This window comes from Sander vitreus, chromosome 2 (assembly GCF_031162955.1).
Source record: "Sander vitreus isolate 19-12246 chromosome 2, sanVit1, whole genome shotgun sequence".
NCBI classification, from domain to species: Eukaryota; Metazoa; Chordata; class Actinopteri; order Perciformes; family Percidae; genus Sander; species Sander vitreus.
In genome coordinates, this window is record NC_135856.1 from 27,097,994 (window position 1) to 27,170,082 (window position 72,089).

Here is a 72,089-nt window from a genome sequence, read left to right on the forward strand (position 1 = left end):
GTTAATTAATTAATTAGCTAATTAATTGAACTGTTTAAAACAAGGTTTGCATCACGTTTTTACTAAATACACAAGTATGTGATTAAAGTCAAGCAGAAATCAACCAGGGACGAGTGAAGAGACAACACTGTATATCGAGACAAATGACAGGATAGGAAAGCAGAAAAACAATTGCCACACAAAATTAGATTTATTTTTTCAGATGTTTCCCTAATCTTTGCTTTTTAGGGGTACTAGGATAGTACTAGTAGATGTTTTGCAAGTATACATTGCTTAATTTTCAAGAAGTGACGAGCCAAAAAGGTGAGAAGCACTGCTGTATACCATAGTACATATAATAACGGGGATTAATTTGGAGGACTTGATGACAGGGGTAGTGAGCTGAGGCTCTGTCACATAGGCTAGACAGATATATAGATGGATGGATGAATGAATAGATCAGTCTACAGTCACAAACAAGCTATTTTTTGCACTATACCCTCAAATTAGTAGGTAAAAATAAACCCTTAGATGAGAGTTTCCACATTGTATTATGACAAACTGTCTGTTTCTGAGACAGCTCATGAATAGGCTGCATAAGTGTGTGTGGGTGAGGGTGGGTGACCCATTTATTGTGAACATCAATAACTAACAGTAGCATTATGGCCATTCTTTGTATAAAAACTTATTCAAAGGGATGCTCAAACAAAACTAATTGATTAGTATGCCAGTGATTATAAGTGTGTATTGTGGGAGGGTCAAAGGTTTCAATGAAGTAATATATGCCTATGTGTAACAGAATAAATTCAGTGTTACATTATATCTACAGTACAAAAGGTGACGGTGCCTTTAAAGTGGTGGCTGTGACACTGTGGAACACGTTTCCTATTCTCATAAGTTCTGTGTTCTCTGTTGACGCTTTTGAAAAGCAGCTGAAGACTCACCTATTTAAACTGGCCTTTGTCTTATGTTTTATTTTACTGTTTTTATTTTATTTCTATTATTCTATTCTTTTTTTATTGCTTTTTCTGTTATTTCCTGTTTTTTTGTCTTATTTCTAACATTTTTTGTCTTTTGAAGCACTTTGTAACTTTGTTTTGTAAAAGGTGCTACATTCAATGAACGTATTATTATTATTATTATTATTATTATTATTATTATTATTATTATTATTATTATTTAAAATGTACTATTGGCAATCTGGGAAATTGAAATCCCCTTCAGTCACCAGCATGCTTAAGCATGCATTCATGTAGGTTACAAATTAAACTCCGTATTGTCTTATAGGCGCAGGAAGTATGACGGCGTTTTCCTGAAACAGATAAAACATGAATGATTCTTCCGAATGGTGGTGAATGGGCTGCGGATTTAAAGCAAAGCGAGCGACCGCAGAGCTATGAATGAAGACGACTCCGGTAAATGAAAAGAAAGTAGGTCCCTTCTCCGAGCCGTTAAGTTGCTGTAACGTTCCACCTTTCTGCCACCAGGCGACAGCATTTCTCCCTCAAAATAAAAAACGCTCCTCTCCGGGCTGTTTGATCACATGCTGGGAAGGTTTGAAGTTACAGCTTTATGTCACACATGCGTGCGGACAAAGTGAATGGCACACAGGCGCAGAAGTGACACCGAGGCGACCAGTCCACGGCAGCTAGGTAAAGGCTGGAGTTAAGTCCACGCGGGTTGGAGATAAAAAGGAGGAGAAGCGCGCGTGGAGAGGATGAAGATGAAAGCCAAGGGAGGCTATAGTATCTCACCACCGGCGTCTTTGAAATCCAGACTATAGGACACACGGGGAATCACGACACGTGTAATTTGGGCCAGTTGAGAAAGTTCAGCGACCGTAGCCTATACAATGGTTATAAATGGGTCCCACCTGAACAGCTCCTCGCCAGACCTCAGCGACCGTCCGCCGTGGGTTACCACAACTTTGGGCTGCTTTCTCATCTTCACCATCGTTGTGGACATCCTGGGCAATCTCTTGGTCATCTTCTCCGTGTATCGGAACAAGAAGCTCAGAAACGCAGGTGAGTCAAAGTCAGGGAACGAGTGTGCGTGCGTGCGTGGCTTGGAGCGGGTGTGCGCGCGTGATTCAACTCAGCCGCGTTAAAAAACAAAACAAAAACTTTGTCAATTGTTTAAAGTGACAATAGTCTCGTATAGGCTGAGACGAATACAGCTTTATTGATCAAAATGCGTTTCCAGAGTGACATTTTCTGTTGCTTATTGTGAGTGAAGGACACCTTTTATTTTTGTCATTTGTAACGCTTGTTCATCTCTGGCGGAGAGCTGGTCGTTACAAATCCGAGCCTCCATGAAGATGCCTGTGTTCATGATATATAATACAGCCTTATCAACACACACTATCATCTCCCGTTAAGGGAGGTTACATGTCTCCCCTGTTGTATCACTTTAAAATACAAAGACTTATATGCTTGCTCTTAGCCTACTTTTTATAGCAGATATAGCCTAATGTCACAGCTAAGCAGGCTCAGAGGAGAGCAAAACGAGGATGAACACTATAGCAATTACTGACACAGTAACAGTCTGAAGCCATGTACTCATCCCAGCACTGCTTAGACTAATGCTTCCCCGGGCTTTTCCACTATCGATGTTACTCCAGCCAAGAGATTTAATTAATTCATAATAATGACCACAGCATTTGTAATGTAGTACTAGGTCGATGATTAAACTTGTTAAGCCATGTGTGTGTCTTTTATGCACTCCACTTAATCAAGAATTGTGAATTTAATTAAGATGTGGGCTGTGGATACAATTATGCCCCCCTCAAGGTCGCTCAAGATTGACACAGCAGTCTTTGTCTTGCTCCAGTAAAGGTAGTAAAACGCTTATAATGTAATAATCAGAGGACAGAGTGCTGCTGGGACAACCCAAGAGGGTTCCTGTCGTGCTATGGTCTGCACACACTGACTGGCAGCTACACATATCATGGCTGTCATCATTTGGAGGCTTTTCATAGGGCGATTTGCTAAGCACACTCCATTACATTACCTTTAACTCACCGCAGAAATGTTAGGGTCAGAATAGATTTGCATCATGTGCATAGAGAGCTGATCGCCCCAGTGCGGAATAATACGCATTATCTATACGCTGCACAAGGATATGATTGCTTCTTAATGACTGCGAGCTCCATTCGGTTTTAGGATTATCGGCATTTGATAAAGCACATGTGCAACTCTGCACAATAGTTGCCCAGGATTTGAGTATTTTATTAGAGCTGCTCACAACACAGCTGTAGCCAAGCTGCCTTGAATCCAAATGTGTCTGTGAAACTGAAAATGTATCTGTGTGATTGTATAAGTCATGGTATTGCATGTTGAATTGTGATGCAAGGTACAGGACAAGAGGAGAGATACATTTAGGAAACTTCATCTTTGAAGTTATTCCACTAATGTGACTAATTGTATGTTAGGAGTTAGGGCTGCACAATATATAGTTTTTTTTTTATCGTCATTGTGATATTATCTATTGCAGTATACACATCGCGAAAGGCTGCGACATATCGCGAAAGACACACAGATATCAGTAGAAAACTGCACTTTAAAATGTAACTCTCTTTTTAGTGGTGCCTCTTATATTCAATTCAATGTTCAATTTGGTCAGTAAAATGTCAGAAATGATTTCCTTTCATTTGTTTAAATGAAAGGAAATCATTTCATGTTGTATTTTAGCAGAATACTGAAAGCAGCAGAAATGCAGAACTGAGTACACTTTAATATCTGTTCATTTATCACGATATTCAACAACATTATTAGTCTGGCTATCACCAGACCAAGCTCAATCTTTTAAGATTAGTCTGGGGAGTTTGCTCTGTATTTTCTACTGCACAAGAGGCGTGATCAACGGGCATAGTTCAAATGACTGTACACAATTGGATAGTCCTTCAACCAATCAGACCAACGATCCGGGTGACGTACTTTGCAGAGTGAGGCTGAGCGAAAGCTGGTCGGTAGTAAAAAAAAAAGAAAAGAAAAAAGCCGGTTGGTAGTAAGGCAAACACATCCTACTTTTGTAGGAATTGTTCCAGGGCAAGTTTCTGTTCCGTTTTCAGAGAAAACTTGCCTTTGAAATCTTTTAAAACAGTAGCGACAGCGGCATCAACGGGTTGCTGCACTTCGGTGGCCGTCATGTTGAATGTAAACAAGAAGCTGCTTGCAGTCACTTCTCTATCGTCATCGTGTTAAACCCACCAATAGTGCATTAGGTGGATAAGCCAGTTTGCGATTGGTTCCTGCAAATTTTCAACAGAAGCAGGATAGATAAATGTACAGGTTTCCAGCCTGAGCTGCAGGACAAAATCAAATCGCTGGCCGATCGGGCTGTGTTTACCCACCCATAATGTTTACCCACATTATCGCATAATTCCCTCAAATTATGCAGCATTTTAGCAGGAATATTCCCATTGAGATTCAGAGTCTCTTTTACAAGGGAGTTACGGGCAAGATAGCAGGATAATAAGTTTCAACATAAAAACAAACAAATGACATCAAACAATCATTGATCAGAGTTCAGGAACAGGATGTGTGCATTCAGTGGTCAGAAAGTCCTTAATTCTGTTTTTAAAATCGTCAATGCTAATAATAATAATCTAGTTTGCAACTTTGTAGCTCACACCCATGATGATGGAGCAAAAACTTTAAAAGCACTTTCACCAAACACAGTACGGGTGCGTACATAATCTGTCCGTGTGACCGAAGGTTGCAGCTACCAATAGTTAACTTATATTATCTGCATATTCAACATTTTAATGTTGGATGTGGTTGAATTTTAGCTGGAATCATCATTTATTTATTCAGCTCATTGGACAATTGCATATTTTTTCCATGCTAAATTTCGACAGAGCATCCTGGGGAAAAAAAGTCTAAAGTTTGAAGATCAAAAGGAGCTGATGAAAAAACCCTCAGCTTAATTGTGTTTCGCAAAGCTGTCCGTGAATACTAACAAGTCCTACACAGACTGATGACGTGGTTCCTCAGGTTTACGCCTTTGAAGAGTATTTGCTACTTTCCATTTAAGATCTGAATTTGTGCATGCCTAACTTAGGGCTCATACAATTTTCTGTTCAACAAGCCATTGGCAAATTTTATGCAAGTTGGCAGACACATTGATTGATATCAACACTTTTCCATTCATACTTTCATCACTGTTGAATGTTTTGATGACAAGTGGGTAGGGTTGCACGATATTGACAAAATGTGATTTTGCGATATTGATATTAATTTCGATATAAAAAAAATAGGTTTGTTGTATTGCCTCTTGTGCGGTCAACCACCATTCGATACATTTTGCATAGTGCATTAGCCTGTGAAACATACTGTATGTTGGCTTAAAGCCAAAGTATTTCCAAGCTACCGAGGAGGCATTACTTTTGGCCACTAAAGTTTTTTTCTCTTCAATCTCTGTTATTTCGTCTTTTCCCTGAGCAACACTCATGTTCTTACTTTTGTGTTCTTTCTTTTGCTCCACTGACTCCCTTCGCTCTCTCTTTAGGTCCTTCTTTTCTTTCGCTTCTCTGATTTGTTCCGTTTTGTTGTCTCTATTTCTTCACTTACACTGTCACTCTGTCGAAATATGCACACACATCACGTGGTTTATCTTCCTATCCCTTACCTGTGGGAATTTGATGCCACAGATCATTGTTTGACACACAGCCACAAAGTTCACTCGGACTGAGCACCAATCTAAATTTTCAGGAGTGGGGTTTTAACTCCCAAATTTGTTGTCCACAAAGATTTAAATTTCCTGTTGTTTGAATAGATTGAATCTCCTCTACGGAAATGCAATTAGGCATAGATTTTCATGGTGTGAACTTAGCGTTGTTAGAGATTGCACAGCAGTCGAACAACAAGGGGATAAATTAAATAACCAGTAATGAAATATACTCAGAGGAGAACCTGGCAGGCGTTGTAGTCACATATTGCAGGCGGCAGCAGCAGTGCTGTCTCTGCATGGCCAAACCCAACGTCACAAAAATGGCTAGTGAGCGATTTAATTGTGAAGCCAACAACATATGGTGAGCGGTTAGAGCTGCATGGCTGGATACAGAATCAGTGCTGTGAGCTCAGCTCAAAGCCAATTATTCATATTAAATGTTCTGTTGTAGATAACGGATTTTTTTTTTTTATTCATGCTGAAGAAAAAACAAAAGATGCCAACAAGGAACTGTCTCAACTGACTATTTTGACCGCTCTATGGTGTTTTAAGCCCCCAACGTCGACTTCAAGGCAGCGCTGCGACTGTTGACTTCAAGGCACCTAACTCGAACACACTTAACCCTGACCCTAACCATTGCCTAATCCTAGTGCCTTCCAGGCAGCGCTGCCTGGAAGATGACGTTGGGGGCAAAAACACCAAACACCATTTTGACCAGCTGTTTATGTAGAGTGAACATTAGAACATGGAATATAACGTGAGATGGTTTTATGGTCGCCCTGTGTGAATGCTGACACAATTCCTCGCAGTGCCTTTTCATACGGTAGATTGTGTTGATTTTTTTCTTCTTTTGTTCAACACCCTTCGCTTCTCCTCTAAGAAAAGGGGCCAACATGAATGTTGACGCATAGTGGCAAAGTGGAAAATCTGGGGAGTCCTTGATGGCTAATGTAGCTTCCCTGCAAGGCTGGGTGTCTTTACACAACAACAATCGTGTCATGCTCTTTTCCACTCACGTGTTGTCAGTTAGAGTTAGCGGATGAGAGGTGCGAGATGTCTGCAGAAAATCTAAAAAGGGGTATCCGTGTCACATCATCTTTCTTTGTTTTTTTACTGATTGTTCTCAAGGCAGAAAACGTACAGGTTTAACAGCACCAGAGGTTTAAACTCACCTACTGTCTGACAGACAAAGACAAGCCTCGCTGTGCTGATACTTTAGGTTTGGGTAGAGCTCCACATTGAAGCCAGGCTGTCTGTTTTTGAGTGTGACAGACTTTATCCCTTTTTGGCTTTGTGGACTTGGCTGTGTGCCGGCACAATGTTATTTCCGATCATTACACAGCTAGTATCTGTTACAGTATTATTGCTCTCAGTGTATTTCATATTTTGAGGCATTAATGCAGACTTAAGTGGCATTTGCCTGTTTCTCCAATTAAATGGAATGATTTAGGTTTCTAAATATCCATTGGCTTTGTGGGGAAATTGAAAAAGGAAATTGCCTCAGTGTTGTGGAGCTTAATAAAGAGATGACTGTGAAAAGAAAACAAATCCTCTTCTGTCGACGTTGTACGAAGTAGTAGATGTCGATCTCATAGCATCCTGTTTTATTTTTGGCAAGAGGGGAGCTTTATCTGTATTGTGATTAAACTGGGGATTGACATGTAGCTTGGGTTGAGTTTGTTATGCCAGATCAGAGCAAAAGGAAATAATGTTCTCATGTCTCTTAAGGATAAATAATGTTTTATTTTTTTTATTCAGTTGAAAAAGTTGGTTAAAGGTCACTTTGCTGAGTTAAAATTGGGTGGCAACATTTTTGTTTAACTTTGCTTTAATGTTTCACTTGCATGTGAAATATCTAGCCATGTCTATGTTCAATTGAATTTTCAGTTCAATTTCATTTATAATGTCAAATCATAAGAGGAATTATCTCAGGATACTTTACAGATAGAGTAGGTCTAGACCTACAAGAGCAAGCATTTGGTGCTTTTCTTCTAAAAATCCTGAGTTTAGTTCTCAAACAATAGCATTGTCTCAACTCATGCTGTGTTCTGGGACCATCTGCAATGCCGTCTGCTTCAATCGCTATCTTAACTACTTATTGCACTCTCTTCTTCATGACTTCATGAAATCTAGATGAAGAATTCAGTAACACTGAGACAACACGTGTCTTTAAAAAAAAGGTTGCAGGCATTGTGGAGCTACACAGCGTAATTCAATTCAATTCAATTTTATTTATAGTGTCAAATCATAACAGGAATTATCACAGGACACTTTACAGATAGAGTAGGTCTAGACCACACTCTATAATTTACAAGGATCCAACAATTCCAGTGATTCCCCCAAGAGCATGCATGAATGCGTAAGTGCGACAGTTGGGGGTATGATGAACAATGGCAATAATAGTCACAATAAAGATATTGTAATAGTTATAATAGTTCATGGTGTCGTAGAGCACAGCAGGGCGTAACAGGGCGTTGGCCAGACATATCAAGTCGAAGCCGGGCATTGCAGTGCGTAGCAGGGTGTAATAGGGCACAGCAGGGCGTAGGGCTGGACCATGGCGACGCTGCCACCATGATGTAGGTGCCATCATGATCCAAGATGATGATGCTGGGCGGAAAAAGAACATAAGGACTCCGGGGAATAAGCTCCCTGGAGCTATGTTAGTAACAAGCATTTCTGTGACACGAATACACACAGATGGAAAGAGAGAGGAGAGAGAAGCTCAGTGTGTCCAAGGAGTTACCCCGGTAGTCTAGAACTATAACCGCATAACTAAGAGCTGCAGAGAAGGGGAGATAGGGAGGCTGTGTTCCGTGATTGTGGCTACACACCTTCCCCCGCCGGTCTAGGCTAACGCTGTGACTCATTACTCCCTAAGTATATGTAAGCTTTCTATGGGGAGAAGCAGAGATAGGGTGGGGGTGCGCCATGACTGTGGCTACACACCCACCCCCGCCGGTCTAGGTGAACGCTGCAACTCCTCATACCCTAAATATAGTAAGCTTTCTATGAAGAGAAGCCGAGATAGGGAGGCAGTGCGTCATGACTGTGGCTACACACCTTCCCCGCCGGTCTAGGCGAACGCTACAACTCCTCACTCCCTAACTATAAGCTTTATCAAAGAGGAGAGTTTTAAGTTTACTCTTAAAGGTGGTGACGGTGTCTGCCTCCCGAACCCAGACTGGGAGCTGGTTCCACAGCAGAGGAGCCTGATAGCTAAATGCTCTGGCTCCCATTCTACTTTTAGAGACTCTAGGAACCACAAGTAACTCTGCATTCTGGGAGCGCAGTGCTCTAGTGGGACAATAAGGTACTATGAGCTCTTCAAGATATGATGGTGCTTGACCATTTAGAGCTTTGTAGGTCAGGAGAAGGATTTTAAATTCAATCCTGGATTTTTACAGGAAGCCAATGCAGAGAGCTAATACAGGAGAAATATGATCTCTTTTCTTAGTTCTGTCAGAACACACGCTGCAGCATTCTGGATCAGCTGGAGAGTCCTAAGAGTTTTATTTGAGCATCCTGATAATAGGGAATTACAATAGTCCAGCCTGGAAGTAACAAATGCATGGACTAGTTTTTCAGCATCGTTTTGAGACAGGATGTTCCTAATTTTGGCAATGTTACAAAGGTGAAAAAAAGGCTGTTCTAGAGGTTTGTTTTAAGTGGGTGTTAAAGGATATATCCTGATCAAAAAATAACTCCTAGATTTCTGACAGTAGTGCTGGAGGCCATGGCAATGCCATCTAGAGTAATTATATCTTGGGATAATGATGTTCGGAGGTGTTTAGTGCCCAGCACAATAACTTCAGTTTTGTTTGAGTTTAACATCAGGAAATTGTAGGTCATCCATGATTTGATATCTCTAATGCATACTTGAAGTTTAGCTAACTGACTGGTTTCGTCTGGCTTGATTGATAAGTATAATTGGGTGTCATCCGCATAACAGTGACAGTTAATTGAGTGTTTCCTAATAATATTGCCTAGAGGAAGCATATACCAGGAGAAAAGAATTGGTCCAAGCACTGAGCCTTGAGGAACGCCATGGCTAACTTTAGTGTACTTGGAGGATTTATCGTTGATATTGACAAATTGAGATCGATCAGAGAAATAGGACTTAAACCAGGGTAGTGTGATTCCTTTAATGCCAACTTCCAGAGACTGGAACAAGTGTTCCAGTCTCTGTAAAAGGATGGTATGGTCAATAGTGTCGAATGCAGCACTAAGATCTAATAAGACAAGTATGGAGACAAGTCCTTTGTCAGCAGCAATTAGAAGGTCGTTAGTAATTTTCACCAGTGCCGTCTCTGTGCTATGATGCTTTCTAAATCCTGACTGAAAATCCTCAAATAGACTATTCCTATGTAAAAAGTCACACAACTGATTAGCGACTACTTTCTCAAGGATAAAGAAAGGAGAAAGGGAAGGTTAGATATAGGTCTATAGTTGGCCTCAGGATCGAGGGTGGGTTTTTTCAGAAGAGGTTTTATCACAGCTACTTTAAATGACTGCGGTACATAACCTGTTAATAAAGAAATATTGATCATATCTAGTAATGAAGTGTTAACCACAGATAACGCTTCTTTAAGTAGCCTCGTTGGGATGGGGTCTAATAGACAGGTAGATGGCTTTGCTGAAGAGACCTTTAGCATTAATTGTTGAAGGTATATAGGAAAAAAGCAGTCTAAGTATATGTCAGGTCCTGTTATTCTTTCTAGCACTCCTGCAGTCAAAGGTGAACCGTTAGAAGTTAAGGGCAAAAGGTGATGAATTCCATCCCTAATTGTTATAATTTTATCATTAAAGAAACTCATTAAGTTGTCACTACTCAGTGCTAGGGGAATAGAGCTGTGGCTGTCAGTCAGCCTGGCAACAGTACTGAAAAGAAACCTTGGGTTGTTCTTATTTTCTTCTATCAATGATGAGTAATAGTCTGATCTGGCATTTCTGAGGGCCTTCCTATATGTTTTCAAACTGTCTTGTCAATCTAAACGAGATTCTTCCAATTTGGTGGAACGCCATTTACTTTCAAGTTTTCGTGAGATTTGTTTTAATTTGCGAGTTTGGGAGTTATACCAAGGTGATAGTTTCGTTTGCTTCATCATCTTCTTTTTGAGGGGAGCAACAGAGTCTAAAGTCGTCTGTAGGCAGGCCGTAGCACCGTCTACAAAATTATCAATTTGGGAGGGACTAAAGTTAACATAAAGGTTATATTAAAGCACGACATTGAGTTAAATGCTGTTGGAATATTTTCCTTAAATGTAACTATAGCACTGTCAGATAGGCATCTAGTGTAGAAGGTTTTATTTAATTTTGTATAGTCGGGTAGTAAGAATTCGAAAGTTATTAAAAAATGGTCTGATAATAAGGAATTCTGTGGAAATACTATTAAATCTTCAATTTTGATGCCATATGACAGCACAAGGTCGAGTGTGTGGTTAAAACAGTGCGTGGCCTTATGCACAATCTGACTGAAACCAATTGAATCTACTAGTGAGTTGAAGGCAGTACTAAGGCTATTGCTGTCAACGTCCACATGAATATTAAAATCACTTACAATAATTATTTTATCTGATTTTACTACACATGACAAAAACAAATAATTGGCTGTAATGTTTTCCATAATTTGTTTTGGTGTTGTTGGTGCACGTCACACATTCTTTAGATGGAATATTAAACAATATCAGTATAGGTACACAGTATGTATTAAGTTAAAAATAAATAAATAAAGATATAAATAAAAAATAAAGAGCAAAGAGCATTACAGCAGAGAGAGAACAGTGGCATGAAGGTGGAGTGTCAGGGTGGTTTCGCGGCCTTGTTAATAAGGCTAGTGGCGGAGGGGAAAAAGCTGTTCATGTGTCAATATGGCTGCAACTCCCCCTCCTTGGCCTGAGCCTCTAGGAATTTGAGTATTAATATGACTGGGAGGAGTGGCTTCATTTAGACTAGCATATTCTTCATGTCCCAGCCAATTTGATTATCTGATATCAAATCGTTTACCAATATTGCTTTAGAAGACAGAGATCTAATATTTAATAGTCCACATTTGATTCTCCTATTCTGTTCTATCGTTGCAGTGGTTGTTTTAATTCCAATTAGGTTGTTAAGTATAGCACCTCGTTGGTTTACGTTTGATTTTACCGATCTCAGTCGGGGGACAGACACCGTAGTTATGGGATTATGAATGGGTGGCTGCTCCAAAGGAAGCACAGAGGAGCGTGTAGCGCTGTACCTGTGATTACTGATATTATTGATTCTTACTGGAATGATATAGCTGGTCTGTGGGTTAGCAGAGTTATTTGTAAAGGAGTGAGAGCTTATGGGAGAGTGAGATTGGCAAGTGCGCTTGTGCGTGTTTTATAGAGGTCGGGAGTGAGGGTATCAGGTCCACAGCTTTAGCCAGGATGTCTGCAACTTTGGCTCCAGGAAAGCAGTGTGTGACAGCATTAAAAAAACGTATATCCCGGGTGATGGAGTCACCAATAATTATTGTGGTTGGGGGGAAGAACGGACGAGGAGTGGGGGGGGCGTGAATGGCCGGTGACAGGAACAAAACAGCCAGTATCGGTTTCAGATGGACAAGGAAAAGCAGAGGAATCTTGCTTACCATTCCGTGGGGGAGATTGTTTTTGAGGAACGTTGTCATTTGGCCGGTTCAGGCAAGGGAGGCCATCGGACCGTCTGACTACCGCATCCCTCAAAAGTTTTCGCCGCAAGGCAGCGGTCCTCTCCCGTGACAACAGCTGGTCAGTCAGCTTTGAAGTCGGGTGAGCCTGGGTAACCACATCGGCCGTTACCGGAGGAACATTCGGCTTCGACAGGGCATTGAAGCGACTGGAGAGGCTGAGGGCAGGAGGCGCTCTTTTGGCCGCAAACCACTTTAGTCCAGGATGGTGTGATGGTCGGTGTCGAGCAAGAAGATGGATGTGGGCGGATGGGTCCCAAAGCGCAGTATCCTGGAAAGCTGCCGAAAGAGTTGTGATTTGGAGCGATTGATTTTGAGCAACGTCCAGGTAGGCTGTTAACAAGGCATCTTTGGTTTTTAAGTCCTCTGAGAGCCGACGAACTTCTTCCCTAAGGTCAGAGATTTCTTTGTTTGCATTTTCAAGCAACGAGGAAATCCTGTGGGGAAATGGGGACTCGCCAGGTGTGGAGGTAGCCATGGAGCTGGCGTTAGCCTGAAGCTAATGTTTACTACTCATAGAAAATGTGCGGTCCTCCACACACAGTAGATTTGTAGATTTGCGTAGATGCTGGCTCTTTCTAGAGACTAAAGGCTACCAGGGGGCTAATAAGAAACAAAAAACTAAGCAACTAGTACAACATTTTTCTCAAAATAATACTGTTTTCCTCCGTCTGTCTTCTCTCCCTCCACACTCTCACACTGCGTTACCTTCCAGCTCCGGTTCAAAGAGCTGTGTCCTCTGTCAGCAGTATCAATATATCGGGTGGCTGTATCATGTGTTCCTACCATAGACAGTATATAAGAATGGACCAACAGATCGCGTTGCTCTGGACGGAGACCACTGAAGGCCATTAGAAGCACTTTTCTGGTGATGGCTGAGCGTTACTGCACAGCCTCCAACTGAGAGAGACGACGTAAATGTGCCGTGAGCAACGTGTCTGAAAGTTGTAAGTCTTCTGGGAGCTGTGCCAAGAGAAATCTCAATCATTCCGAATATTGCAGAGACGGAGAGCGTAGGTATATGTAAGTAGATAACATAGGCACAGGCTAATTATTGCTAACTAAAATGCTAGTTAACATTAGTAATTACACTTAAACAGCTAATGTGAGACGAAACTGCCTGCGCGCTTCTCCTGTACTATACGGTAATTCCTCTACTATGTGACAGTAAGTCGCGTGGTTATGACACAATCGTTAGCCTAGTTTTACAAAAACGTCTGCTACGGTAAGGTAATGGAGCCTTTTATACATTGTCGTGTTTCTTTAGAAATAAACAATGGACAAATAAAGTCTTTAAACGCTTCAGATGTAAAGTTATTCGCTGTCAAGTGGCGCCAAAATGAATGGCAGTCAATGGAAAGCTAACGGGAGGTGATGGCTTATTAGCATCAATATGGCGCCATAGGAGGTTCACAGTCCGAGGAGAAGCTTACCCCCTTGGTTCCTACCTGGGATTACAAGGCTGCCTCTTTGTGAGCCCTGCTGGGCCCCCCTTTGGCTCACACTGCTGCAATTTCACCCACAGTGACTGAGGTGACAGGAGTGTTCAGTGAATAGCAACTGGGGCTAGGAAGTTTGACTGCTCTCTGATCAAGGTCCCTGTAGCTTTAAGTAGTAAAATGTGTTGTATCAAGCAGAGTAGTATGTGCAGAGTTTGACACTAGAAGGCTGGAATCATTTCTCTGTGCCCACCTTAAAGTTTTAATCCTTAAAATGTACAGTCCTGGTTGATTTTGTGCCAGGTGAAAGCTTTTAATGTGAAGCAGCGGCAGTAGGATGTTCTGTTTGCATTAGCAGTAATTTAGCTCCGACACAATGTAGATAGAGTGAACCGTAAAGAACAAATGCCGACCAAAAATGGTATAAGAAAATTGGGTTTGGTATTAAAAACTTTAAATCTGTATTTAAAATGTGTACATGCAAGGGTGATTTGTGACCCCAAAACTAGTGGTCCAATATGTGAATTACAGACGTGTGTTAAAGAGTTTAACATTTGAAATGAAAAAATATTTGCATACTCATATATAGATTTATTCTAGATGTATCGATGAGTAGATGTAATTGGATGAAAACCAAACTAGAAACAAAATATTATTTAAACAGAGTATGTTATACAGTATATGTCATAAAATACGTAGGGAGGGGATCTTTAATGTCTCTCCTTTTGTGTGTGAGTTCAAGTGGGCCTCAAAGCTCAAGTTATTAAAGGGGTCTTCAATAACTGAAAAGGCCAGAGGTTAGAGAGTACGCCGGTATGCTGATGTTGACATAAAATCTACTGTATGTTTTTTGCCAAGACATTTTCAGATTATGCTCCTTATAAAATAAACCCACTCTGAGAGCAGTCGCAATATTTGGGGCTTTTCATTATGATTGAAATATCAGATTTGAATTAGATACCATCCTGAGTGTTTATCCTGGAGTTTATTCTAATTCAAAGAAAAAGGTAATGCAAACAGTAATTTAATAGACGGTGTCCTATCATTCCTACAATCTCTAACAGATATGCGCAGGCGCGGGAGTCATAGCTGCTGGGTTTGGGTTTGTCAGTTTCTGTGGTGACTGCTGCGATAAGCATCAGAGTGGCACAGTATGGTGGAGCAGCTTAACAGCATCAGAACCGCAAGAAAAGGACTCAGTGGGTGAAAAACACACTAATTGGGGACCCAAACAGCCAGCAGGTCATGACTTTGCAATTAATTTATAGTTTGCCCAAGCTGAATAAATGAACATTGAGTGGGAGGGGATACAGATCTCCTTCTTTTACTAATGAGGCACTTATCTCCCAGCTATAGATTAGTTAATGTCCCTGCTGTCAGCCAAGACACGAACACAAAAAGGAGCCATCGAGGCTGCCTTGCACCTGATAATTTACAGTCAGCAATAGCTGTTTCTTTCAGCGCTCCTGTGTGATCAAAAACATGTAAAATACTTGTATAGGTTTTGATTAGACCCGGCTTGCAGATCTGCTTTGTACAGATTTCCTGTCAAGAGCTTTTTGACCCTCCACAATGATTAAAAACTCAACCTTCATGTCACACAGATCTAATGAGGAATCAGATATATGTAGGGCTGTGGCTCTGCTGCTGGGATTGTGTGCATGATGTTATCGCAGTTTGTCTTGCCAACCTTATCCAGCTTGTTTGCTGCTGCCATTCACCCTTTTACGGCACATGGTAATGGAGATAAAGATAAGGAAAGGGAGGCAGCTAAGCAGACGTACAGTGAAAGAGACACCGAATTTCAGTCATGTTAGTTTGTTGCTTCCACCATGGGCAACTGGGCTGCTGTTTTTGTAACAGTAATAGCAACAATCATGGGAACATTGCTCTGTTTTTCTGAATTTGACCACACTATTTTAGTCTTGGCAGGTACCACCTTGGCCTGCAGGGTTTGGGCCTCTTTCCAGGGTCATCTGAGAAAGAAAAATTGACCCAGCAAGTGCTCATTTGACAAGTCAACTCTCTAACAAGGTGCCTCAGCTTGTAGACAATTTCCTGGTTTTCTAATATTTGCAGGATTATGTGTACACACAAAGCCCCCTGAGGTTATCCATTATGTATATATGATGTGCATCTGCAGGATGATAACAATGTAGATTGTGTTTTTCCACACCTCTCCTCTGAGAAAACCTGTGTCTGCGCCTTAGTCTCCCACCTTCTTTGTACTCCTCCTCCTAAGCTTACTCACTTTAACACACACGCTCATTTTTCTTCACTTAAATTTATTTGACCTTCCAGGCTTCATATTCCATGACACCCTGTCTGTTTGCATCACTCTGATCCAACACCCCCACCGTTCTCTAAGGATGGTATGTTGTCAGGCCGCATACCTGTAGAGGAATGTCAATAGTGCTTTGCATCAAGCCAGTCAGGCAACAAGACGGGTATTACACAAACCCTGTGGATTCCAGATTATATCGCCAAGTGGGCAAAATGAATATAGCTTGTTATTTTGATAAGTGTTAAACAACGAAGAGCCTGACATCAGATCTAACTAAAGCAGGCGTCTGGCATCTGTTCTGCTCCGTCGCGCCCCCCTGTGCGTGTTTTCTTTCTCTTGCTCTCTTTCTGTCTATAAATACTTTTACATACGATTCCATCCCCACCACTCTAGCTACCCCCCATCCTCTTTCCATGCTCCATTGTATATAAAATAATAATTTACAATATTTTACAATGAAAACTACTTTCCGCTTGATAGGGGCTTGGGATGACGCACGTCATGGGAAGCTTAGGGCAGTGAGATCAAGTAAAACCTAATGCTCATCCAAAGGGAACTCTGCATAACACATGCATACTGTAGAGCGGTAACTATTTGATTACACACACACATACACAAGGCGGTGGAGCTCAGAGGTTAGAGATGCTGGCTGGTGATGAGAAATGGTGCCAGATTGATTCCCAAGCACTTAGTCCAACGTTGCTACTCAGTCGCCAACAGTGGAAGACTGTAGTTGGACTCAGCAGCTTCCAGCTGTGAATGTGTCAGACTGTATGACTGTTTAAGCAAGGCACTGATGAGAAAAAAGAAAAATATGTAGGGTCAGACAATCCTCCCGAGATATAATTTGGAGACAAGGAAAAACACAGAAACTGACAACCTTATTATACAAATTCCTTCTCCCTTGTCTCTGTCATTTTGTTATTAAAAGTAATGGTTCTAAAAACAGGGCACGGATCACCCAGTGGACTAACAAGAAAACAGCTCAATCAGAAAGCTTCGTCGCTCTCTATGAGTCAACGGTGTGATTCAGTTGAAGGCATGTCAAGATGATTATTATTGCAGACACACAAATGCCATTTGATGTAACCCTCTGAACAACTGTCCCATTCAGACCACTGTGTCTGGGTTCAGTAATGCGGTTTTTCACTCAGACACATTGCTGTTCTGCATATATACTCCATATGACTGCCCCGTAATAAAAATAACTATTTTTGTGACTACAAAGCAATGAAGAGATAGCATAATAATAACAATCCTGTGAAGTTAGAACGATGCATGTTTTCATTGTAAAATTAGTAACTAGGGGTCCAACAAAGCCAAGTCTAAAATAGGAAAACAAGTCTTTTGTTTGATATGATCTCCTAATTTTGGTCTAGTGGTGTCAGAATTTGGGGAACATCAGAAAATGAAAACAGGATGTATATGTTAAGGGCACTTATTATAATGTAGGGTGAAGTGCTGCCTTTCTAAGGAACTTTTCAAAAGAGGAGAGAGAAATAAAAATACCAAAATAGTTTACTCAGAACATATAGGCAGCATTTATTAAACACCAATTATCAAACAGTATGACCTTGTTTCTCTTTTCTTTTGTAATGTCCTTTTAGTTGTGAAAATCAGTATTTCTCTTAGTTTTCAACCTTTTTCCACATAAGTTGAAAAAAAACAGAAAATAAAATGACCTCAGAGCTCTGATGAAATAACCCCAAAATAATAAACCAAAGTCCATCTACCCGGGTAGTATGTTTTTTTTAAAAGTGTGGTGAGATCTCGCACTTATTTGTACGATGCAATGAAGAAATGGTGAGTAGAAGCAGTCCGTGTTCCAGGCAAAATGATCAGTCACGCCTCTGCTCTTGTGCCTCATGTGTCCAATGGCAAATTTGTCCAATGGAACTCACTCGCTCTCTCTCGCTCTCTCTCTCTCTCTCTCTCTCTCTCTCTCTCTCTCAAATCATGCATCCCAAAAAAACAAGGGCAATATTCAATTACTCTCTAAATAACTTTACCAGATCTGGGAATATAACTCTTATTCATGAACTGTAGTAGTTTAAATTCTTATTTTCAATCGTTGCATTCACTACACACATGAAACTCAAGCACTAGCATACCACATAGTAACATAGCTTCAACATAGCATGGCATTATGTTCAACTCCGATTGGTATGCAGTACACATATCATCAATACATTTTCACACAATGCATTAAACAACTGAATTAACAGTGAAATAGAAATAACTAAAAGAAATAGAGATAACTTCACGTGCTTGACTCAGTAAACACATCTATCACGCTATGTCTGCTAGTAACACAAATGACGAACATGTGTAAAACACTCACCGGAGAAAAGAATACAAGTAAGTAAACTCCTTGTGGTAATTTCGACCCTTTGCTCTGCTATTCCTTCCTTAGAAATAGGATTGGTGGAAAAAAACCTTTTTAACTAGCTCTTAAATGTTATTTTTAACATTTTACTCAGTGTGGAAAATCTAAATATGTATATCAGCTCACTATCGTTCTGCTGTTTACGATTTTCTTCTTCTCTCTAAAAATCAGTGTAGCAGTTTCCCCTCTATGCAGCGCCACCACTGCCACCTACTGGACAAATATGGTGTGCAAAGAAAATATAACTACATTAGATAAGACATTAGATATTAAACTAGAAAAAATCTAATTCTGTTTGTATTTTCAAGTGGGTTACATATATATATGGTAAGAGACAGTTCGGTTGTCAAGGGATACATTAAAAGAACTGAGTCGGACCATTAAAATCTGTATTTCCTGAGGCCGTCACAGAGACACATATTTAGTCTGCACAAGACAAGATTCATGCTGAATTTCCTCTAAATCTTCTGTGAACTTTTACGTTATGCAAAAAACTGAAATGTTACATTCACTGCGGAGCAGACTGAAACAAAGTGTCACCGCTAATGCTTATCAGAAAGGGACACTTTAATCGGTCCACAAAAAGTAAAAGATGTTATATACAAAATGTTATTCGAGTCAGTTGAAGCTGAAGCAATCTTCAGCAAAATCATAAAGAAATAATTGGCAATTTGCTTTGTTATCTCAAGCCCTATATTTACACGGAACTAGTATTACCATGGGACCTCATGTGATTGAGAAATAACCCCACCAAGTCTGTGTTTCGTGTGGCACATTCGCACGGGACAAATCTATTTTTTATTCACATTTATTAACATTATACCCCAGATCTGATGACAAGGCTCTGCATAACCTATTGAATAATAGAAAAATCTTCCTTACCGCAAGCTACTATGCATGTCATCCATCTTTATGATTTTTTTAAATATAAATTACAGACATGGCAGATTCGCACGAGATTAAGACGGCGTCCACAATTATTAAAAATTACTGGAAGACCCCAGGTAATACTAGTCCTGTGCAAATAGGCTTGAAAAGATAAAGCTATATTGTCCACCCTGGGAAACTATATTTAGTTTATATGAGGATCTTGGAAATTAGATTATTAAAGCTGCTCTAATAAATATTTTAATACAGTGTTTCCCCTAGGATGTTTTCCAGAGTGGTAGTGACTCTCCCCCAAAAAGATGTTGAGGGGTGGAATGTAAGCGGATCAATAGTGGATTAGTTGTTTCGAGCTGGCACAGCGCTGTGAAATCGTCAATTTACTGTCAGCTGTTATCAGATGATGCAGGTGAGGGAAATAAAAACAAACTCTCAAAATTAAACTGCCAATACACTCATTCACAGTCATTAAGTCGTTTCCTGTATATCGGTAGTTTAATTTAAAAGAAATAATGACACTTTATGATCAATTTCTGTGTAAAAGGGCCGCACACACCTCACGTAAAAAATATAAATCGAAGACTGTCCTATTTTTACGCTTGTAGAGCAGATCTCAGCGGAGCATACGCACCACTGACACGCTGCTCTCTGCCCGGTGGAGCAGTTTCATTCATTATAGTGAGTAGTGTTGGATGGGTCCGCTCCGCATACGTTAAATGTGCAATGTAGCCAGCCCTTAAGTTAAAGGAACACGGCGACTTATTAGGACTTTAGCTTATTCACCGTAACCCCCAGAGTTAGACAAGTCCACACGTACCCTTCTCATCTCCGTGCATGTTGTAACTCTTTCCGACGGCTCCACCAGTAGCTTAGCCTAGCATGGATCCTGAAGGTAATCGGTTCCAACTTCCTATTTACATGTTGTGATTTGTATAGTCACAGCGTATACAAATAACAACGTCACATGAGACACAGCCATCTTCTAACCGTATATAAACTGGGAACTATATTCTCAGAAAGGCGAAGCAGTGCTACTTCTGCTACTTGGGCGGAGTGATATGCTTGCAGCACCTGAGAAGCCCCGAGCAGAGAGTAAAAATGCTTTGCCTTTCTGAGAATATAGTTGCGCAGTTTATATACGGTTAGAAGATGGCTGTGTCTCATGTGACGTTGTTATTTGTATACGCTGTGACTATACAAATCACAACATGTAAATAGGAACATGTTGGCATTATTTTGTCACTTATTCAGAGCAGTAGGCTAGTTGGAACCAATTACCTTTAGGATCCGTGCTAGGCTAAGCTACCGGTGGAGCCGTCGGAAAGAGTTAGGGCTGCCCCTTCAAAACAATGGTAGGTAGCTGTAATATTACTAATGGATCAAATGGCTGTGTGAAAGGTGCCTTTTAGCTCTTTTATTGTTTTACGTCACGCAACTTTACTGTTTTGATTCACTCTGACCGCTCTCATCGGCATTGTTTCCAGCAACAGGCAGCTGTTTTCAGTGTAAAGGTAAAGAGACAGATATTTCCCTCAGGAGCTAAAACTGAATATTGGACTTCTGGCACAAATTGGAATTCATCAGATGGAAACAAATGAAAGCTGATGTGAATGTAATCACCAATGCATATTCCCATTATTAGATCTCTATTATGCAGCCAATTTAGTTTCATTTTGTATCAGTTTTGCATCATTTAAGATCACTTAACTTAATATCCACATTATGGATCCATCGTAAAGACTTGAGTTGTAAAGGGCTCTTATTATGGATACAGCACATGTTTTACCTGTATGCAGAGTTGCAGAGAACAGAGATTTGTAAATAGCTTTTAAACAGCCTTTTTCAGATAGTACAAATCACAGTTAGCAGTGCGGTGGTGTACACTTATTCTCAAGAGGCGGTTTATGACACATTCTTCGTGGTCTGTCATGTTTTTAAAGTAATCAGTTGAGTCATGCGTATCCCTGTAATGAGCAAGAGCTTAGTGTGTGAGATTTCTTCATCACAGTATGCTTTCCTTTAATGACCCATAAAAATGCCATCTGTTATTATTGACTAAATAAGTGGCTTTTGTTACACTTTCAGACACACTCACACATCGCTTGGGTTCATTCCAGTGTTCTCTGGGTGCCGTCCAAAAGCAATAGGAAGTTAGATGTTTTTGCTGCTCAGTGACCTAGCCTAAGCCTCAGTTTCTCTGATCATAGGAGAATTGACTCATGTGCCATGTAGTATTATGACGAAATAATCTGATATTTTTGATCGAGAATATTGCACTGTGATAAAACTGTAGATGTGAACAGATGTGGATGATTTCATTGGTGCTTGGGGAAGTTTATTAAAACACTCTTTGCTGTCTCTGTTGCCACAGTCGACCTAATATCTTTCAATTAGAAGTGCTGTGTGTGATTCCATGCCAGAGTAGACATTTCTGTTTGTTGGGGTTGCTGTTTACTGACTTAAGTAGAAGTAAATAAGGACACCTGAGGAAATTCCAGGTATCCCCTCAAATACTGAGGAATTTCTACTTCTGCATCACCGAGAGAGCGTACTGACGGGGAACATCCTGCTTTGGAGATAGCACCGAACAGGGCCGGAAGGCACTGCTGAGAGTGGATCATCCGGCTGAACATACAATAATGTTCAGCCGAATAAAAGGCCCTACTGTGCCTACTTGCCTAAAGGATATTTACAACAGGCGCTGCAAGAAAAATGAAAATCATAGCCACCTGGGTAACAGCCTTTTCTCCCCCTTGCAATGAGGTCGAAAAGAAGGTACCAGTTACATCAGGCCAGCACTGAGAGGCTCAGTGAAGGAGCTGATGGGATTACATTTTACTAGAATTGTACCTCGTACGAATATAAATTGAAAGAAATGTATTGATTAATGAGGCAAGTTGAGGGGAAGTTGAGTTGTCACATCAAATTAGTCAGTGACATCAAATCACACAGGTAAGATGACATATGTAAGGGATAATGTAGAGCAAGCGGGTCATTATTGCGAATTAAACTTAGCGGCCTGCTATTCAGAAATAACAGACCGTAGAATGCCGTAATTGACCAATTGGAATTCAACAAAGCTGTGTAACAAATTTCTTTCTTCTGTTTATACTTACATATTTATAAGGGATGACATTTAGTGGACTGAATGGTTATTTGACGTATGGAGATGCATCACTGAATCATCCTCTATATCTGCTCTGAGCTCTGAGGCGAGGTCATTAGGGATGGGATTCCATAATTTATTTCCATTTACAGCTGGTCTGGTTCCTGAGAATGATTTAGGTCTGACGCTATCAGCTCCTTTATCAAGGTCTGTTCATCGCCCAAAATGATTTAAAGTTGTATTAAGGGATTTAAAAAAATATTTATTAAGAAACACACAACACAGCATCGGAGATCATCATCTTAGTATATGACTTCTTACTTAAACATCCAGCAGACACAGAGCAACCATAAACATTTGATCTAAGTTATGTTTCTGGCCCTGTGATGGATCGAAGCTCAATATTTACTTTTAATAAGTCCACCCAGTAGGTCCACCAACTTGGTCTGTGTCTTGCTCGATTCTTGACTTTTTACCTATTTACCAGCCAGTTGTTTACATCAGCTGTGGCTAAAACGCTGTAAAGCTGTGTGGGTTCGGCAGTACTTGTAACCTTCTCACATTACACGGTCCTAGTTTGGTTCATTGTTCATATCAGAAATCACACTTAATTTAGCTTTAATGTCTGGAACTGAGACTTAAACAATGGCAGAAAAGAAACAAATATATACAAGCCTTTGGGTGCATTTTACCAAACTGGACAGCAACAGAAAAATGCAGTGTTTCCAAAATTAGTGCTTTTAGAATGTGATGGAGGCATGTGGGCGGTTCCTAGCACCATAGGGAAGGGAGGTGAAAGGAAAGGATAGTGATCCAAGTGTATCATAGGAATCATATGACTGTTAACAACCTCCCCAGGCCAACAGCAGTGACAAGGATCACAGTGCACGGGGAACTGGCTAGTCCAAAAAAAGGCAAGTGATCAGAACAACAACAATATAAAACAGACAAAGTCTAAATCCTCATACTTAAGACGCTCAAACAGCATTTTTGCTAGAAAAATTACTTAAATGATTAACTGAGTTTCAGCTCTACTGTCATGTACGAACATATAGATGGCCAACTGAATAACTTTGAAACAAACAAGAATTTGTAGATGTGAACCAGTAAATACCTTTAAACCTGATCAGACAGATGGTGCCCAGCTGCTTCATAAAGCAAGTTGGTCTGAACTGGCAACCATACTGTACCATGAGATCATCATATTACAACTGAAATAGCAGGAGAAGTGTGAGGCAGGCTGTTAAGTTGGTGTCTTCACAGCAACAACATAAAATTATCTCCAGTTTTGGGGCTAAGGTTGTGTAAAAAAAAAAAATCCCCTGGACTAGATGTGATGTATCGGAGATACATGTAGTGAAGACTTCTGTTACATCAAATGGTTAGCCTACATAGGAACAGCCTTTGGCCCACAGTGTTCTCATGGGACTGGAAAGTTACATGAACTGGTGAGGAGAGAATGCATTTTTGCCCTTCAGGGAGATGGTGATGTTTCCGGTCAATGTGACAATTCTTTTCTGCTGAGGGTGAAAAATGTTTGTAGAGCTGTGCGTCAAATTGTGGTGAAAGCAGAATATGAGAGCCTGTCCTCCCCTTCAGAATGGGCTGCAGCACATGCTGTCAATTATTCTGTGCAGAGGCCTAAATACAGTATCAGATCCAAAATGAGTAATTAATCATTAATTCATCATCTGTGCCCATTAATCCTACATGAGCTAAATCATCCTGTCAAGAGTCCAAATTACTGCCCTGCGATGTAATTCTAGGTCAGGTGTGTGTGTGTGTGTGTGTGTGTGTGTGTGTGTGTGTGTGTGTGTGTGTGTGTAAATTTGATATTTAGACTGAGGACATTTTTGAAAAATGAGGTCATTTCGACCAAGCCTCACTTCTTCATAGCTGAGGTTAGACTAATACAACAAGAATAAGGAGTGGATTAGGTTAACTTTGGGTGAAGGGTTAAGGTTAGACATGTGGGGCTCAGGGTTAAGGGTAGGATTACAGGCTAAAGAATGAACACTATCAAGACCCTGTATTTGTGTGTCTGGGCATACACTTATGTTTACTCTCTCAGTCGTGAATGTATGTATTCATTTCTCTGAGACTGAAGATGTGAATTATGTTTGTGCAGTCGTGCTAAAACAATAAGTCAATCCAAAAAAGCCACTTACCTCAACTTATAAAGTTGATATGACAAACTTGTTAGCAAACACCTTAAAGTTAAAAGTAGGTTCAATATTTATGCTCTGTTTTGGACTTCACCAACTCCTGAGAAAAACATATCTGGCTAAATGCTCCACTATGTGCACCATATAGTCACTAACTTTGTCTGTCTGCTGTTTGGTATTGGGCAGGAAGCGTACAGTGAGTTGATACAGTAAATTATCGTGAGCTGTTTAAGCTGCGACTAGATATGAGGATAATGTGAGCAGCGACTGAACCAAACAGCAGAGTTGCAAAACTGTCAAACCAAAACAATGAGCTAAAAGACCCTAAACATTCTGTAGAGCTGACAGGAACTTTTACTTTCACATTACACATAGTCAGTTGATCCTTTGTTAATTGGGACTCTGTAACATTGACTTGATGGAAGCAGCTTATATTGATAGTGTAGGACATGTGAGGGGTCAGCAGTAATGCCTTCCCTGCCTGACTACTGTCTCCTCAAAGAGCTGTTGGAGGGTTGGATGCTCCCTAACCCCCATCACTTTAGTGCTGTACGGACTACTCTGTTTAATTCTGATTTCAGTTTCGCCTTTAGATTCCCAAACCAAGCTGAGATAATTAGTATGTAGGACCTTAGTATGCTCTTAATCACAGCTTGATAAACAAACACATGGACATCCCATGACAGATTAGAGTCAATATGTAACCCCAATTATTTGTAAAAATGATCCTGAGTTAGTATTGAAGAGTGATCTCATAGTTGACCTGGATCAAAAATGATTACCTTGATTTTCTTTGCATTAACAAGGAGATGCTGGTCATCAAACTATTGTTGCACGTTTTGACCTCTGAACTGTATACTGAGATGTCGGTGTCTGTGTCCATTAATCCCAGGATGGCAGTGTCATCTGAATGATAAAAGTGCTGGGATGACTAAAATATAACTTGAATAATTGTCTGTGTATAAGGTGAACAAAATGGGTGAGCTGACATATCCTTGTGTTGATAATGTTAGACTCAGACAATGTCTGGTTCACTCACTTCCTGTTGGATAAAAATATGTGATACCACCTGATGACATATGGGTTAGCGAACATATGAATGAGTTTGTTGATACATTTTTTTATTTTATACAAGTAGCGGTGTCCCTTGGTAATATTGGTTTTGTTTGGCTCCTCTTTTCTACCACTGGTGGCTTCTTTGTTTCATAATATTATGTCTATTTATGAGTAGTCACAGACTGAAAGAGAGCGTTTGTATGACAAACGTGGATGGGTGATCGATGTCTGTCTCCCAGCTGCTCTGTGTGTTTACACATACTGCTTATTTTTCTGTGTATTTACTGTCGGCCCATGAAGCTTCTTTCCACACAGTTTATGTATGCATATGATTGTGTATACACACTGTATAACTCATATGTTTAAGTGAACTTTTCATCATAAATATAATGGAATGGCTGCATGTGATGCAAGGTTGAGAGCCACATGAATATTGAAAATACTAGTGATGCAAAAACAAGATAGTGGGTTTTTAATATGGGGATTAGTGAGAATATGACATTCTGGCTGCTCTGTATGTGACTTTGAAGCAGAGCTGTTACATGCAGTAAATAGGAAATTAGAGACTATGTCCAAAGCTTATGCTCAAAGTGACACTCGAAAAAAAAAGAAAAAAGAAAGTAAGACAAGCTGTTAACCACAGCAATACAATATGGCTCTACTATTCAAACCCCTCAACTTTTTGGTATGTAAGTCTGGAAACAGTCAAAAGATGAAAAAAAATGCAGAAATATATGAGAGGCCGTATAGGAAGTAATTCATACTTCTGTCTTACACACACTATCATAGTCTTGCATATACACCACTATACTCATACACACACACTATTATAATCCTTTTACATGTATGTATGAGAGGGTATAGTCGTGTATGTGAGAGAGTATAGTAGTGTGTGTGAGAGAGTATAGTAGTGTGTGTGAGAGAGTATAGTAGTGTATGTGAGAGTATAGTAGTGTATGTGTGAGAGAGTATAGTAGTGTTTGTGAGAGAGTATAGTAGTGTATGTGAGAGGGTATAGTAGTGTGTGAGAGAGCATATAGTTGGATATGTGAGAGAGAAAGTATAGTTGTGTGTGAGAGAGTATAGAAGTGTGTGTGTGTGAGAGGGTATAGTTGAAAAGGAAGCTGGTTTGATCAATCAGGAAGACTTAATTAAATTCTCACTTCCTCATTGGCTAAAGGGGCCATTTTAAATGATCATTATCCGGTGGGCTTGCTGCTTTGAAAGTACAGCTAGCACCAACTCAGAGGAACAAGGAACATTTAAATCAAGCAGCAGAAACTTTGACAAAAACAACCTTGTTGGGCGAAAAAATGTATTCTTATCTTATTTAGTTATTTAGTGAGGTCAGTTTTTGTTTGTGGAAGTAAATAGAACTAAGGAAAACATTGTTATCTTTTTCACTGATGTGTGGAAACTGACAATTTGGGACATGACAGTCATTTTGGAAAGATTAATTTCTGAGCTCAATGGTTATACTTGGACAATCTCTTTCTTGCTCCCGACGGGTCCTTAATTTATATAATTTTACATGGGCTCATGCTCCGGGTTGCGCGCGGCAGTGCAGAGGCAATGCAGAACATTTTAGTTGGGAGTGACAACGCTGAAATGAATGAAGACCCCCCAGTACATTTTGAGACTTCAAATAATGTTGTGGTTCCAGAAAATGACTTTATTTTCAATGAAACAGTTATAAAAATGAATTCTAGAAACTGTAGACCCACTAGCCGATGACGGTAACCATGGCATTCAGTTATTTTTGGGCCTGGTGAACTCCATAAGTGAGCAAGTTCATTAGTGTCAAGACAATTAATAAAGGCTAATAAAAGGCCAGTGACAATTTGTGCTTCACAATGTTGAACAATAAAATAAAATAACAAAATGGTTTCCTTTTTAGTCAAATGATTATTCAATTTTCTATTGTTTAAACAATACATTAATAATGTATTAGGAAATGGTGCGTTATTGACAACGATGCCTCATCAATTTAGTCAAGCTCAACAGGCAACAGATTTTAATAATGTATGTTCAGGAGTTCTCGGAAGTCATTCCTGACCAAATCCCTGAGTGTTTTTTAATGCAAAATCCATAGTTTCCGTGAAATCCTCGATTTTTTTCAGGACTGGCAACCACAGGCAGTTGATGCATGTGTTTGCGGTGGGTAAATGATGGCCTTGTCTGAGGGGCAGCTCATGGAGAAAATCCACTGAAGGTAGTGGAGGTAGTGGAGAAGCCCAGGGGTGAATTGCATTTGCTCCCGTTGCAAAGGCCAGGATACCCCCCAAGTTGCAAGGGTCCCTCTTGCTCTGAAAAAGAAATTACACCAAAGAACACCAAAAAAGAAATTAAAACTAGCATGTAGAAAACCTTTAAAAAGGAGGGAAAGACAAAGACAGACAGAAGGGCATATGAAAAGATTTTGATTCCATAACTAGCAATAATACTTACCCTCAACATCCAGCAGGTAGTCCCTCCAAAATGCAACCACACATGGTTGCATGAAATTCGACTGCTGACAGTCGAATTTCAAAGAGCTGTTCTAGTACATCAGCTGTGAGTGGGGATGGCTCGTGACAAAACAGCGGTCTGAAAGCATCTGGGTGCATTCTTATTGCATCAAGAACACCAAGGGTCTTCATCCCCTCCCTGAATCTGTAAAAATGTATCATGAGAAGATACAAATATCTGTTTTCAAATTGGATAAATTATCACACAGCACATGAAAGGGATGACTTACAAAACAGTTCAGTGTTTTTGATTATGCAAAAAGGCCTTATCTAACACGTGATGTTCTTTAAGTTATTTTATATGACACATGCAAGCATTTATTCAGAGTGTTTGTAAGGTTGTACACTGGCTTTTAAAAATATATGTTGAAATCTTTAATTATTCTTAACCCTTGTAAGGTGTTTGGGTCTGTGGGACCTGTTTTCAATGTTTGCTAAAAGCAAAATGATGGTAGTTATTATTTCTTCTAACTCAAACTCACTGGCCTTGGCTCATTTTCTGTGAAGAACATAAAAAATAACTTATTTTCAATGACTGCACACGGTACACCCCCCCTACACATAACTATTACATATGAGGTATTCGGGTCTACTGGACCCGAGTGTAATTATTACAGTGTAATAATTGTAGGTGCTATGAAACTTAACTGTGTCCTCCTCCTAATTGTGTGTGTGTGTGTGTGTGTGTGTCTGTGCGTCTCTTTGTGTGTCTGTTTGTCTGTATGTGTGCGTGTCTAGTGTAGGTGTTATGAAACTATGTTGTCTTTCTGCACCTGCTATTCCCACACAAATTTACAAAATTTTACATAAATTGTTATGGCTATATTGATTTAAAAGCCTAATAATGTGGTGGGAACATTGGCTGTGTAACAAAAATATGAACACCTTAGAAGGGTTTATTATGTTTGCTAAAAAATGGAGTTACACAAACCTTTGAAGTGCTCCACTGACTCGATGAACCACCTGAAACATGATGGTATCCTCCACCAAGAGATCTTTGTCTTCTATGCGTTTCAAAGTCCTTAGACACCCAGCATTGGCCAGATAATCTGTAATAATCATTGTATAGTATGAACAACACAAGATTAGATATATTAAACAAACTGTTCTTTCCTGGAGGCCAGGCCTGGATGTGATGATGAATTTAGGTGATGCATGAATTTATATGATTGACATCTTTTATTTAACTACTTCAGTCACAGTAGTATATTGAGCACTGACCAAGCCTGGTGTAAACATTCATATGAAAGTCAGAAACAAATCACACAAACTAAAGTGCAGATTGCAGAAATATAAAAACAAATATGTGGCTTTACCACACTTAGTAGTATTTAGATTATTATTCACTGTAATACATGTATGTAAACATGTGGATTGCACTTTTTAATATTATTATTAATAATAATAATAATAATACATTTTATTTATATAGCGCTTTTCATGGTACTCAAAGACACACACAGATAGGCTAAACATCGTCACCCAGTCAGATGATTGCAACTCAGCTAGCTAGCCAGCCGATGCTAGAGCGTTCTCATTTAACGCTATCTTTGCTGTAAACAGCCTACTCTGATGTCTCCTTACCCAAAGAGAGGCGAAATCCAATAAATGCAGAACTACATTGTAATAAGCTGCGCATTGAATAGCAAATTACAATGTGTTTGAAATTGAATAACAGGAGCACAGCAATGGATACTATAACTACCAATATGCTTCCATAACTGCTGCTGCTATCTTTTTCTCCTAGTCAAAGTCAAATGTATTTGTACAGTAAAATATCATATACTGTGGTTAATCAAAGGGCTTGACAGATACTGTGTCCTCTCTCATGTAACAGCAGATTTAATTCTGAAACCTGATTTCTGAAATTATTTCACACAGCTTGCTCAAACTTGCTTGATCATATTAACTAGCACTAGCTAGTGGAGATATTGCAGAGTTTTCAATGGAAAATGGCTAGCCCGTGTTGTATGTGGGTAGCAACCATAGACTGTTAATATATACAGTCTATGGTAGCAACTAGCTAGCGGTGCTAACGTCATGACCATGCTAACATGAATTTGGGGGGACACTACAGATAGGATGAAGTTAATAACAAAGGGTCCTTGGCTATTTTTTAATCAACTTACCTCTTCCTGGATTTCGACGACAATCCACCGAAATGCTGTCTCGTCTGGTAACGGGGTCCTCCGTGTTCCATTGAGCTAGCTAGAAGTAGTAGCGCGAGCGCTGGAGCCAGGTCTGACTGGATTTGCAGTTCCATCCCTGAATAATCTCTGCATCTCCGAATCAGAGCTCTGTTGGACTTGATTTAATTGTCGAGACATCGTTGACAATAGCTCACTATTTCCTAAAATATTATTTAGAAGACCCACAGCTTCAGTTAGCCTCTCTCTGTCCATTACAGCACCACTTCAGCCAAACTAGTATAATACCGCTTCTTCTTTGTCAACCAATCAGGAGCTGAGTAATCGAGTCGAATCAAACTCTCTCACACAGACACACTACTATTCTCTCTCACATACACTACTATATTCTCTCGCATAAACAACTACACATTCTCACATATTCAACTATATACTCTCTCACACACTACTATTCTCTCTCACATACACTACTGTACTCTCTCACATACACTACTGTACTCTCTCACATAAACTACTATACTCTCTCACATAAACTACTATACTCTCTCACATACACTAGTATACTCTCACACACACACTACTATACTCTCTCACATACACGACTATACCCTCTCATACATACATGTAAAAGGACTATAATAGTGTGTGTGTATGAGTAGAGTGGTGTATATGCAAGACTATGATAGTGTGTGTAAGACAGAAGTATGAATTACTTCCTATACGGCCTCTCATAGAAAGAATTCCAACTATGGCATAAAGAGATTACATTGAGCTCTTTCAGGTCAACTGGGGTCAGATGATGGAAATAACTGCTGCACAAACCAATCATATCTAATAAAGCTTAACAGATGCTAAAGCTCTGCTACGACCTCAATTTTCCATGGGAACGGCAACATTATATCAAAATATACAAAGGCTTGTTGGTTTTAGGACAGTTATGTAACTCATTACATTATATATTCATCACCTAAAACTATCATACAATTTTTTTTCTCTTGAATGTTATTCTGACAGTCTGTACAGTAGAGAGGTGTATCATGAGTTTTAATTGCCAATTAAAATGTACTGCAACTATACTGCACCAACCCCCTAACCTACTGCATGCTAAAGCTGTTAACGTAGGCAGTGTCATTCATAGGCTGGTCTCGCTTTGCCAGACCTTCCTCCACAGCGCTGCGGAGGAGGGTCTGGCTAGTCCACACAGCATTCCGGGATGGGAGAAAAAGATGCTCTGGTTTACTGGCATTTCTTTAAACCAATCACAATCATCTTGGGCAGCGCTATGCCCCATACGAAGCAACGGCGCCTCTGCAACATAGCCTCGGGAAGGAACTTGCTTTGGTGGAACGTGTACTTTCAAAGGTTGTTTTAGTTGTCTAACAGAAAACTCAGATTCGGCAGATAGTCTTGCTAGCTGTCTGGATTTACCCTGCAGAGATCTGAGGAGCGGTTAACCATAGTCCTCATAAATCGATCAGACTTTAAAATGCTAACACAAAGAAAGCCCAAGGTAGCGGATATGGGATAAATGACACCTGGCGGAATTTCCGGCGGCACCGGAGCAATCCCGGAAGTGGAACGTCGTGTATATAGACTACTTATAGGTCAACAAAAACTTGTCAGCATACGCTTTCCTTTTATGCTAAATTAAATTAACATGTACATGCTAAGAAATATGTCTAGTTATAGAGGCAGGACCAAAAGATGGAGAAATTGTTTACACTTGGATGCTCCCTTAAGCTCTGTTTTTGTCTCCACCAACTCCTAAGGAAATAGCCAGCTCTTTAGTTGATAAATGGTTTTTTTCATGTTCTCCAGCTGTCACCATAATACTGTGATACCACCCAAGCATACATTCCACACCACCTAAGATCTTGGATTAAGTCAAGAAACAGTCACCTGCACTAGTCTAGATTAGATAATAAAATCAACAGGGCTAATGCAAATATATGAATAGCCATGTTACACTTGAGTGGGCTTATTCGCAAACGTCCCATCTCCAGAGCTAAATCCCGATCAGCGAGCTAATGTTAGGTGGGCTGGGTGGGTTTAGGTAATGTTGACTCTCAAATTGGGTTGGCATTTTAGTGATAAAACAATCCTACTTTCAGCTAATTTAAAGTTTGGCTGGAGTCAGTGGGCCAAGCAGGTTCATTCAACATACGCTAGCCTATCTTGTCCTATATTCTATTTTTTGTCTATTATCGCAGTTAAGCTAAATGGCCTGTTTCCTACCTTTGTAAACAGTCAGACTCCTGTGTGGATTGACAGACTGTGACTGACAGCAAAGTAGGGATGTCACGATACCAAAAATCGTGTATTCGGTACCGATACCAAAAAAAGATACTCGATACTACGGTGTGTGTAAAAAAAAAAGGAAGAAAATAATAATAATACTTTACAAAAAACATTAATTCCTTTATTTAAATTTTTTTTTGGGGGGCAGCGTCATGTCACTCTTCTTTCAGTGTTTTCTTTTAGTTTCAATTTTCTGTTATGGTGTGGAGTGGAGGGGGCAAGGAGAGCATAATTTACAAAAATGAAAATGTCAGTCTTCTGGACCCCACAGCCCGTTGCTTTGAAGCCTGGCATCACCACACAGCTAGCATATGGTACCGGAACTCCCAGACAGCAAGCATGTTTACAGTAGTTACGTCTGTTTCTCTCTGAAGTTGTTGTTTTTCACAAATAACCGCGGGCTGGTTAAAGTTAACTGATGTTATAGAGGTCCGTTAAAACAAGCGCTATCAGAGCACACGTTAGGTTGTGATATTCAACGGCAGAGAGAAATAGACTTACTTGCGGTTGGGGAATTCCAGGTGAAGTTGTGAAAGCCGCCGCCGTAGATCTACGGTAAAGCCAGAAGCTGAATGCGGTCAAGCCGTACAGGGAGATGAGGGGCTGTTTTTCCGTGCTGGTCAGTGTTCTTCTTCAGCATTTAGCGGCAGTCTAGAACATTTTTAACGTTAGGTGTACGAGTATATACTGCCGGTCCGGAAGGCATCCCCCGGTACCTGGAAAAATGAGTACCGGCACGTTTTCAGAAGTATCGGTTCTTGTGACATCCCTACAGCAAAGCATGCTGTGGCAAACGTTCTTCTTAAATATAATCAACTGATTGTGGAGACTGTATGATGAACTTTGTTCCCCCTAATTGAATAGTGGGGATGCATTGCTCAACTTGCTCAGATGTCTATGGCTGTGGCAACAGATGGCTTTGAGATACTGTACTGGTAAAACCCTGGATTCATGGTTTCTAATATCAAGCTGGAAGTTCACCCAAAACAAGACCCTGAAATTACACAGCAGCTGTTATGAGAAAGTGGCGCAAACAGCACACGCACACACACACACACACACACACACACACACACACACACGCACACGCACATACACACACACACACACACACACACACACTGATACAAGCACGGCATCAGCAGTCTAATGTGATAAGCTCTTACAGTTACTTCCACCATGTATGATATTGCCTCCACAACCACTGTAAAGTATAACTGAAAATAGCTTGAAAACCAGGCATAAATATTTACTAGTCTTGTACTTTAAATCACATTTTATGGTTATATATTGTATACCATTACTCTAATATACAAAATATATGTTGATATAAATTTAAGTCATACTTCCCAGCCCTATATGCAGCTACCCTGCATTAGTGTTTTTGAATATGTGGCCAAGTTCACTGTCAGTTAGGAAAGTAATGTGAAGTTCAGACAGCTAAGTGAAGGTCAGGGAGGTTGATGTGCATTCATAAGCTGTACTAATGCTTGGTCTTTGATATAATTACATATAATATTTCCTTTATTTGTCAAGTATATTTACACATATGAGGAATGTATCCTCTGCATTTTTTCCCTATTTCAGGAAGCAATACAAGGAGAGGCCCCTGCTCTTCATAGTTTAATGTTCTTTTTTTCAAATAAATCAAATTATTTTGCAGAATTCCTTTCATTTAGTTTTTAGTGCTCTAATAGTGTAATACCTAACAGAAGAATGGTCCTGTAGTTTAACACCTCCGGTTTTTTTTCTTCATTTTAACATGCAATGCAACAAAGTTTTAAAATAATTTTATAAAATAATTTTATAGCTAGTGCTTTTTCTTTATTTTATTAATTTGGCAGCTACTGAAAGTATGTTTTTCATTTCTGTGAGCACTACAGTAAAATACATGTACTGTACTTAAATAAAAATGAGTTAAAACCAGTTAAAATCTACAGTGTGTATGTGTATAATGTATGCATAATTAATGTTTTAATTTTAACAACATCCAGGATTTTACTGTAGTTTAGCTTAGGTTTTCAGGTTACAATAACCTCAATAACCTTGAAGCATGATTAGTCTGCTCATTTTATAATAAGTGGCAATAACTCCTTAAATACTTGCCTTCCATGGACCTAAATTACATAAATGGGATCAATCCAATCTTGTAACGGGATCAAGCTGCTTGGTAATTGCAAATGGGAATCCAAGCCACCCAATTACAGTTGCTGCGAGTTTGTAAGTTGTGTGTGTGTGTGTGTGTGTGTGTGTGTGTGTGTGTGCGTGCACGCGCGCGAGTGCGTGTGTGTGTGTGTGAGAGACTGTGAAATGTGAATGGGAGGCTGTATGCAAATGTTAACTGTGGTACTTTACTTTTGACAAAAACAGTCATTTCAGTTACAGCTCGGTCATTTAATTGTCGGTTTCCCTCTACTTTTGCATAGGATTTAATGTAGTTTAGTTTTTTTTTTGGTGTGGGAGATCTGGGTTCAATTCCCATTGCAATACATCAACCAATGTGTACCTGACCAAGACAAATATAAAAAAATATAAAATATGTGTTAGCTAAATGTAAAGGTTTGGATACATTTATAGTTGATTTAAGTTGCTGTACTGTAAAACACAGCCCAGTCATGCCAGCATTATACACAATCAGTGAATTCACTCAAGGGTAGACTCGCATTGACAGACCTATCTCCACAGCACTGCGGAGTAAGTTCTTGCCACTTCACACATTCTGGCATAGGAGAGAAAAACACTCTGGGTTGTTTGCATTTCTTTAAACCAATCACAATCACCTTGGGCAGCTAAGCTCTGAACACGGCGACAGTGGCTCTGAAAAATGAACTGTGGAAGGACTTGATTTGGTGGAACATTTGCACCCCGCAAAAGAAAATGCCACGTAAAATTACTGTATTTGCCAAAGGATTGTTGTGGCTTTGAAGAGACCATAGTGTGGCGAGCAGGCAAACAATCAACACTGCAAATTTGAGGTGTGTTGCTGTATGAACTGTAGAATTTAAATTTTCATGGGGATTGGTGTTTTTTTTTAAAGGAGACAGGTTTTTGGTTGTGTGCAGAGATACAGAAAGAGAAAAAAGCAGTGGTCACCATTACACTGTACTCAGACCTATCCTGTGTGTCCTGGTTGAACTTTAAATCTGTCTTCCCCTATCTGGGTCAACCCATCAGCCCCCCACTACGCTCTGCACTGGTCTGCCTTTCAGACAGCCACTCTACCATTCAGACTGGAATCACTTGTGGAACACTGAGGCAGGATGGAAGGGGGTTAAAAAGTAGCTTTTCATGGTGGGGTCAGAACAGCCTCAAAATTCAGTTTTCAGCAGATAATTTGTCTGTATACTGTTCAGCCGTGCTCTGCTTGCAATTCGTTCTTTGTTTAAAGGGATTGTAAGATTGAACTGCTAGCCTTTATTTTTGTGGTTGTAACAGTGTTTGCATGTTTCTGTGTTCGTATGTGTAAAGGCCTGTTTTGCAACAATGATGCATTGACAATTTTTTAACTACGATTTGGTTTTGAAAAGTTATGCTCTTTTGGAATTTGTGAAGAAAACGTGCTTTCAAAGCTAAACTAAACTAGGGATGTACCAACTAGTAGAGTTTGCAGATTATCTGTATTGGCGTTTTATTTGCCTAATAACTGATAAGTTAATTAATTTAAAAAGTGCACTACTTTGGCTCCGCTACAGCTCTGTCTCTGTCCCTTTGCTTCAGTTTCACTCACTACTGAGTCTGACTTAATGTCTAATCTTTTATTTATGTTGAAAGTTTCTAATTTATTAAAGAATTGCTCAAAGCATTTAAACAAAGTTTTGTGTTGTAACATTCCAAAATTCCAACATTCCAAAATCTTAATTTTGACTAAAAGATCTTCATTTTGGCTGTAAATGCATATCGGTTCCAAATATCGGTTATCGGTTTCATTAACTACTAATAATCGGCATCAGAATTGAAAAACCAGTATCGGTCAATCCCTAAGCTAAGCTTCACAAAACACAGTACAAAAATTGTAAAATGTGGTCTGTGCAAAGAAATGTCATGAAAATAGAGAAAGTCAGTCTTAAATCACAAAGGTATTCAGTAGTGAGGCTGTTACGTTTTCAAAATATTTGAACAAATTAGACCTAAGACAAATTCAAATTAATTTAAATACAAATAGCGTAATAATGTTAATTTAGAAATGTTCTCCCACTTTACCCATCTGGGAGCAACTAATGGATTAATTGACTAACGGTTTCAGCACAAATAAGAGAGAGAATCAATAAACTGTAAAGAAAACCCAACTTATTGATTTTGCGACCAAATGATTCAAGGCACTTAGTCACACTGTACACCAACAACTGGAAAATCAAAAATCCTCCTGAAGTAATGGTCTGTTTGTACCTTTTAAAGGGTATCAGAAAGCACATAGATCATGTACACTTAACCTGTCAATCTTGTAGGTGAGTAAAAAAATAACTATAATTTTAGTGCACAAGAGAGAAATTGCAACAAAATGCCATATATTTGAAATGTTTAGATTACACATAAACAGATGTACAAAAGCAGTAGAATTACAGAGTTAAGGTTTAATTACAAAAGTAATACATGATAGTCTCTCTGAACAATGACAACCAGAAAATAATCTGCAGCAGCAGTCTGTTGTAAATGGGGGGAAAACGTGACTAAAGAAGACCCACGTCATTCACATGTCCTCGGTATAAAAGGAGTTAAATTCACTTTTGAGACTGGCGTCAGCAAAATAGCCTGTACCTGCCACATTAATGGCTTTTTCTGCTGGCATTGTCCTACTTTATGTCCTCCTGTTTGTAATCTTAGATGGTGAAAAGAAGATAGAATACGCTGCATTGCCTATGAATAGTTGTTCTCTACTTTATAACGGATGCTGTAGCTGAACCACAGAGTGTGGCTCACTTGGGAGCAGCTGGAGTACTGTAAATATTAGCAGCACCAGCAGCTACAAGAGCTGTGGCCACATGGTTCACCCAAACCACAGCTCCTCAGGGGCTCTAAAGTACAGTATCCCCCATCATCAAGATCAGTGTGACGGAAAGATAAATGTTTCTACATATATGACAATACTGGTGTTTAACACAGATATCAGAGTTGCAAATATGGTTAATTTCCATGCCTGGTCTGACGAACAGGTTCATTTTGATATCCTGTTTTGTCACTAGTTCATGACACATGAAGACTGTGTAATCAAATTGACAACATGACATTGGACAACTTGTCTAGGGGGCTTTATCTGGAAGAAGTGACTGGACCTGCCAGGCTGTGTCAGGCCACCAGCTGTGGGGGCCTGGCTGACATCCAGTTTGACACCACCCTTGGTGTTTTGTCATCTCTGCTCCCTTACCAGAGAAAGTAAGTGTGGTGGACAGGTATTTTCACAACACATGATCCTCAACATTGCAGTGGTGGCTGTAAGAAAGAGGCCCAGCAATTTAGGATTGAGACTGCTTCGTTAGGTTTTTTTAAGGTAAGCCGACGAGGTTGGACAGTTTGGCGGTAAACCTCACTGGATCTGAGATGTTGTTAAAATCTCACTCAAGCGGCTTTCTAGTGCTAACACCCACAGGACATCATAACACTGTCAATTAGAAGAGAAGCTCATTATTCTTTTCTTAAATAAAGCAAAGACAAAATACTAACTTGAGATCTGAAATGGGTAGCTGTTAGCAAAATTCCTTCCTTATTGGTGACATAAAATGCACCACTGTTTCAAATGTGTGCTGGACAAAGGACACTTGTGCACTAACCTGGGAGTATCTCAAAGGAATCTTCTACCCAATGGGAAATATTTCTCCCTCTGATGGCATAATGACACAGGAGCACATTATGGATGTCAGGAGTCAGGACATAACCTTCAATTTAAACATTGGTCATTCTTTAAAAAACAAACCGTTCTGATTAAAACGTGATTCTGACATTTAAATTATCTTCAGGCTACTTGTGTCCACCTGCTTTATGAAAACAGCCATGATGCTTGATGCGAGCTAGAACCACATTTGCAGTGCTAATGCTGCTTTTCATTTCCATGTCAAAAGTGCTTCCTTTTTCACTATTCTCTCAGCAGCAGAATACTTTGTTCATACAATAATGGAGAAGGCTATTGAAGGATTTTGTCTTCCAGCATACTGTACACGTTTTGTTATTAATGTATTGTACGCTCTGTGTTTTTGTACTTATCCTAGACACTTGGAATAGCTTCTGTAAGAGAAGGTCAAGAGTCAATCATCCATGCCTCTCCCTCCCCCCTCTTTCTCTCTCTCTCTCTCTCTCTCTCTCTCTCTCTCTCTGTTTTTCTGCATGTCTCTACGTCTTTCTCTTTGAATTATTATTAATGCAGTTCAAGTAAAATTCCAACATCACAGTTGTTGTTTTGTGTGCATTTTGTCACATTTCTTCATATTTTTTTACACTCAGTCACATTCCTTGTGTCATACCATTTAAACTGCTGTGTCGATCACAGTGGTGCATGATGAAAATGGCTCACCAAATGGAGATAAACATCCAAGTAGGAAACAACTTTTTTTGCTCTTTGAGGTTCAGAGTGGCAAGATGCATTAACCAGGAGAATAACAGGTTAAACATTTTGATGTGCACTGAAACTTGAACGTTTTTATAGTTATTTTGTAGTAGTCTGGGGCTTTAATAAGAAAAACAATACATACATTACAATACACTTTCTAATTTGCTTTCTTATGATGGTTGTAGAGATTTGATTAACTTTAAGGGAAGTCTTTCAGCATAAAAGACCCATTTTAAGCAACATATACCGTAAATGTCTCACCTTGTGCTGCCTCGTGTGCTTGGAACTGCCCTCTCTTCCTGCCACTTCTTCCATAATTCGCAAAACACTGGGTGTGACTATACCAAAGCACCTAGGGCTCAACGCTAACTTTTTAAAGTGGTTGCCGGCTTGGCAACCAGGCATCAGCTTTTGGTTGCCGAAATTGACAATACGGTTTCCATGTTTAAAACTTCCTATATTTGGAGCAATTAATTTCTTATGTAATTACACATTATTAAAACACATTTTAACAATGTTGCAATATCATTTCCCATCTCTCTCAAACAGGGGTGCAACGGATCACAAAACTCACGGATCGAATCACGGTTTTGAGTCACGGATCGGATCAATTTCAAAAGTTGTAAGGGTGGTTTTTCCACTCACAGACACTAGGGGGAAGCGAGACGACCACCATTCAACCCGAAAAAAGTCATATAACCATTCCAATGACTTCGAAGCTGTTCAGTTAAGGCAAATTAAGCTAAAAAACTGCATAGTTCCCCTTTAACGTCTGTTTCGGAGCTTCAGAGAGCAGCGCAGACATTTAGGTGGCACCGTAATGAGGCACCGAAATTCTCGTTGCTATTCTGTCTGGTAGATACCGGGCACCGGTGTCATATTAGCACCAGATTTTAACATGCGCCATTAACGTGAACAGAAAATTGCATTACCTGTATCTTTTCACTGCAAATGCGCGTGTGTGGAAAGCGGTCGCACAGCAGCTGAAATGTTGTGTTGCGCACGAACATAGTGTTTAAACTTTACGGAGACAACCAAATAAAATATTGACTTCTTGTGAAATAAGATTTTACAGTTTTGTAAGTTTTGATTTGTTTTTATATATATAAAAAAACACAAATATTAAACAGGTGGTTGCCAAAGGGGGCAACCAGAGGCCACGAACAGTTGCCAGTTGACTCAATCTGGTTGCCAAGGGCAACTGGGGAACTGTTACTGTTAAGCCCTGGCACCATAGTACATTTCAAGGTCAGGAAAATACCCTTTGTCTTATAGCATAGTTTGCACCATTCTTTGCACTGCCATGAAAGTAGAGCCATTTGGAATTGAAATTCATAAAATGAGATGTTTATTTGACTCTATATGTAGTGTCATTATAATAAATTGTACGTATTCCTGACACATTGAAATGTATTCATATTCCTGGGGTGGTTTTTCACACATTAACATACAGTACATTAAAATAAATGAGCTTTCTGCAGTATGTTCTGCCAAGGGAGGCGTACTAAAAGGCCTTACATGCTTTTTCTGCACTTTCACACTTAGCTACATTAGTTAACTTCCCCTGAAAAGGTATGCAGTTAGGCTTGACTCTTGACCCTGAGTAATAAAATGCCTCATTTATAAGTGCAGTCAGGACACATGGGTCCATTGCAGGCCTGCACGATATTGGAAAAAACTTACATTGCAATATTTTTTTCCCTTGCGATATATATTGCGATATGAAAAAAAGACAAGGGAACAAGAGGACATAAATAGCCCTATTTAGAAATACTAAATCATTCTCAACTACTGGAGTGATTTTGTAGGTGAGTGCATCTACAAAGAAAATAAAAATGAAAAAGGAAATTTTCTTATGTGAACCATCTTTGTTGAACTTTAATGCTTTACAAAAACCAAAGCAAGTAAGCACTGTGATTACTCTTCTGAAGTGATTTTGGAGAGGGAAATAAGGAATAAATACACTGGTTGACTGACATGACACCATTGTATTCATATAATATCAATCCAGGCTAAAGTGAATGATATTAATAATGCATGCATGTTGCTTCCTCTAAATTTCAGGTTGTGGTCGACTAGCGGGGCCTGCTTTGGTTGTTTGATAAACTGATTAAAATTGATCATGATTGTTGGTTTGCTGTGCATGCAGAGCCTGCATGTCACACTCTTGCAACAAACTGTGTATCCAAGAGCACTTAAATCAATGTAACTTACGTTATATCAGAAACAGACTGCTGTTGTAGATTAGTGTTACGTTTCCAGCGTCGCAGCTCCGAACCATAACGTTAGTTGGGACAGACGCCTTGTTTCTTTAGGCTAGTGTTAGCCAGCCAGGCTAATGTTAGCTTTAGCCTGTCTGGTAGCAGCTTTCTGCGGTGAAAAATGGCCGGGATATGTCGTGATTACGTTGCATTAATCAGGTGATTTAGTTTGTCTTTGCAGCGAACATAAAACACTGACTACTGTACCTTCACTACCCATGGAAAAACATGGCGCGCGACAGGCCGGCTGCGGCAAGTATACCGCACGTTTGACAACATTTGTGCTATAAAGCGTGAAGGTGGCAGACTGTGCGCTGCTTCCCTAATAATAAACCTTGGGTGACCAGCGATGTCAAAAACCTCCTTAATAAGAAGAAGAGGGCGTTTAAGGATGGTGATCTGATGGAGCTGAAGCGTGTGCAGAGGGAGCTTAAAGAACGTCTGAAAGAGGCATATAGGAAGAAGGTGGAGAGTAAACTACAGGAGAACAACATGAAAGAGGTCTGGCAAGGATTGCGCAACATCACTGGATGTGGGGGAAAGTGGCAAGGCAGATGGGGATATGGTCCGAGCCAACCAGCTGAATCATTTCTATAATCGATTCAACACCTCTGCTGCTGCTTCTAACCCTGCCATTGTCACCACCAATACACCTCCTCCGACTGCACAACCAGCACCACCACACCTCCCCCCCTAACCAGAGACTTTCCAATCCACTCTACCTTGTTAACTCCTCCCTCGTCTGTCACTGCTGACTACACAACCATCACCTCCACACACACCCTGCCAACCAGTGACTTTCCACTGCACTCTGCCTCCCCTCCCCCACCTCTGCCATCAAACTCAGTATGTACCACCCCACCCCCCACTTTCAGTGCAGACCAGATCAAAGGAGAGCTTAGAAGGCTCAAGCCCAAGGCTGCGGGCCCAGAGGGCGTTTGCTCTAGATTGCTCAGGGCCTGTATTGTGGAACTAGGGGAGCCACTCAAACACCTTTTCAACTTGAGTCTGCAACTGGGTAAGGTACCCTCACTGTGGTAAACATCATGCCTGATACCAGTTCCCAAAAAGCTACACCCTAAGGAACTTAATGACTTTAGGCCTGTTGCCCTCCCCTCACACAGACCCTTGCCTGTTGCTCCACCTCCTAAGATCCCAGGTTCGCCATGCGCTTGACCCCCTACAGTTCGCTTACCAGGAGAAGGTGGGTGTGGAGGATGCCATTCTATATCTACTACACAGGGTGTACTCTCACTTGGAAAAACGCAATGCTGTGAGAATTATGTTCTTTGATTTCTCCAGCGCTTTCAACACCATCCAGCCCCTCCTGCTGAGAGACAAACTACTGCAGATGAGAGTGGACCCAAGCTTGGTGACCTGGATCACAGATTACCTCACTGAACGGCCCCAGTTTGTTAGACTGGGGGACCTCACGTCTGAGACTGGTCAGCAGCACAGGGGTGCCACAGGGAACTGTTCTCTCTCCTGTACTGTTCACCTTGTACACCACGGAATTCAAGTACAACTCTGTGCTGTGCCATATGCAGAAGTTCTCTGATGACACTGCAATTGTTGGGTGTATCAAGGATGGACAGGAGGGGGAGTATGGAAGTCTTGAGGAGGACTTTGTGGGATGGTGTAGGACTAACCAGCTGCAGCTGAACACCACCAAAACTAAGGAAATGGTGGTGGACTTCAGGAGGCCTGCCACTCACTTGCTGCCTGTCACCATTGACGGGGTGAATGTGGAGACTGTCAGTACGTACCTGGGATTACATCTTGACAATAAACTGGACTGCTCTGCCAATACTGATGCACTTTACAAGAAAGTGCAGAGCAGGTTCTAGGCATATTTCCTTAGGAGGCTGGGGTCCTTCAATGTCTGCAGCAAACTCCTGCTTATGTTCTACCAGTCTGTCATGGCCAGTGTCCTTTTCTATGCTGTGGTATGCTGGGGAGGTAGCAATAGGAAGAGGGATGCTGGACGACTGGACAGGCTGGTGAGAAAAGCTGGCTCTGTGGTGGGCATGGAGCTGGACTCACTGACATCAGTTGCAGATAAGAGGACCCTGAGCAGACTGCTCTCTATAATGGACAATGACTGCCACCCCCTGCACACCACTTTCTTAATGTTCAGTAGTAGGCTCCTGTCTCTGTCTTGCAAAACAGACTGCATAGGTCCTTTGTCCCTAGGGCCATTACGCTCTTCAATGCTACTCAGAAGGGGAGAAGTGTGATTGACTTAAGGCGCTGACACACCTATCCGATAATTGGCCGTTGGACAGTCCGGCGAGGTCAGTGACTCGAGTCTGTTCGGTGTGTTCCGTGCCGTCGTCCGTCCATGGGGCTGTCGGCCTTCATTTTGGCCGATTTGACATGTAGAATTGGCGGGGCGGGGACTGCCGGCAGTCAGACTCAAATGACCCATCTGATTGGTAACCCAGAAACGGGGAGCGGAATGAGCGAGAATTTTAGTTACAATATGAGATTGTATTCTGAACAAGCCACCATGACAGTCTGTCTTTGAACTTCCGGAGAAACCAGACCCACGTGATGCGTCCATCCAATCAGCTGCCGGTTTTCATTTTTGGGCGACAAGACAGATTTGCTGTTATGGAGACGTATTACGTCTCGTCGCTTTGGTGTGTTCTGAGGCATTTTTTTTACCAACTCGGGGAGACTGATCAGTCCAACTGCCTTTTCTGCCGAGGGTCGGCCGTCTGGTCAGTGTGTCTGAAGCTTTAAGTGTTTTGTACCATGCCTTCATCTGGGTGCCTTTATACATACACATAAACTACCCTGGACTGCTTGGCACTGTTTGACTCCCTTACTGGCTATATTAGCCACCTGCCCAATTTGCTAGCTTGCCTATACAAGGATGCCAATACACCATGCTGTCTTTTTGTCTGTATGGACAGTTTTCAACTTTAACTTAAACTTTTCTTCAAGTCTTTTACTAGTGTCTATGTATAGTTAAGTAATGATTATTCTATTTTTGATATATTGTGTAGCCTGTTATACTTGAATAGTACTCATACTTGTAGCCTGTTGTACTTGAATAGATATAGAATTTGCACTGGCACTGACACTCTCTTACACTATGTTACCATTGCATCTTTCTGCATTTTTTTCCACAACGCTCCTTTAAACATGCTACAATCTAACTTTACTGTAAGGGCATACTATTGATATCTTTGTATTTTTGTAGTATGTATGTATGTGTGGATGTCATATGTCTGTGTGCCTATTAGACACCTTAATTGCCTTCGGGAGTAATAAAGTATCTCTATCTATCTATGTCTATCTATCTTGCTGTGGGTGCTCTTTTCAGCACAGATGGACACAGAACTTGTGAGTCTCCCCTGACTGCACTTACGCTAAGCTCCATATCAAATTGAAGCCCTTCCATACAACCCGTTCTCATTCTGAACTCGTAAGGGCATGTAATATAAGGGCAAATTTCCAGGTAAGGAGGTTGGTTGGGGTGGTGGATGAGTCAAACACAAGATTTTCACCCAGGAGAGCAGGGTTCACATCCCGCTTGTCACGCTTTCTATAGTCATTTTTTTCTTTCCTCCCGTGTGTCCCAGAACCGTACGCCCACCCACGACCCTTTCCTAAACCCAACCCAACCGTCCCATCCAAACACAGGACTTTCACCCAGGAGAGCGGGGTTCACGTCCCACTTGTCATGCTTTCTATATTCGTTTTTTTCTTTCCTCCCGTGTGTCCCAGAACCGTACGCCCACCCACGACCTTTTCCTAAACCCAACCCAACCGTCCCATCCAAACACAGGACTTTCACCCAGGAGAGCGGGGTTCACGTCCCGCTTGTCACGCTTTCTATAGTCGTTTTTTTCTTTCCTCCCGTGTGTCCCAGAACCGTACGCCCACCCACGACCCTTTCCTAAACCCAACCGTCCCGTTCTTCCTGCGTGTAACGGAACCGTAAGCCCACCCACAACCTTTTCCTTAACATAACTGCATCAAAAGGGACGGCAATAGTCCTGACCAAGCGTGTTTACCTATAGCGCTAAAGGGACGGTGCTAAAGGTACGGCAATAGTCCCGACCAAGCACGTTTACTTAAAGCGCTAAAAGCTAAAAAGCTTTAAAAGCATAAACAGAGACCACAGAACATAGTTACAGTAGCCCAAAAATCCCCCACCATATTCCATTTTAGAGATTATGCTGCCACACCATGAATTGTGAACAAAGTTGAACTGGCTGGATACTGTCCAAATGCACTGTATATCTTTTCAGCTAGCCAGTAAAGTCCCAATTAATTGTGAGCTACAGTGGGCAAAATGCTCAGATGGGCTTCACTTGGACCTAAAGTGTGGGATTGCAGAAATGGAAAAAGGAACACAGCACCAGGCCATATCTCTCCTCAAGCCAAATGAAAACTCAGAGTGATGTGTCAATCACAGGACAAATGACAGAGACAGCGAGAGAGAGAGAGAGTCCAACAGCCAAAAGAGCCAGCTGCCTGTAGGCCTTTCATGACATAACCTTGTCAAGGTCAAGGCTGTTAATACTGTGTGAATTGAGTTTAAAATCCTGTAAAATATATCTATTACAGTAGTAATATTACCCTTAAAGATGACTGTTTGCACGTTGGGTTAGGGTTAGAGGATGTCAACACCTTTGAACATGGAAAGCATGTTCTCATTTGGCTGTATACATGGAGTTTACACACATATTTACTTGTTTTTGTCATTTAGGAGGACCTTGCTCTGACTTAACCCTTGCGTTGACTTCGGGTCACATTGACCCTTTTTTAATTTTTGTTTTATATCAGAAAATATGAGAAGTAGAAATAAGCGCTGAAAATATGTAGAAGAAAAATTTAACAATATCTAACGTTGGAAAAAAGCAAAAACAAACTGTGAAAAAAAGGCGACAAAAACGTCAGTGTTTTTTTCAAGGTTGCTCCTTGGAGACCTAGCCTAACCCTAACTATAATCACTACTAGGCCTGCACGATGAATCCTCGTGATCTCGATTCACCCTGTTCACCATTTCATTTTTAAATGACTTGGATCTAAAGTTTGATTTTTTTGTTTGGGGGGGGGGCATTTTCGGCCTTTATTTTGGTAGGACAGCTCTCACAAAGTTCAGGGCTTCACCCTCAGCCAATGACAAAGCGCCTTTTAGTCACGTGATACTCAAGTCTTGTCAAGTGAGCGTGGTAGTTCAGAAATAAACCAAATGGATATTGATGAAAACCCAGGTACTAGTGATGAGAATCAGCCAACCACTCAGTCTCAAACCGAACTCGTTCCGAAAAAAGGCTTGCATTTGGTGGTGTGGAAGTATTTTGGATTCAAGCAAGACGATGAGGATCTGATGTGATTTGCAAGGCATGCTTTGCCCTCGTTGCAGCACCGAGAGGTAACACCACAACTCTTTACCAGCACCTCAAACGTCACCACAAAGTGAAATATGATGAAGCCATGTAAGGCAAGAGGTCTGAAAGACGTTTCAATTAGCCTATATAGAGCCATGTTCAGGGCCATATTCAGCGCAGTGCATTAAACTTCTATTTTTGGTAACCTACTTGAATGGCCAGTTGAATGTTAATTCTATAAAAGGCAAGCAGTTAAAGAGTGTGCTAAGAAATCATTGTTTTTGATACTGTACTTAAATTGGCAATTAACAAACTCCATTTCTCTAGAGACTGAAGCTGTAGCTGCAGCATGTTGATTGACATGTTTTAATTATGTAAAGACATGTTCAAGGAGTTCAAATAGAGCCTGTATCAGGGCCATATTTAGTTCAATGTGTTATATGTCACTATTTTTGGTAGCCTGCTGTACTTAAATGGCCAGTATGTACTTTATTTTCTTTATTCATTGAAGCCTCTATGTTTACAGGCTTGTGGTGATGCACAATGTGCTATAGGTGCCAAAAAAAAATCAAAATGTTTGGTGCTGCCAATTTGTTTTGTTCTGTCATGGTTCATGTGTGCAATAAACATTACACTTTGTGAGAAAGAAATTGTGGCAGAGAATCGTGATATCAATTCTAAGCTAAAAAATCGTGATTAATATTTTTCCCCGAATCCTGCAGGCCTAATAACCAAGCCTTAAAGGTGCCACACGTATTTCATTACTTTGTGGTAATGTCTGAAGTTCTACCATGGTCTCTGTAACATTCTTTGTGGAAGAAATGCCTTGGTTACCTTGTTTCAAGCCATTCTAGCGTGGTATAGAAAGCCTACAGGAAGACTCAGCTCGATTTGTGCCAGTTCTCATTAGTATTCAACGAGCTAAGCTACTTGACTCTGATTGGCTAACAGCTAGCCAATGAGAGCCTGGCTATCAGCATCCTTCACCCAGCGCAACTGGGCGAGCTCATGAATAGTAATGAGCTCAGGCAACACCACGTCAGGCTGACCAGCTTTTGTAATTGGCCTGATTTCTCCGCTTATTTCTTTTCAGTGGCTAGAGATGACATATTTTAAAAAATACAAGTAAAAACGGGTTTGTGTGGCAGGGCACCTTTAACCATCAAATGTTATGGTTTGTCTGTGGTGTTCAGCTGTTTGTCCACAAATGGGAGTTGAGTCCCCATTTTGTCAATGTGAGACTGTGGTCCCCACAAGGTTGATAAAACAAGAAAAGACTTACACACATTTGCACATAAAGCTGCAATATTTATTTTATGTTAACAGACCAAATGATTATTGGTAATGTGAAAGGAGTCTCTCATTGTGACAACCCACAAACAATTATCACCTGATTCTGCAATTTCCTTCAGCTTAATGGAGTGTTATAGCAAGGTTCAATAGCATGTAATGTATTGTTTCCAGTCACATCAGGCAGCTGTTTCAGCAAAAATAGCCTGTTAAACCCACAGTATGCCACATACCTAGCACTAAATGGCAGATAGACAAAGTTAGTGACTAGCTGTTGAACATATATAGGAGCATTTAGCTACTGAAAGGCCAAACATTTCCCTTTGAATTTGGTGGAGTCCAAATACCGACCTAAAAGGAGAGTGACTTACTTCAAATAATAAATGTTCCGTTCCGTTGTGTTTGCTGGATATGTAAATAGGTAACACGTATGTTATCCACAACAACCTTATAAGGTGATATATATGTTAGTGTTGTGTTTACATCTTGTTTGCTGGATCCAGGTGTCTGAAAAAAATCAATATCTGTTTCAACCATCACAATTAAATGCCTAAATCCTACACAACTATTAACCTAAAGATAATTCTATCCCTAACCTTAGAGGTCTTACCCCCAATTTCCACCAACTGCGGAATGTCTGCGGATCCGCTCCGCAACGGCGTCAATAGGTTTCCATTAAAGTCAATGTGTGTATTTTCACTGACTACGGAACGGCTGCGTTCCGACTCCGACCCAGCTCCGGCAGTCCGTAGCCCTCTGGAGCAGATACGCAGAGCTTCTATTTTTGCCGGACGCCGGAGAGCTCCGCAGCAATTCAGCACAGGGCAGATCGTGCGGGACAGAAAGTCGAGCAAAGAAACAAAATAAAACATCTGGTTAATTTTCAAAATAAAATACACCGTGCTCATGGTGGATCATATTTCCCTGCAATACACCTTGAAAACGTCATAATGGATGGAAACAAACTGTTGTTGGTTTTGTGGTTCTGTTTATAGAAACTACATCCTGTTATATCACGCGATCATACGTGAATTCGCGAGATCTCGTGGATCTTTGTGACTTCAGCTGTCAGTCATGGCTGCAGCCGTTGTGCAACAAATCCGGAGCTCGTGGGTATTGAAGGACGGCTGAGCACGGAGCCGACACGCAGCGGAGCCGATTCGCAGACATTCTGCAGTTGGTGGAAGTCACGAGCGGGCACGTGCGCCACCCGGCAGAAAAGGTAGAGAAAGGAAAAAGAGACTTGCTATCTCTGTGGATAACTAGCCCGTGAAGATCTCTATCTCTGTGGATAACTAGCCCGTGAAGATCGCGTGTGTGCGTCCTTGACAACTGTAAGTCGTATAACTTATGTTGTCAGTTCATTGTTAGCTGGTGATTTCGTTGTTTGTGTTCTTCACCTGCTAGCTAGGTTGCACGTGGCTGTCGATATAAGGGCAATTGTTGAACGCCCTTGCTCATGTTTGTATTTTATGTGCATTATTTACATGCTACAGTAGTTACACTGCATTAAGATCATGTAATTAATAGTGGGTTTATTGTTATTATTTGCTGGCCTATATATAATTCCTATGCATTGTGTATGGTAGCCTTTACAATGTTATTTATTTACAGCATTTGACCAGCATAAAATCGGCATATGTCCGACTGACCGGCCGGCCGCCGGTCATGGCTGACCAAAAATCGGCCAATTCCGGTCACCAGCCGGTCAATCGGTGCATCTCTACTTAGAGGTATCCTTTTTTTGCCACTAGTGGCACTATAGAGTAGTGTATTGATTATGTTTTTTGTGTATATCTTGTTTATTACTCCCACACACGTTCTACATGTACGTACATGAGCACAGGGGAGAGAAGACAACTCCATAGTGTGTGGTTAACCCTTAAATAGCAAAAAAGTGTTGTCACTCCTAAGGTCCTCACAAAGATAGCCCTGAATGTTTTTTCAAAAACCCTGAATAAAACTCGCAATTTTGACCAATCACAGCAACTTTACCGCAAATTTGACCAATTACCGGAGTTTCCCGTGACTTCAACCAATCACAGCAGTCCCCCAGTGCCAGACTTTGCGTCAGTATGTGACGCTGAGAGCCACTGACCAAGCGGGAGTGAGAACGGGTTGACATAACACACGTACGTCGCCAAATTTATTTCCTTGTTTGTGATATGAAGACGAGACATGTACGACTCGGAACATCTCACATTTACCAACAAAACATAGTTTTTAATAATTATAACAAAGAAATCGCAACTTACTTTTGCAATTTTCACTGTCTCTCGCAACTTCATTTCAAACAAAAATACAAAAGACATCGCAGCTTTTTTCGCAATGTTTTACAAAAGCTCCCGCAAAATCAGGCATTTTGGGCCGGAACAATCTCAAAAAAAGGCTGCGAAATCCTGGAGGGACTGTGCAGTGATTGCAGAGATATACGATGCGCTTAGTTTCCATTTGACATGCAGTAAATGCATCTTGTCATCTGTGACAGGGTGTTGACACTTAGGCAACTAGGTCTGGACTTGTCATTAGGCACTGTAATATGGTACTCACTTCTATACATACAATAAATTACCCTAATATATAAGTGACAGCTGTGAAAATACTGTGTGGCTCGATGTTAGGATCCTCCAACATCCTCATGACAGGCCACTCAACGGTAAATAATGCTAAAATGCAGAGGTCTGCATAATGAAGGAAAGCTGGAGACACAAAGCAGTGTACGCCCACACACACGTGAGGCTGTTTCCACAGAGTTTTTACTCTTTTGTCTCTTAAATGCATGCCATGTATTTCTGTGTGCAACAGTGTGTTCTCCAACAAGCCATGTCTAATTTCCCCATCAGTTTGGGAACAAAGAATATACCAACCGGCCTGTAGATGATGTCCTTGCTGGCAATTAGAAATATGCATTATTTAGTAGTCTTGCATTGCCAGACCTATCTCCACAGCGCTGTGGCATAAGGTCTGGCTACACCACACATACATTGAAGGATAGGGAAAAAAAGCTCTGGGCTTTTTGAATTTCATTGAACCAATCACAATCACCTTGGGTGGTGCTAAGCTCTGGACCCAGCAACGGTGGCTCTGCAATATAGTCTCGGGCAGGAACTTGTTTTGGTGGAGAAAAAAAACGCCACATAAATAATTAAATGAAGTTAACTGTTCACACAATACAGTAACAAGAGCTATTTAAATTAGCTGGATACATGATTAAATGTAATTTGCTCGCCGTGTATACTTCGTCCATACCAATCTCCACCAATCATTTACCGAAAGAACGAAGTAAACCTGCCTTATTGCATAATCCAATTTTTCAGTGTGTAGCTTGCTAGCTCGACGTTTTTTGTTAATCCTAAGCAAAAGGATTTTAAGATTGGCAACAAACAAAGAGCACCGAAATGTTGACATTGATCCAGACTAATTCTTATAGTGACAGGGACCCCCTCCCTTTCATTATTCATCAACATCAAAAAGGCGACAAATGAATGCAAGTTGAAGTTTATACATACCAAATCATCGGGGGGAAACTACCAAATGTGTTTATAAATTGCACATACGCATAAGCAAAACATTTTTGCAGATGCGTTTCCTCTCAACATCCAGCATTGAGGCCCTTTCCCTGTTGCTTATGTAACTAAGTAGCAACAAAATGGATTCATCAAAAGTTGCTGGTATTATTTGCATGTTTTAGCATATTTACAAATCATGTATACTTAAAATACTGCCAGCCATAACAAAGCTTTTTGGATTTCCAAAGGACTACCCTTCCTGCCAGGAAGCTTTTGCTTTTAAATGCCAGTGCTTTTATTTTAAACTGAAGAGCCTTAAACATTGATTTAGATCATCACATGAAACCTGTGAAACGTTTACATTTGTTAAAGTTATAGCTCTGTGATAATGCAGTTACCACTCCACTTTCCCAAATTAGGAGTTTCTGGTTTAAGATTTCTGACAAAGATGGCAATACATTTTAACCCAAGCTTGAAATTGTCGTGTCAGAAAACACCTGGGTGACATTACAGATGTTTTTTCTATGATCATGTCTTCTGTAAGTTGACATTTGTTCTATACTTTTTGTACTATAGCTTTCTCCATACTGAAATACATGGCTGCCAATAACGGGTAGGAAAGCAAATATGCTAAAACTAATATATATAAAACCAAAAATATTGGTACAGTCCTTTTGTCAGGCAGATAATTCCAATTTGAATGAATAAATTGGCATTATTTTGATACAATCACTCACGCTCTCTTTGTCTTGTTCATTTGGATGACCAATCTACTCTGCTCTGTTGTCAATGACTCATATTGTCCTCCATTGTCTCTCCTGTGGGTGTGTGTTTTGTCTGTAGGGAACATCTTTGTGGTGAGCCTGGCAGTGGCAGACCTTGTGGTGGCCATCTACCCGTACCCTCTGGTTCTCACCTCCATCTTCAACAATGGCTGGAACCTGGGCTACGTTCACTGCCAGATCAGCGGCTTCCTTATGGGCGTTAGCGTCATCGGCTCCATCTTCAACATCACTGGCATTGCCATCAACCGATACTGTTATATCTGCCACAGCCTCAAGTATGATAAACTGTACAGTGACAAAAACTCAGTCTGCTATGTCATGTTAATCTGGGCGCTGACTGTGGTGGCCATCGTGCCCAACTTGTTTGTGGGTTCACTTCAGTATGACCCACGGGTTTATTCCTGCACATTCGAGCAGTCAGCCAGCTCAGCATACACTATTGCAGTGGTTTTCTTTCACTTTATTTTACCCATCATGATTGTCACATACTGCTACCTGCGCATTTGGATACTGGTCATACAGGTGAGGAGACGAGTCAAGCCAGACAACCGGCCCAAGCTAACACCACATGATGTTAGAAACTTTATCACCATGTTTGTAGTGTTTGTGCTCTTCGCCGTTTGCTGGGCACCGCTCAACTTCATCGGTCTGGCCGTAGCAATCAAACCAGATGTGGTGGTTCCCCTCATCCCAGAGTGGTTATTTGTGGCCAGCTACTTTATGGCCTACTTCAACAGCTGCCTTAATGCCATTGTGTATGGTGTGCTGAACCAGAACTTCAGGCGGGAGTACAAGCGCATTGTAGTCTCAGTGTGCACAGCACGCATCTTCTTCCAGGACAGCTCCAACGATGCAGGGGAGAGACTCAAGTGTAAACCGTCACCCCTCATGACCAATAATAACCAGGTCAAGGTGGACTCTGTCTGATCCAGAACTCAGAGGAATACTGAGTGGACATTAAAAGATGTGCTGTGACTGAGAGTAAAAAAAGAAAAATACCAAATATTAATATAAAACAGCTTCTATACTCTTGAGCTGTCTACAGACGTTCATATGGTGCTATTGGACCTCTGAACAATCACAGTAAAAGCAGGGATGCATATTATCTTTGTCTATTGTTTGACTCTGCAGTTCCTGTAGTACAGTAAATATGACGTACGTTTTGTTTTCCTGTTTGCAGTGATGATATAAATGTATTATGCATTATATAAGTATTTATTTTGTATGACATGTCATGTAGATATATGGTAAGATACATCAGGTTCCAGTTAAATGAAGACAACATTATATCAGGCCAATAAAAGCATTCTACAAAACTTGATTGAAAATATACACAGACATTCATAAAGTTTTAATTTGAATAACCTCATTTGTGACACTGTAACACAAATTGAGTGCAATGTGGGTTGCTGCTGTATTATACCCTGCAATACATTAAGTGGAATATATATTTTAGCCTCTCTCTCTCTCTCTCTCTCTCGCGCCACCTTGTGAGCTCATTATGCTGTATGCATGGATATGCAGGAATTGTTCATATACAAAATAAAACCTTATATTGATGGAGTATCTGCTTAAGTCCTGTGTCCAATATACTCATAAATTCAAGTTTATTGCAAATCTGTAAATGCATTCAGTACATCACAGTTAAACCAGGAGGTCTCTAAACACCACAGTTTTGATAAGCTGCAATCCCAGCAGTAACGTTACAGCTCGTAGGTGCGGGGGCTGTCCGTTAGCCACTGATAGGGACTGTAACTTTAGCTGCTAGCTTGAAAATGCCTCTCGTAGCTCTTGCTAGTTTGCACTAATCCTGGCAAAGTGGGTGATTGTTGGCCTTTCTGGACTATGTTTTTCCTGAAAAGGCGATCTTGAAAATGAAGTTAATACAGCCACACAGTCTTCTTCACTACCTGCCACCATTTACTGCTCTAACTGTTTATCAATACTCCTTTGTTGTTGTTCCTATCGTTGAATGAACTGAAGTCTTCTTCCTCACTCGCTGACAACTTTCGCGGGCCGCTTCAACTAGGACATAGTGGAAGGTATTTGCGAATGCCCGGAAGATGTGGGGAAATCATCCCACCCACAACTCATCAAAATATGATTGATCATCAAATGCATGCCCCGATTCACTTGCATTATACAGGCATTTGGTCCAGCTACTGAAGGCCCTGCCTTCACCCAGATACCAACGGAAGAAAAATTGTGATTGGTCCATTTCCCCGACCGTTATATTGAACCACTGTTTGCCAAAAATAAGTGAGTCCAAGTTAACAATAATCTAGACAGTATTACTATCATTTCAGTGAATACAAACAGAAAAATAAGTAGTACAAAAATTATTTTAATATTTGATTTTAGGCCTTCACTGAATACCTAAATTATGTTGTCTGGCTGATCCTCTAGATTCATAATTATGCCAAGGATTAACTATGACAGCTCTGCTACAAATCTGCCTGAGTAATGTGATTTTATCCTAAGTGGAATACAACAAATGAATATAATAGGGCTGATGTCAGACATTTTCCCTCTGTTTTGCCTGTCTCATATTTGTGGTAGTTTAACACTGAAGCTATCAGGTTCTGCCTGCAAGCATATTTCAAGGTGAACATATATAGGTGTTGGGCGCCAGTGTACTAAGGAAACTCTGCTGCATAGGAAGCACGGACTGTGTTGCCTACTTCACATTATCTTTTGCATGTGTGTTGCATAGCATTCATAGGCAACCCGGTTAGTCTAACACAGACAAAAGCATCATGCATCACAGAAGAGAACGGCCCAACTATGTATTTGAAATCTACTTGGCTTATATAATGGCCGGTGAACATCATCCTCAAAACAAAAAGCTGAAAGAGCTAGCTCCCAGCAGACTCCCTTCCCCCTTCTCTATCTGCTTAATCCCAAGAGCTGTGTGGGGTTGTAAAATGACTGAAAGGGTTGTGGATGAGTAAAAATTACAGGGATTTACACTGCCCCCAACCAGTTATACTGTAATCTGGGCCAAAATATCTTTATAGCCCAGGATGTACAACAATGAAGAAGAGAAAAGTCAGGTGTTACATGACCAATGGCATTGATTTAGGCCCATCTTCCATTACTGATTTGATATCTGTCTATGAATAGAATGTGTGCTTTACTGTGGCAAGGTCATAGATCAAAGCTCTAGCAGAACATATCCTTCGAAAAGCAGAGCACAACAAAGACCACACTGCCTTTGAGCGCCTTTAAGCAATCACCAATTTGTATTCAATATTTCATAATTAAACATTTGATTTATTAAATTTGCTTCGCAGTACTCGCGCAAGTTTACTAGCGGGTGCAGAGCTGAACACACCATTACATCTGATTGTTTTCGTTTAATTACCCACAAATGTTTTGGATTGTTAAAATTCTGTGGAACACATTGAACTCTTATATGATTTCAATATGAGGTACAGTGACATTTGAGAGTTCAGAATGAGAAATCTATGCAGAGACAGATATCAGAGGATATTAGATATTTTAGGAAAAATTACTTTGAGAGGGAGGAAAGGTTTCAAATTGGAGCTATAGTTAGGTAGGAGTAGTTTACATTAAGCAAGCGTATTCTTTTTTATTTGTATGAGTGTTTACAATATTGTGTGTGAGCACTGGATTATTTTATCAGAGGATACTGCCAGTAAAGGCACAAAGATGAATCATGTTTGAGGAACTGGGTTTTAATTGGCTCTTACAATACTGACATTCTTTCTAGCCCTAATCCTTTTTGTTATTACTTTGAGAATTTAAACATCCTGTGCGGTACCTGTTTCATTGGACATCAATTCGCTGCTCCAGTTATATGTGCATGCTACTGTGCACTGAATAATAATAATAATGAAGCCATTCAGCCACCTTTAGTGTTCTTAAGAAACACTTGCCAAGGGAGTGTGAGGCTGACATCTTAATAGAGTGAGGTGACATGTTTGTGCCCTAATTAGTGTGATACTACTTTTACTTTGTGAGATAATTAGATTTTATTTAAACAATCACCTTTTAGGCGATGTCATTATCTGCCATGAAACACACACACACACACACACACACGCGCACACACACACACACACACACACACACACACACACACACACACAATACATATAAAGCTTTTTTTTTACTTGTCAAAAGCCCAGGTGTTACTAATTACATGAACAAATGGCTCTTCTGTCAGCAGACGAGATCTAGTGGTGGCAGCAGCAGGGAGCGGTGACAAAAAGCAAGCAAGACACTGTTTGTCTCTTATTCACAGTCTGTACAGAAAGTCCCAGAAAAACCCTAACATCCCAATTTAATAAAATGATATCATCCATTCATGTCATGGCCTCCACCTCTGCTTAACCTTTCCCTCTCTCTCAGTGTGTGTGTGTGTGTGTGTGTGTGTGTGTGTGTGTGTGTGTGTGTGTGTGTGTGGCTATGATTACTCAAGCAGAGTCGGTGTGCCGGTTCTGAGTGGCGCTTCACCAGCTTCCTCCCATTCTACAATGAAATCTGCCTACAAGAACTCAGCACTACCACACTCATACTGCCAGAAAGTTGCTCTCGCTGATTCCGTCTGCTCAGTTTTTTTATTTCTGTGTGACTGTTGGTTTTTGCCTCTCGGTTATGGACTCTGCTCAGATCATTCCTGGATGCTGCTGTGGCTCCACCACTCCTGTTTACCCCGTCTCAACTCCAAACTTTAGTTCCCCCTATTTGGATCTAGTTCACTCCCTGTTTGCAATATTTAAGGTTGTAAATAAATCTTTTTACAAATTAGGCCTGCATGATATTGGAAAAAACTTACATTGCGATATTTTTTTCTCCCTGCGATATATATTGCAATATGAAAAAAAGATTAATTTTACAAGAGGACGTAAATAGCCCTATTTAGAAATACTAAATCATTCTGAGTGCATCTACAAAGAAAATAAAAATGAAAAAGGAAATTTTCTTATGTGAACCAGTCTTTGTTGAACTTTAATGCTTTACAAAAACCAAAGCAAGTAAGCGCTGTGATTACTCTTCTGAAGTGATTTTGGAGAGGGAAATTAGGAAGAAATACACTGGTTGACTGACATGACACCATTGTATTCATATAATATCAATCCAGGCTAAAGTGAATAATATTAATAATGCATGCATGTTGCTTCCTCTAAATTTCAGGTTGTGGTCGACTAGCGGTGACTGCTTTGGTTGTTTGATGATGAAGATGGTTTGCTGTGCATGCAGCCTGCATGTCACACTCTTGCAACAAACTGTGTATCCAAGAGCACTTAAATCAGTGTAAATTACGTTATATCAGAAACAGACTGCTGTTGTAGATTAGTGTTACGTTTCCAGCGTCGCAGCTCAGAACCATAACGTTAGTTGGGACAGACGCCTTGTTTCTTTAGGCTAACTATATTGGCTTCAGCCTGGCTGGTAGCAGCTTTCTGCGGTGAAAAATGGCCGGGAGACGTCGTGATTACGTTGCATTAATCAGGTGATTTAGTTTATCTTTGCAGCGAACATAAAACACTGACTACTGTAGCTTCACTACCCATGGAAAAGTATGTGCATCGCTGTGTCAGCTGCAGCTGCCGCTTACGGTACTTTTCTACACATGGGAGAGCCTCACTTCCCATAACAACCCCCCGTCGGACTAACGTTACGTCACATGACCACGTGTCTTAAAGGGGAAGGGTCGGCTGGTAACAATCATGGAAAAGGAGAACGGTGAAAGTTTACTTTTTTATCAAGCAGCAAAGAAGTTGTAGCGTCAACATCGCAACGTCCTGCGATGTCAATATCGCGCATGCGCCCATCGCGATGTAGACAATGAAACAAAATATCGTGCAGCCCTATTACAAATTATACACCTGCCTCCTTTCCTCCTGTGTCTAGCGCTTGGGTTCCCTAGTTATGCTGTAACAATTCAACTTGTACTCAGTTTCCAATATTTTTATTTTTATTTTTTTTAGTATGTTCCTCTGTATGACAGGGTAGCCTAATACAATGCAATATAGGCTATCTGTGATTATCATGACAGCTCGATATGCTTCTCGGAGATGCACATAAGCATCCCGGGGAAGCATGTTCCAGTGAACACACTAGGGCTTCTTGCACTGTTAACGGAGATGACTAACCCTTATTTCTCTTACCTCATTATGCCCCTTTTGGTTGAATTAACCATGCATTTAATGGGTCAACATCAATAGCATGACACATGACTTAGGAGATATAGAAATAACAATAACAAAATGAATCCAGATATATTGTTTGTTTTTGTGTGTGTTTCAGATTTCTCTTAACTCTGCTGAGATTCAGTCCCATGATTCTACAGGATTCTGGTGGCAGTGTAGTTCACCACTACACCAGACTATCTGTAGTGCCAAGCAACCCACACAACCAGAGAAAAAAACAAAGTAACAAAGTCTGAAGAATCTGAAGAAAATTCACCTTATTGAATCAGTACAGTAAATAGTCATTCACAGCACTTCCCCTCTTTTCCTGGATTACAGGCACAATGGCTGTTTTGATATTGAACTATGGAGGGCACTACAGTGCCTTATGTCTGCAGCGTCTCCTATAATGCATAAAATCTTACAAAATTTTTTACTTTTAAAGTGGGTGAATCATGTACTGTTTTACTGAACTAGTCCAAAAGGATGTTAAATATTCTGTATAACAAACATTTAAAAAATCCAAAGTATCCATGCCATGGTAACATGTTGTTTTTCATAGTATTTACAACACGTTTGAAACCTCACTAACATCAGTGAATCAAATGGGAATAAATAAGTATAAAGCTGTGAATCTACAAACAGCATGGTAGTTTAGATGTCTATGTTGCCCCATAAAAGGAGAAAAGGCCAAAGATATCACACCAAGCATGGTTAAACGAGTCCACCCAAGATTTAAAAAGAGTCTGTAGGAGACAGGAACATAAATGGAAAAAAAATGGTTGAAAATGCTATGATCAACTATCAAAAGGCAGTTTAAATTTTTTTCCGATTGCTTACACACTGAATCAAACGTATTACACAATTATCAAAACCTTGCACTCAAGGAACACAACATTGGCCCAGATGTGCACCACTATAAGCACAATGTCAGCCTCACACTTTTTGCAAAACAATACACACAGTGATTTACAAAACACTAAACACACTTGTATACATTAGACACAGAAGTATATCATGATGTCACTATCTTGCAATTCCAAAGCACTTGATTGTCAAATGACCACGCCTATGAGCCAATCTGTGAAACACAGCCATCAGGTGTGCAAACACATGATTGCTTAATTGTAGCCACACCAATCAGGTTTAAGCACTATACAAATGCAGCAGGTAAGTCTAGTATTTTCTGTACTGTATTTTCAGAATTTTCAGTTTTGTTGTTTTTGTTCTGCTAATTGGGTGTGTGGTTGTGCTAATTGTGTGTTGTGTTTTGAAAAACCTTTCCCTGTTTTCAAAATAGTAAGAGGCAAGAGCTTTGTTCTTTTCTAACTTAATTTTAGCTAATCATTCCAACCCTAGAATTGTATTCAAAGTTATTGACTCAGTCACTACCCCCTCCTCCTCTCATTTTACTGATGCCTCAAATGAATTGTGTGAGAATTTGTTACGCTTTATGAAAAAAAAAAAGAGTCGAGGAAATATGACAACAAATTAAGCCCCGAGAGCGTATTTTACATCCAAGTCGTGACATTCTTAATTATTTTAGTAATTTTAATCCGGTATCACTGTCCGTTTTATCTGATATAATATCCCGGATGAAACCCACTACCTGCAGCCTCGATTTTATTCCAACTCAATTTGTCAGAGGTTATTGATATGGTTTGGCCCAGTATTTTACTAACGATTACAGTAATAGTTCTTTTGCAAGTGGAATTTTCCCTTCCTCGTTCAAACATGCTGTGGCCCATCCTCTTTTAAAGAAATTAAACAATGACCCTTCTTTTCTTAACAATTTTAGACCAATTTCTAAACTCCCATTTTTATCAAAAGTTTTAGAGAAAGTGATTTCAACCCAACTTTTAGCTTCTATGTGTCATAACAACATATTTGAAAAGTTTCATTCTGGTTTTAGAGCTCTTCATAGCACAGAAACGGCCCTCCTGAAGGTAACTAATGACCTTCTTTTAGCAGCCGACAGGGGTAAGAGCTCAATTTTAATTCTTTTAGACCTATGTGCAGCCTTCGACACAGTAGACCATACTGTTTTAACTGACTGCCTTAAATCCTGGGTTGGCATCAGGGATATTGCACATGGCTGGTTTTATTCTTCGATTTAGAAAGACTCTACTCGGTCTCCATAGGTAATTACTCATCATCTATTGCAAACATTACCTGTGGTGTACCACAAGGTTCGATTTTAGGCCCAATTTTATTTTCAATCTTCAATTTTCAATCAGCTATTTTAGAACCCTGAGAGAATAGGCACAAAAGGTCTGGTGTGTTTGTGTGTGTGTGTGTGTGTGTGTGTTTGCGTGAGACATAGACAAGCTGATAGAGACCCATAGTTTCAGCAATGTAAAATTGACAGATGTTGATGCAGGATAGTTAAGAGAACATGCATGTCATTACAAAATAACTCACTTTGACCTTAAAGTAATTGACAGCCTTGTGACAAGGCAAATAAAAATCTTTTTTCTGACTGAAGTGCTGTCGATGTTAAATGAATTTGCTGAGATGAATTAATGTTTGTACTCTTCATGGTTACATGGATAAAAACACTAAATCATGGCAGGAACAGCAGGTTCCTTCTGAAATTGCAAAGTCAGGAGTTTCCATCCCTTCCATATGTGCATAGGCTGTGTTCCAATTCAGAGGCTAGATCCTCATAAGTCCCCATTTCTGGACTGAAAACATCATATCAGGTCGACAAGGACTGTCCCATTTCAGTCCTATTTCCTCCAAAGGCAACCACAGATGCAGAAATGCTTATTTTGCACAAGTGGTGTCCCCAAGCTCCTATAATCCATCGCGCACAGGTCTGTTGTAAATGCTTGATCATCATGATCTTATAAAGTCAGAAAAAATCATTTGACCACATTGTATTGCACAGGTAACTGGTAAATGTAAAAAGACACTGCAGGGTGTAAATAATGGAAGCCAGAAAACACATTTACCAGGCACTCTAACACGGTTGATTGTCTATCTTGTGTTAAAATGAGAAACACAATAGAATACCTGTCCTATTTAATGTACCTGAAGTGTAAGTTCAGCTGAGTCCAGGCAGGCCTTGCTGCCTGGATAGGTTTTGTTGGTTGGGTGCACCCAGGAGTATGTTTATGTAATGGTTGGTTGGAGCTGACACCGTCTTACTACAGTCCAAATCACTGAATGAGATAGTAGAGTTGCTCAAACAGGTCAGAGATCAGGCTCTTGGACTCAAATAAAAGCAATAAAACTTCTAAAAAACACTCATTGGGGAGGGGCAGCAGCGAATACTACTGTAGGTACCAACACTACTAATATGCAACTGCATTTGCTACGGTAACCTTTATGCAAATTGAGGAACTTTGTAATAAACAAGTCAAGGGAAACACTGTGAACACACTTGGTTCACACTGTGGTTCTCTGGCAAGGAGGTTTTTGGGTAAAATAGTCAGTGAAAACAAAAAAATTAAAGCACAAAAATCTGTTTTATGGTTTGCCATCAGCAAAGCCTTTTTTCTCAACTTCACTGCGTCTGTAGTTACTGCCCTCTGGGAGACTAACTAGGTGATAGGAAGCAGATGTGCAGATAGGTGTAAGAATCAGGTGAGTGGAACTGGTGGAAGTACACTAAGGGCACTGGTGTTACACATAAATATTAATTATTGTGCACTGTCTCCTATAAATAAAGAACAATGAACAACACCTTTTGATGAGAAACACTGAATATAAACATAGCAAGTTTGGAAAATGACATATGCACTGCTTAAGATGTCTATATTCTTTTCAATATCCATACCAAAATATCCACATAGCATGCATGAAGCAATCACATTGCCCAAGAACTATAATAAACTGAAGACAAGGTATTGATAGCTTATCAGCTGACTCTGTTTTTGGCAAGTCACAAAAGCACATGAACGTAACAGTCTGTTTTGCTTTGTAGGCTTTAATAAAGACAGCAGTTACATTGCATGCCCTATTCATGCTTGTTCAGTAACTGAGATAGGGATTTCACTCTTTAGGGCTATTTAACAGTGTTTTATAATATTCAAATGCATACAGACATAGTGCCAGTACAGGCTTGGAAGCCAACTGCAAAGGTCATCATCACACTGAAGCCAAAAAGACAATTACTGCTATTAGATCATAAGTGGGTCATTCAGCCAGAATTAAATTAGCTATTCAGATACAAGCCATTGCGCACACACACACACACACACACACACACACACACACACACACACACACACACACATACACAGGGTAGGGCAGCGCCTATTAGTTGTTCAGCCAATTGAACCACTCTTTGCAGGGCCTTGCATTCCTGTTCGTTGCTGTTTCCGTACCAGACAGTGATGTTCGTCAGGACGCTCTCAATGATGCAGGACTAGAAATTGCTTAGTATTTGATGGGATACCTGGAAGTTCTTCACGTCTTTTCATTGACTTTGTATGCAATCACTCCACATCAAAAAACTTGCATTGTGCTCTGTCTGAGCAAATCTCTAAAAGTGTCTAATGAACGCTTGTTTATTTAACCCGTACACAAACAGAAATGTAATTTGTCGTTTTAGGGAGAGTTACGTTCTGTAACTGTTCATGAAAAACAACAGTTGGGCAAAGTGACTTCCAGGAGTCTTGTCTTCACAGCGAGTCCCCACCAGTTAATCTCTTCCCACGTGTCTTCAGAAACCACATTAAACAGATACTGTACAAGTGCATTGACATCTCAAAGAGAATTAAGGAAGTCTTGATGGTTTTTCAAATGGATAAATCACATTATTAAAAATGACTTGGTAGTTATTTTTAGCTCTTTTCATTATGAAGTGGCATATTCAGACCAACCAATCTATCCCTTCGACAGAGGGATGATGGTGTCTGAATGTGGAATTAGCGCATGCCTCCACAGCGTCTTTGTACGATTTTTTACTTTTAATGACTGTGCTAATTAAGAAGTCCTCTTTGGGTCCTGGATAAAACAGGAAAAGAAATTAAAAGATGGGCTGAGAGACAAAGTGAGAGAGAGAGAGAGAGAGAGAGAGAGAGAGAGAGACAAACGCTCAGGGGCAGCCCCAGTAAGAGATCATGGTCTGCACCGTTTCAGTTCACAGCCGGGGTCCCTTTTAGCAAAGGTCCAGGCAGTGACACTTTCTCCTAATGAGGGAGAAAGACAGTTTTCGGACATGCTGGGAAGCCATTAATAGTGTTAACTGGGCTAGCTGGAGGAGAATATCCTCCATAACATGGCTATCTTTCTCTCTTTGTGGAAGTCTTGCACACACACATGTATACTGTACATACCTCAACAACCACATTTTTCATTTCTCTTTCAGTTCTCTATCATATTGAGACTATCTGTGCTGTGCCATGCTACATCCTGTAACACCCTTCAGTTGTTCAGATGTTCACTCTCTGGCTCTTAACAATCTAGTTTTCTTCTGGTTCTGGTCCAAATTCACACTGATATCAACTAAATAACACTACTACGAGCTATTTCATGAATGTACATTCTTAGTACATCGTAATAAGGTTTACAAATACTGTTTTTACTTGTGTTTCTGTTGTATTTGCTAGCCTTTGCAACTCATTTATATAAATGCTTTGTAAAGCATAGCAAGTCCTCACTTTAGATGGGCTCACGCCATGTAGTCAACTAATCAGTAGTAACTCATGAGTTAATCATGAATTGATGTGTTGGTAAGTGCTTGTTAAAGATGCATTAACACACTAACTATCCATAGGCATATTTCTGAAGGCATGTCCAAATAGAACAATACACGTGTGTCCAGGTTCTGTTAGCCTTTGCAACTCATTTATAAATGTTTTGTAAAGCATAGAAAGTGCTCACTTTAGATGGGTTCACACAATATACTTTACTAACCAGTAGTAACTCATGAGTTAATCATGGATTACATTATTGGTAAGTATTTGTAACAGATGTGTTAACACCCCAGCTATTATTTTAGGCCTTTTTCTAAATCATAACATTTTATTTAAGGCATGAACAAATGTAGGTGTAGATAGTCTGTTAATCATTAACTTCCTAGTTTTAACCGACCTTATACATTCCTGAGTACCTAGTTAATAATGGTAAGAAGACTTCATTTACAAATGGTTAATGCATCATTTAGGAATTATTAAAAACATCAACTTAAACGTTTTACATGAGCTTACTTACAATAGACCAACCATTTACTAACTGTATTTACTAATGCTTTACTGATTAGAATGAATGTAGGAACTATGATTTACAAATGATAAAGAAATTACTAATAGTTTGTAGATAGTTTATAAAGGGAAAATTATTTAATTTACCAGTGGTTTTTGCAATGCTTATTAAGTGTCAAACTTCTATTTATAAACATAATTATTGAGAGCTTTATTTACTATGAACAAACCATGTATGAGTGTGTATACAAATGCTTTATTTATGAGAATTAACATAGGAGCAATGCTTTACAAATGATGAACAAAGCATTTAGTAATAGTTTGCAACTGGTTTATAATGGGAAAATGATTTCATTCATAAATGGTTGTTTCATTATTTGTTAAGTATAAATCATGTACTTACAAACGTATTTTTTAGATAGGCTTATTTATTATGAACAAACCATTTATAATTATGTGAACAAATGCTTCACTGATGATGAATTATATATGAACAATAAATTAATAATGATTAACAAACCATTAGGTAATTGGCTTATTTACTATGAACAAACCATTTAGAACTGTGTGAACAAATGCTTTACTAATGATAAATTATGTATGAACAATAAATACATAATAATGAACAAACATTAACTAATAGGTAACTAATGCTTAATAAATGATGAATTATGGATAGTTATTATAAAGTGCTACCAAATTTCTTTGCACAAAAAGTGAGGAGAATTCCAATTTCAAAGTTTTGTTGCTGATTCCTGTGTGTAGTTTTATTTATTGTCAATACAAATGTGAAAGACTTTCTGTAGAAAAGACAGCGACTTTCTGTTGAAAAGATGCCAGTATTGTCCTGCGAGCACGCAAGGTATTTCTCTCTTGTGTGGCCGCCAAAACAGTCTCCTCTCTCTTCCTTTCTGTGACTGAGGAGCAGCCCCTCCCCTCTCTGCTCTCTCCTCATGTGGCACTGCAGGCAGGTAGAAGGGGAGGGGGGACAGGGTGCAGGGGCCGGTGTAGGTACGAGAGACAGCGGGACGCGACCATGGATGTTTTAAAAGAAGGAGAAAGACGGCGCTGAGCTGGCCTGGCCCTGGGCAAGCCAGCCTTCTTTGAGAATTTTCGATCGATCTTTCGCCTTCCCCTAGTAGAATTTTTTTACTTCAAATATAGGCTACCTAAGTAATAATTATAATTTAATATAAATTCCCGTAGTGAGTTTGTGATTATTTGGCTAAAGATTTATATTTCTTAATATTTATGCCGACACAACCACTAAGCTTTATGCAAATTATAGAAGTCTGATGTGAACAACAGTTTCACAAACATGGCACGGACTAAACTTATGATCGTCCACAATAAAAAAATTGACTACCTAAAACCCATTTCTACTCTTGAGTCACCCTGGGGAGTGTATGGCATGAACAGCTATGATCAATTACAGGACAATTAATGAAACTGACTCACACAGACAAGGTAGGCAAAGAAAAAATACAACAAACAAAATAGCATTGTACCCCTGTCAGAGTCACATACAAGATCATTTCTCAAGGGGGTAGAATACTAGTGTGGCTGCCAAATCCAAAGTCACCTTGTCTCAACTTGGCACGATCTGTGTATGTGTTACACTGTTTTGTGACTTTAAATAGTTTCAATACCATGTTAGTGCTGCTATATCTGCTGCTCAAACTGCTACCTTTTTATCTGTCATGCTAAGGAGAAGAAATATTCTGTCATTTTATTCCGAGCTCATATCACTGTATCCGCTCTCTCACGGTTACTCTTATTACCAGACACTGACCTCAATGGAAATAAAATGCCTTCAAAATCTCATCTGTGAATGTGAATAGAATATCTTTGCAGTTTTTGCGATTCAACATTTGCAAATGATGATGACATTTGCCCTAGCTTCACCTGTCAGAATCTTGACAACATTGTCTTCTGAATCTTGTAAATGTTAATACGCCAAATCCCACTATAATAACCAGTCGGCGACAGAATCCTTGGATGTAATAGGGGCTTAGATTCTTGTCACTTTGGCTTGAAAGGATACTTGCCAACATACATGTAAAGTTCAGACTTGGGTTGTTGTACCGCAAAATAAAGACCACAAAGTAGCACATTCAATGATATGCAAATATTTTGTTGTTACAAGCTTTGTGTGTAAGAAAAGTTGTTTTAATCATTGAACCTGAGCTACTGCACACTGCTGGTATGTGGTGTGCTGCTCGGATTGTATGCGGTTAATGAACTGTGTTGTATAGGACATATGCCTTCCCTTGCTTGGTAGAGAACAACCCCTCCTTTGTCCAAGTGGCTCTATCTGCCATAATACCCCACTGTGAATGGTGACACTTTAAAGGTTAGTGTTGTGCTCCTGTGTGTACATATTCCTGTATGTGTCTATGTGTGCGAACAACCCAAAGTAATATACTGTTTTGTGCAATAACTTTAATGACTCTACTGTGTCAAATTATTTTAAGAAGGTCATAGTTAACTAAAGTGACTACATGACAAAAAAGGCATTATGTTTATCTGAAAGAGCCAACTTTTCCAGCCATAATATGTGGAAGCAGTACTGCATTTAATAATTTGGGGCTGTCTGATATGATGAAAATGGTCATGACACGTTCAGTCAAGAGGGCACTTAGCAGTTTTAAGTATTCTTTTAGACAAAGAAGTCCAGTGGTTTGTACTATTTGAGTATGATAGTGTGAGACACGGGGTGAGCTAACTTGATATTATATCTCATTATTTAGCCACAGGGTGAGCTAATTAATGTTTGTGTCTGAGATTTCATTGTAATGATGCGATGGGGTAAAATGAGCTTGTCTGACCATGATAACAAGATACATGTACAATAAGAGAATGCTAACAATGCAAGCAAATTTTTCTCAAAGAGATAATTGTCCCCTCTTCTTCAGGAGCATGTCAGCAATGCTGCTGTAACACTGATTAAGTTATTCTGGGAGACATTGTAAATTTAAACCACAGAGATGTTGGTTTTCCTAGAGACTCTGAAGACGGAAGAAAATGAACCACATCACGTTCTGCATCATGTGCCTAACCGGAAGTGAAGTACCGTTACAAACGTACAGATTTTAACCCAAACCACAATCTTTTTCTAAACTTAACTAAGCAGTTTTGTTGCCTAAACCTAACCAAACTGCACCGACGTAAATGACGTGTTTCAAACTGCGACCGTTGGCTTTAGGTATGTTGACGGAAAATGCTCCTGTGGGGTTGTATTGTCTGCCACCACTAGGGGTGCTAATTTATGGAATGCTCATATTAGAGGTTAGGAATAAACAACCTATAATGTTGTATGGTTTAGATGACTTTCCAGTCTATTAAAAAAAAATCTTTTGACCAGAATTCATTGAAAAATATGTTCACTCCCTGATTTGTGTCTCAGACTGTCCTTTTGTGTTGCGAGGTGATGTTGCCTTTGCACTACGTACCCTTTATGCTTATGTTAAACTGTCAATCCATCTCTGCAGAAATGGAAAGAATGTGATACACCTATACACATTTAGTGCAGTGGTCGAAACATTTGAGTCTCATTGTTCGTCAAGTACAAAGATCGAGAATCACCTTCAACATAAAGCACTCCGTTGCTTGACATGTGCGTGTTTGTCAAGGTGGCTATGTACAACATTTTGTGTGGCATAAGTATTTACAATTTGACAAGTATTTCCCCTGAGAGACAAAGAAAATACTTAAGTATTTCAAAGAAATACTAAATTATTTCATAGAAACACCACGATTGCTACAGAGGTCGCCACCTAACAAGAAACATAACTATGGGTCGTTATGAGTAGTGTTGACGAACTGACCGAAGAGGCGGTTAATTAACCCGAGTCGTGTCACTGAACCGGGAGAATCGAGTGCCATACGTCAATGAACCGACTCACTCTTGTTTTTTTACTTTATTAGCGCCTCCACTGGAGTGGTAGTAGAATCAATCAGGAAATGGGCTACCTCAAGCAGCACGATTGGACCGAAAGAGTTGTTAAAGAGTTGTCGATTGGAGACCGCGCACCAGGCTACTGAACGAGACCGAATGTAACCATGCAACTGCTCGAGTCTAATGGTGTCTAGGTTCTCGACAATTTTGAGTTATCAACAGTGTTTGAATTACGGGGGGTACTGGGGGGGGTCCGACCCCCCTAGATGAGAGTTGGACCCTCCCAAAAGGGATGAAAATAATAATTTGGGGGGTACTGAATTTTTTTTTAATAAAATATAATGTTAGCCTATCCAAAATTGTATGTATTTAAATGCAGTATTACCATCACCAACAATTCAGGAAATAATCTAATGAAATACGATTTTTAAACCCTCACTACGTACCAGAGAAATGGTACAGCCCAATGGGGAGGTACGTTCAGACTGGTTCTTTGATCTCACTTCACTAGATGTCAAAATCTAGGTACCGGGCAGGCACTGGTGTGTCAGCGAATTTAAGAGTAAGTGGCTGAATCAACTTTAATCTCTGCCTATGGGCTGGCAACTTTCTGTAGAAAAGACAGCGACTTTCTGTAGAAAAGACAGCGACTTTCTGTTGAAAAGACAGCGACTTTCTGTTGAAAAGATGCCAGTATTGTCCTGCGAGCATGCAAGGTATTTCTCTCTTGTGTGGCCGCCAAAACAGTCTCCTCTCTCTTCTGTTCTGTGACTGAGGAGCAGCCCCTCCCCTCTCTGCTCTCTCCTCATGTGGCACTGCAGGCAGGTAGAAGGGGAAGGGGCCAGTGTAGGTACAAGAGACAGCGGGACGCGACCATGGATGTTTTAAAAGAAGGAGAAAGACGCCGCTGAGCTGGCCTGGCCCTGGGCAAGCCAGCCTTCTTTGAGAATTTTCGATCGATCTTTCGCCTTCCCCTAGTAGAATTTTTTTACTTCAAATATAGGCTACCTAAGTAATAATTATAATTTAATATAAATTCCCGTAGTGAGTTTGTGATTATTTGGCTAAAGATTTATATTTCTTAATATTTATGTCGACACAACCACTAAGCTTTATGCAAATTATTGCGTAATGACGTCATAAATATGCAAATGATCTATACAAATAAAAATAGCTGTACCCCCCAAATATACGGTATAATTCAAACACTGGTTATCAACCGATCCCAGAAGCCTTTATTTCTCATGCATGTTAGATGATTGTGTACATAGAAATTCATAGGCCACATTACCGATGGATATCACATACAAATACACGTCATGTTATCTTGGTAGTTATGTTAAGTTAAATATTTGTTACATGGTAGGTAGGCTGTCACGAGGAGACCGCAAACCAGGTTACTGAACTAGACCGTAACCGTGCCTAATGTATGAGTTTATGTAATCAAACGGTGTCTAGCATCTCGGCAAGTTTGAGTTATCAACCGATCCCAGAAGCCTTTATGTCTTGTGCATCTTAGAATTGTGTTCATGGAAATTCATAGCCTACATTAACACCCCCCGCCGCCGCGGGCACGCAAACTGGTGACCGAATCTATTAACTCTGTAGGCACGGTTGAACCGACTCGTGTAAAATAGTCGGTTGTCCCATCACTAGTTATGAGATGCTTGCATAATCGACCCATACTTTTGTTTTCTAGGTGAGGATATTTTAAGAAATAACGCAAACAAACAAACAAGGTCAAACAAAAATGGAATATCTTTGGTTGGAGATTCGGGTGTGTTACGCTAGTAGCGGCTAATGTAGCCTCGAGCTGCTGGCCTCAAGGCAGAGATGAGGAAAACTCACATCCAAGACCTTTTTTCGTTTTCAAATTTGTAGTCTTAAGCCCCACCCAGCATTATAAGACTTAGCTCTCCCTCTGAAGCAACAAAAGGCTTTATGCAACTTTTCATTCACATATGCAGTTGTATTTTCAAAAACCTATAAACATACTTGTGTAAAAGGGAGATGGGATTAGAGTGTTGTTGAAAAAAGAAAGATCAACTCAGATGGGAGGTAAGGACAGAGTGATAGAAGAGTGTTAGTGTGCGTGCATGTGTGCAGTTGGCTTGCTGCTGCATGGTTGGCATATTCTCAGTTGGATGAGAGGACATTTATGTGATGTCAGCACGCATTAACCTCTCTGAAAATACATCGGAAACAAACAGGGACACATATGCCCAGATCCCACCAGCTCTAAGTAACAAGCCTCTGGAAGGAAAGGCTATGCTGGACAACACGGAACAGATCTAAAAATAGAAATGGGAAGATGAAAGTGGAAGGCCACTTGGTTGGAGAGAAAACACAGACTTTCTAAGGTTCTTGACAAATAGTGGATGAGATTAAGAACACATAATTAAACTTTTATTTGATTATCCTTTTTTTTTTAACCTGGACCATATTTTCCTCGTTGTAAAAATCGTTGTAGATTAAAATTAAAATTGGTGTAGTATTGAGCAAGAACACAGTAACTGGCAGCCGCTATCTGGGCTGCAATGTTATCATATAGGGCAAATGTGCATCGTCAATTTCCGTCCACTAAAAGTGCTGTTTGACAGGCTCAGATTGTTCTATTTCGTATAGGCTTCGCCCTACGCTATTGGGTTTATCCCTTCGTGCATGCGCAGTCGTGAAGATTTCTTTCCTGGCCTTGCGTCCAGCATGGGCTTTCAACTACGTCCGCAGAAACTGTATATAAACAGAGCGGACCCGTTGTTCATCTCCCACTTTTTCTTCAAGCTAGCAGTATGAAGACAAGCTCGACTTCCAGCGGTCTTCGCCTCTGCCCCACCTGCCGGACCGGCTATATCCTGCCGCCGGACCTCCACCCCCGCTGCGACACCTGCCTTGGCGCCACTCACGCCGGCCTGGCTCTCACCCCCAATGCCTCCTGCCAGTTCTGTGCCCGCCTGCCATCTAAAGAGCTTAACCGGCGGGCGGGAGCTTTTCTGGAGTGTCAGGCTAGCAGGGAAGGGGATGGCAGTTGGGCAGACAGACAGGAATCCGTCAACACCCTGGATCCGCTGGAGGAAGGCTTTGTCAACGAGCACAAGTCCGATGGCTCGATTCCCTCGGATTCCCTCTGTCACCAGCTGTCCCTCTTCCCCCCTGGGAGGACTGGACTTCGAAACAGGGATCGATGCCCTCCCATTGCGGTTCTCCCCATCTCCGGAACAGCCAAGGGCACCGCACCGGCGGCCTTCCCCTCTGCCTCAGGCGGCTCCACCCTCCACCGCTAAGGCTCTCTTCTTGGATCTGCCGGAGATCATCAAAAAAGCGGCAGACCAGAGAGGCATAGCGCTCCCGGATGAGCTTCCAGCCCCTGCTCGCAGCCTCTTGAGCGGGGATATTTACACTCAGGAGCCGCCCTCCTCACAGGCTCCACTCTGGCCGCGCTTCACAGAGCTTCGGCCGTTTGTGGAGGAGGCTCTCTCCCAGCCCGGGAAACTGAAGGCTCCCGTCTCTGGCTACGCCCCGTTCACTCGGATTCAAGGC

The 72,089-nt window shown here is 40.4% G+C and overlaps 1 protein-coding gene across 1 annotated transcript; it reads left to right on the forward strand.

Annotated features, from left to right (window-relative positions):
• The first annotated feature begins 1,585 nt into the window (after positions 1-1,585).
• mtnr1aa (melatonin receptor 1A a) lies at positions 1,586-53,898 on the forward strand. Its single transcript, XM_078263360.1, has 2 exons — positions 1,586-2,003; positions 52,403-53,898. The coding sequence occupies exons 1-2, from the start codon at positions 1,832-1,834 to the stop codon at positions 53,269-53,271; spliced, it is 1,041 nt and encodes a 346-aa protein (XP_078119486.1). The 5' UTR covers positions 1,586-1,831; the 3' UTR covers positions 53,272-53,898.
• Positions 53,899-72,089: the final 18,191 nt, after the last annotated feature.

Excerpts from the sequence above, each read along its gene's own strand:
- mtnr1aa (XM_078263360.1), top strand. The coding sequence starts at position 1,832 with ATGGTTATAAATGGGTCCCACCTGAACAGCTCCTCGCCAGACCTCAGC. Across the intron at positions 2,004-52,402 it reads CAAGAAGCTCAGAAACGCAG|GGAACATCTTTGTGGTGAGC; the intron begins GTGAGTCAAAGT and ends TTTTGTCTGTAG.